The sequence below is a fragment of the Mustela putorius genome, unplaced genomic scaffold (genome assembly GCF_011764305.1).
Source record: "Mustela putorius furo isolate JIRA1106 unplaced genomic scaffold, ASM1176430v1.1 tig00003974_pilon_pilon_pilon, whole genome shotgun sequence".
NCBI classification, from domain to species: domain Eukaryota; kingdom Metazoa; phylum Chordata; class Mammalia; order Carnivora; family Mustelidae; genus Mustela; species Mustela putorius.
In genome coordinates this window covers 16,851,691-16,923,779 of record NW_025422117.1, presented here as the reverse complement: position 1 = coordinate 16,923,779, position 72,089 = coordinate 16,851,691, and the positions used below count along the sequence as shown (strand labels likewise).

At 38.7% G+C, this 72,089-nt stretch overlaps 1 long non-coding RNA gene across 1 annotated transcript; it reads right to left on the bottom strand.

Moving 5' to 3' along the window:
- Nucleotides 1-49,879: 49,879 nt before the first annotated feature.
- On the bottom strand, nt 49,880-55,534 carry LOC123389457. Its single transcript, XR_006604057.1, has 3 exons — nt 55,364-55,534; nt 50,627-51,311; nt 49,880-50,117 (listed from the first exon to the last, which is right to left on the bottom strand). It is a non-coding gene; the product is annotated as an uncharacterized LOC123389457 (long non-coding RNA).
- Between the last annotated feature and the right edge of the window lie 16,555 nt (nt 55,535-72,089).

Below are 72,089 nucleotides of genomic sequence, written 5' to 3'. Positions count from 1 at the left end.
GTGGGGATTCAGAGGAGACAGTATCGTCTCTGCAAAATCAATTTCCTGATGCAATGCAACATTTGATCTGGGGGTTGAAGAAGGAGTGGAGTCTCTAGGGCAAGAGAAGAGGCAAGGGCTTTGCAAGTAGAAGTAGGAGCCAAGGTAAAGACAAGGCAGGAAAGGAGAAGGCATGTCTCACGGGAGGCTCCTGCTAGAAATCTCCCATGGCTGCAGGTGGAAATGTGTGAAAGGAAGTGAGATTTTCACTCCCTGGGAGAGTCTTTTATTTTAAGGTAAGGAATTTGGAATAGATTAGATGTGTTTTTTATTGCAAGATAATTTAGGTAGCTGTGAGCAGGTTTATCCAAAATTAGGAGAGATAAGAGGCAGAGAATGCCAGCAAGGGAAAGGTCAGGTGTGGGTAGAGAAGCAGAAGTCCTGGCAGCACGTCTCAATGGCAGCAAAGCTCTAACATAAAGAAGTTCTTGTTAAACACTGAGAGAATTGATGAATGAGGGCACCTGGATGGCTCCGTGGGCTAAGCATCTGCTTTCAGCTCAGGTCATGACCTCAGGGTCCTGAGATCGAGTCCCACAGCGGGAACCCCAGCTCAGCGGGGGGGGGGGGGGGTGTGCGTCTCTCTCTCCCTCTGCCCCTCCTCCCCAAGCTCTCGCTCACTCTCTCTCTCTCTGTCTCACTCAAAGAGATAAATAAAAATCTTTGAAAAAAAGAAAAAAGGATTAATGAATGAAAAAGCAAGGGAGAGTCGAAGGTATTTCCAGAAGCACACAATATGCAATAGTTTAATCTCAGGGCTTAAGCCGTCGGTTGTACTCAAACGCCAGACCTCCTAGAGGTATGTAGCACTTCGCCTCGTGAGCAGGGCAACATTAACGAGTAAGAGTCTGGAACACAGCTCTGTTCCAAAACACAGCAGTAATTAAGTAAATGAATGAATGGTTTTAAAGCCCTTGGGACAGGGTTTTGCACAAACGAAGTGCGCTCTACCTGATATAACTGTTTGTTAAGTAAATAAGGAAGGCTGGAAACAAGAGCCTCGGATAAAAATTTGCAAGTAGTCAATGTCTAAATCGGACCTCAGTTGCCTCTTTCTTAACTACCCACCTCTCCCCGCGAGTTGCTCCCTGCATTTGCCTGATCCTTTCTTCCTAAATTCCAAACATCTTTTTTAATCTGCCTTTTGTTCCAAAGCACCTCACCCGATAAATATATATTTACTGCGGGAGTCCGTGCAGGAACAGCTTGTGTTATCTGACGCATGGAGGGGAGCTCTGTGCAGCTGGACGATTGTGAGCCAGACGGAGGATGGCCAGAGAGGGGCAGGACATAGTTCGTGCCATTTGTATCCCCCACTTTTTCTTTTTTAAGATTTTATTTATTTATTAGAGAGATGGAGAGAGACCACAAGTAGCAGAGCAGCAAGCAGAGGAAGAGGGAGAAGCAGACTCTCCGCTGAGCAGGGAGCCCGATGTGGGACTTGATCCCAGGACCCTGAGATCATGGCCCGAGATGAAGGCAGCCACTTAAACCGACTGAGCCACCCAGATGCCCCTGTAGCCCCTCACTTTTAAGGAGTTCAGTCCTTATCCCAAGAGCAATGGGAAGCTAGTAAAGGAATTTAAGAGTATTATGTGCTTAGACTTTCATGTTTAAATGATCCTTCCAAATCACTGTGCAGAAGAGATTTGAAAAAGCTATTCTATTCAAAAGAAAGTGTGAGGTAGCTAGTCAAAGTAGAAATGATGGTGGTTTAGATTATTGTAGGAGCTGTGGAAAAAGAGACGGCCGATGGGTGGGAGTGGGGGTCAATTTAAATGAAGAATTAAGAGAGGGTAATAGGAAGGGTGATGGGCCCAGCACACTTCCGCTGCGCAACTCTGCTAATAGGAAGGGTGATGAACGGGATTTGTGCCATGAGCACCTACGTACCATTTCTCAAGGCAGGAAATTTTGGAGACAGTTCAGTTTAGGGGAGCAAAGAGCATGTGGCTGGTTAAATGGGCCTGTTGTTCAGTAAAGTCTGGGCTAGAGAAAATAAGCTTGGGAGGGCCTCTCTTCACGTTTTTTTCAGCCCAACCTCTTAAGCCAGTAAGTTTCCACCAGATTTTTGAAACCTAGTCCAAAAAAGGAGAGTTCTAAAAAGGAAGGAAGAGAGAAAGAGCAAGAGATCCAAGCAGCCACAAGGAAGGAGTGGCCAGTTTTGTCAAATCTTTTAAGCTCAAGATAAATGAAGACCAAAAATGTACGCACGTTTGGCACCATGGAGGCCAACGACGCTCAGAGCTGGGAACAGCCTTTTCTTTTAACAGAACATACGATTATAAGAACACAGGGAACTGCAATCCCAGGCATTCTCAGACTGAAACTGTAGGTATTGAGAAGCTGGGCACACAGATGAGCAAGGGGGATTTCACCCTGAGGAATCCCACCTCACTGGGGGCTCTCGATGGGGGCTCTCGATGGTGCCGTTGGTCGGCCAAGACAGCTTTTGGCCCTGCAGTGCTCGGCTCCAGCTGTGGGGTGTTGGCAAGGTGGACTCTGAGCCTCCTGGTGATTTAGACGTTTCTCGGGTTACATTCACTGACTTCTGGGCCAAGTTAACAATAATTTTTAGCCCAGTTGTCATCTCTGATCTTGTATAATCATATGATTGAGTTCTCATCCTCAAGATATTACCCGGAAATTGAATCGGCAGTGCTGTCCTAAAGGAAGTGCTTGTGTCACTATAAAGGCATTTTGTGGGACTTCACTAGGTATTTAAGCCTTTCCCCCATTTTATGTGGATTGTTGATACCAAACACTTTCTATGAGAAAAAAAAAAAAAAAGCACATTTTCTAAAATTCCTCCATCCATGTGCTTTATAGCAAGGGTCACTTAAAATTCTAGCCTGGCCCCACCACAAAAATGCCAACCTTTCTTTCCTAACAAAGTCCTTCTGAACCCCATCTCTAACTGTTAATAGTAATTTTCCCCTGACTCCTACACACAGCCGGCAAAGGACTTGGATGAAAGGCTCAAAGACATGCAGAAACATTTTGAAATAGAAGATTTCTCAGTATCCAAATTGAGAAAAAGTACTCAGACCTGTATTCAAAGACTAGTTGGTTGTAACTTTTGATAGTAATATAGTACTAATAGGGGCGCCTGGGTGACTCAGTGGGTTAAAGCCTCTATCTTCCACTCAGGTCATGATCTCAGGGTCTTGGGATGGAGCCCCATATCAGGGTCTCTGCTCGGCAGGGAGCCTGCTTCTTCCCTCTCTCTCTGCCTGCCTCTCTGCCTGCTTGTGATCTCTGTCAAATAAACAAATAAAATCTTATATATATATATATATATATATATAGAGAGAGAGAGAGAGAGAGAGAGAGAGAATACACATAGTATATATATAGTACTAATAAAAAATAAGGTTTGGAGAAAGAGAAATTGCTTTTATATTTATATTTACACGTGAAAATAATACTGTTATTTGGTTCTTGAATTCAGGTGCTGTAGTCCCACTCAGAAGTACCTATTAAGATGCTGGAACTTGCTTAATGACAACAGCTGACATGTGCTGTGGGCCAGGCATGGTTCTCATACCTTCTCCGGCCTGGGTCTGAGTCTTGTGAATAACTACACAAAGTAGGTACCGTTATGTCTATTTCATCAGTAGGGAAACTGAGATATGAGTTGAAGTAACTCGTTTACTTGTTTACATTAAACATTGATGTTTAATGACAGCTGATATCTAATCAGGCTAGAAAAATCAGATTCCATACCTTGCAATGCACTGGGTTTTTTGTTTCTGTTTTAAGATTTTATTCACTTACTTGACAGAGAGAGACACAGCGAGAGAGGGAACACAAACGGGTAGAGGGAAAGCGAGAAGCAGGTTTCCCACCGAGCAGGGAGCCAGAGGCAGGACTCAATCCCAGGCCCCAGGGATCATGACCTGAGCCCAAGGCAGACACTGACTGAGCCACCCAGGTGCCCCTGCAATGCACTGTTGTTCTTGTCATTCTTCAGTGGATTCCACAGCCTGGCCTCTAGGGAGAGGCAGAGTCCAGACGGAAGAGGAACCTAACAGAGGACAGGAATCACCAGTCCACAGGAGTCCTTTGTGTTGCTGTTGCCCTTGGCTAACCACACCCACCAGGCAACCTCACCCCCGGGCCACAGCCCAGGAGCGATCCCCAATCTCCCCCTCACCCACTGCATTTACTTTACTTTCTGCAATAATGTTAATTTGAGAAGACTATTTAAAGGTCCGCCTAAATTTAAGAACAGTTTCTAACAATTAGAATTTGTCAACGCTGAAGTTCTTGTCGAGGCTGAAGTTTTAAAAATGAGGGGGAAAAAAACCCTTTGGCACTCAGACAAACACCTGATACAAAGAAGGTTTAACTCAGCACAAAATCAGTTCCATCTCCATTCTGGAGGAGACCTTCGCATTGAGTATCTCCACTTACTTCCCTGCACTTTATGAGGCCAGATGTTTCCAAAATAAAATGCCATCTTCTGTGCCTTCAAAATCTGTTTCTTAGGCCTGTGCTCCTTCCAGATGCTATGAGACTCAAAGTGCTTGAAAGTAATGATGCTCATCTTGAGATACAGACATGATGAATTCAAATCCCCGCTCGACATCTATGCCCGTTTGCCATTTTGGACATTTTGAGCTCCAGTTGCCTTACATACAAGATAAAAATAACACCCACTTTGTGAAGAAGTTGTGAACATGCTTCCATAAGGATTGGCCCAGAGAGGGACTTGCAAATAGTGATTACATCTCAATGTCAGTCCTTCTCACACTGATTCACCCACTTCAAAAAATTATTTTGTCATTAAAAAAATGCTCACTCGGTGACCCTCACAGGTCACAGGTCACCAAAGCACTGGAGACTCTAAGGAGTAACTGATGGATGGATCATAGGTTGTCCAAGTGCCACACTTCTGAAACCAGGCGGCAGCAAAGAGAATTACCCATCTAAGGCGCTCTCCTTGGCTTGGGACTTGAGAGTTCCACTAGCAGGTGGGCAAAGATATCCTTCCTCATCTGAAAGTTCCAGACTTTGGGAAAAATTATTCTTGCCTCTAAATCTCCTGTGTGTTTTCTTGGTGCCTCTTTGTGTCTTATAGAGCAGTTCTGATTCCGGGAAGGGGCCTGAATAAATCGGCCATCTGGGCAGCTCTCCTAGGGCATGTGAACTGGGCTCAGGCCAGGGCTGAAACCCGCTGTCTCTGGGCATGCAGGATGCAATCCGTGCAGAATGGGTGAACCATAAAAGCATTAAGTTGATTCTGTATTCCTCGGGGTATATTGAAAAGTAGCCCTGAGAGTCGGAACCATTCTGAATCTGTTGTATTCCTTCCGTTTGTGTTGAACCTTTGGTACGGGGATAATAAGAGATACATTTTGTTTATAAAAACAAAACCATGTAATGAACATTTCTCCATTGTCAGTTGGTTTTTGGAGTAGTATACTTTAAAAATTGCATTTTGATTCTCTAGGCAAAGAAAACACTTGTGTGTGACTGTCTCCTATCAGATGCTTTTCTGTGTGGCAGTAATCTGCTGGCATGAGAGGAAGGTCAAGTTTTTTCAAGTATCATCCTAGAAAGGAGATGATTTCACCAGATGCAGACACTATTTTCTGGGAGGTAGACTGTTCTCAGAAATATCTATTCAACATTCAGTGTGTGTGTGTGTGTGTGTGTGTGTGTGCACGCGCGCATCAAAACATAAGTATCTATAGCTCGCATGTGTTATCTTGATGACCTTGAAACAAAGTTAAGAATAGAGTAAGATTAAAGCAAGGAAGAGATGCGCTACAATTTCAGAGCTGAGCGGTGTGGAAGAGCTGGTTCTAGCCCTTAAACATCCCAGGGGAGCTCTATGTACATCGACTTGCTTGAGTGCGTTTAATTAGTTAACTGGTTAATGCCATAACCGTAGGCAGTTTTGATCAGCCACTGGGCTAAGGGCTTTACACCTGACCTAATTTAATCTACTCTGCAGCCTTTTGAAGTAGATGCTATCACGATGCCCATTTTAGAGGAAGGTAAACTGAGGCACCAAGAAGAAGGGTGGCTAGCACCTCCCATGGAGGTAGTCAGACACTAAGTTCTGAGGCCTTAGGAACATCAGGGAGCCTTCTTGTGACAAGTGGTAGTAGCATCAGGCTGCATACACAGACCATCTGACCATGCAACACAAGTTTTTAACCCCTAGAGCCCATGGCTGCTCTCCATCCCTGTGCTAAACCCATATAGCATCCCCCACCCCAAGTTTAGAAATAAAAATTCAAGTCATTCAATCTCCACTTGATTATTGTTTTGGGCCTCATTTCCTTTGTGCCACCAAGGTTTCTTTTTTCAGTGAAAGCAAGCATCAGATTCAAAAACTCTTAGATCTTAGTCGGGGTTTGAATTTATGATTCGTTAATTGATGATTCCTGGTTCCAAGAGACAAAACATCATTCACTGGTCGTGGTGCCCTGCCTTGCTCTGGGCAGCCCTGCCAGGATCTCTGTGACCAAATGACCCAGAAAAGTCTCCAGTCTTCAGCTCCCAGGGAAACTGGCATCGTGGCTGTGAAGGAAAGCTCACCCTGTTGGGGTCCTACCCTGGTCCTACCAGTGCTGGCGTCCTACCACCTGTCACGCTACCAAGGCAGGCAGACCTCAATGATGCCCCTCTTAGCTGCTTCCCACTGAGTGCAAGGGCCCTCTGTATTGCCCCCAAGACCAGCATGCTGAGTGAACAGCCTCCAGGGGAGCCTACACTGCCATTGGCCCACTGAGTTTACCAACTCCAGTCTCTTCCTTCTCTCTCTCTCTCTTTTTTTTTTTTTTTTATTAACATATAATGTATTATCTGCTTCAGGAGTACAGGTCTGTGAATCATCAGTCTTACACAATTCACCGCACTCACCATAGCACATACCCTCCCCAATGCCCATCACCCAGCCACCCCATCCCTCCCATGCCCCTCCCCTCCAGCAACCCTCAGTCTGTTTCCTGAAATTAAGAGTCTCTTATGGTTTGTCTCCCTCTCTAGTTTCATCTTGTTTCGTTTTTCCCTTCCTTCCCCTATGATTCGTTGTCTTGTTTCTCAAATTCCTTCCTCATATCAGCAAGATCATATGATAATTGTCTTCTTCTGACTGACTTCTTTCGCTCAGCATAATACCCTCTAGTTCCATTCACATCATGCAAATGGAAAGATTTCAGATTTTTTAACGAATGTGTACTGACTGCTCAGTGCGTCCTAGGCACTATTCTAAATGTCACAGGGAAAAAATAACCACTGGGCAAAAAAAGGTCCAACTCTTAACACTCTAGTGTGTAGACAAACAGGAACAAAGTACACTAAAACTCTAATGCCATGACACAAGGTGCTAAGCACTAAGAAAACTAAAGCAAGTGAAGGAGATAGAGCAAGGCAAGAGGAAAAGACCCTTTGAGGTTGGGATATTTGAGCACAGATAACAATGAAGTGAGAAAGTGAGGCCTGAGGCCTTTGAGGGAAGAGAAGAGAGCAACTTGCTTGAGGAACACCAAGAAGGACCATTCCCTGTATCCAAGGAAGGGGGCGAGTGAGAGGAGTTGGGGTTGAAGACTTAGGGTCTTAATGAGGCAGTATAAGCCATGGAGTGAAAATTGGTTTTTATCCTGAGTATCTGTCAAAAGCCACTGTCCATTCTGCGGCCCTGCTTTTTGTCCTCTGCTCTCAGGATAAAAGCTGAACCAAATTCGAACTCTAGGCCCTGTAGGATCTGTCCTTCCTACCCTGTGGCCTCATCCAGGACAACGCTTCTCACCGTCTTTACTTAAATTCCTTTCATGTGGTCCCTCTCAACACTTCACCTTCGCCAGGCTGATCCCTCTGTCCAGAACCCACCTCCACCACCATTTGTCAAGGGAATTTCTCCCTTTCCTTAGGTCCCAGCTTAACCATGCTTGCTAGAAGAGCCTTTTCCAACTCCCTGATCATGATCTGCAGAATTTCCACAAGAAACCTATGGCCACCCTTGTCTGCTGTATAAGTTTACACTTAGTTGTGCAATTCCTTGATCAGTGTTCATCATCTATACTTGATTCTGCTCTGTGAGGGCAGGAACCATATCTAGTTGCTTACTCATTTATTTACCACCAAAATCACAGTGTTTAGCAAATAATAATCCTTCAGTATCTATTAAATGAATAAGCAAACAACCTCTAAGCTTGCCCTCTCCAGCCACCACCCCCAACCCCCTCATGGGCCCAGACCTTCCAAGACACCATATGACCAAAGGTATTGCTTTCATGATACAGTGATGACATGGAAGAGAGATGATACCTTTCTACTCTTTCAACCCCAGGCTATGCAAAGCAATCAGACGGAACTTACAGTTCCTTCTGTCTATCCCTCTTGCCATCCTCAAGTTTACTGAAGGGTACAATGTGGGAGAAACAGAGGGTGAGACTCTGATCTGCCTCATGAAGAGAGGCATCAAAAGAAGCATGGTTCTATGTGAACACTGCCTCTCTCCAGATGCCCCACCCCTCTCCTCCAGTCTTTTCTACACAGTCCTTCTACACGCCCCAGCTGGGCTACACCACCCTCCTCCAAGAATTGCACCCTTGTCACAGAAAGGAGAAGTTCATATCCCACAGTTCCCTCCAAAGGATGGTGGGGAATAGTCCTAGGTTAGAGAGAGGGCACTGGCAGGGTTCTGGGTCTGTTTCTCCCTCTTCCTCTGCTCCTCCACTCAGCTTCTGGTGTTCTCTCTCTTTCTCTCTCTCTCTCAAAGAAATAAATAAAATATAAATAAGTAAATAAATAAGGGGCCCTGGTGGCTCAGTGGGTTAAAGCTTCTGCCTTCAGCTCAGGTCATGATCTCAGGGTCCTGGGATCGAGCCCCGCATTGGGCTCTTTGCTCAGGAGGTAGCCTGCAAACAGAGGCCCTTCCTCTCTCTCTGCCCGCCTCTCTGCCTACTTGTGATCTCTCTCTCTCTCTGTCAAATAAATAAATAGTATCTTAAATAAATAAATAGCTCTCCCTTATCCATCCAGGATGGCTGGGGTCAATTTCAATTACATACTTTCTAATTCCATTTGACACCAGGGCACAAAGAGGAAGGAAAATAAGGCTAGAGATTGGTGTCACTTCATCTTACAAGATAATCTACAGTCTTCATAGTGCAGCTTAAATTTCATTTCCTTCCCTTTCTATATTACAGTAGTCACCATCTGTAGTTACTTTTTTAAATGTGAAAATTACCATGAAATTGGTCCTTTGCTTTCCCCCGATCTCAATCACACACTTTAATTCATCTTTGTGTCTCCTATTTTGAAAGTATATAATTTTCCTACTAGTTCTTAGGAATTTACAGAATGCTGGGTCCCTGGAAATACTACTAAAACAAACTGTTGACAGGATAGAGCTGCTTTTATTGGTTTCCAAGGTGAAAGGAAGCATTATGGTGCTAGAAGCTCAGTAGCTTCTTAGAGAGTGGAGGGCAGCCTTGTAATATTTATGACATTTGGAACATGATTTAAGATGGGTGTTTCCTTGTGAGTACTTGATTAGAATTGGATAAGGACCACACTGTAACAGTTTAGGCTTGATGAACACAGCAAGGTGGAGATTTTTAGGCATGGTTTTTTAAAAAGTGATGTAGAGAAGAGTAGTTGGAGAGACCAAAAATGTAGCTGTTGAAAAGGTCAATGTCTGATGTTCATTTAGATGTCTGTCTTTCTTTGCAAGTGAGGGGGATTTTCTTGCAACCAAAAAATACAGCTATGTGCAACTTTTGCCTTCCTGAGCAAAAGTTTCCTGGAATAGTCATATTAGTGGAGTCTGCTCAACGGTACAATTTTCCAAAGATAGATAATGCTGTGTGGGTGTAGGTGGTTTTGATTCTCAAATGCATCTAAATTTTAGGAATCGTGATTCAATTAGGACTAAGGATTCCAAAACCGGCTTAATGACTGAGGCTTAAAGAAATTATATGACCTGTGTAAGCCCAGTTAACTTGGAGCCAATATTTTCACCCAACTGATCATGTTCTTTCTGTTTCATGTTGCCCCCTCTGTAGAAATTCTTGTTAAAGTCTAGCAGTGTGAATTAATGCAACATGTCAATTCACAAATGAATTCATCATATTTTTTATATACTCTGGCACAACTATGTAAAATGTCATGCATGGATAATGGAGTAACCTGGTTAGTGTCATGATGACATACTTGTGTATAAAAAATATCCCACCCAACTCGAAAAAGTAACTCAAAGTATCTAACTTATTGAATAACATCTTGTGGAGAGGACCTTGTGACAATTTATTTTGGGTGACAGACACTAGTACAGCAATTTGTACATGCAAGGATGGATAAATAGGAATATGATAGAATACTTATACAGCAACGTACGTTGGGAGATAATTCCAATAATATACTTGTTAATAATGACTGATGAACTCAAAAGACTTTTCGGGATGGTGCAATACCAAAGAGACCTCATCACAACATCAGTCATAACTACGGCACATTTATAGATCCCCACTGCAGTTTTCTTGCTGCATATCACTTACTTTTAACTTAATTGACAACACTGGTGACTTAGCACTCAGAAATAGTTTGCTATCACATTTGCATATGGCTAGGACTGCTCTAACTTGTATTTGTGAAGTTCATTTTTTCTTCCACTGCTATTCATATCCTTATTATTACTGAATGATTTAAACATCACCTTAGATTTCCAGAGGAAATTATGATAAATATGATAAATTATGATAATTATGATTAATGATGGTGATTTATTTCAGAATTCTGTCCTCCAGAATGCATCTATCCTCTGTTAATTTAATGAACAAAATAGATCATGAAATTCTGGATGAATCAGTTTTATAAATACTCTTTCAATACTTGCAGGAAATTACTGTGATTGAGTTTCCAGACAGAATAAAGTTGGGAAGAAGGGGGAAAACTCTATTTTGGAGAAGATGATTTCTTATATCTGTGGCTTTCTTTTTATTTCTTTCATGTTGATTTCACTGTCATTTTCTATAGCTCCTCTTTGAAAACTCATGTTGTTCTCCGGAGGATGACATTTCCTTCTCCTCAGGTTCTGAAAACAGCAGTTTCTAAGTCCATCCATATACCCCACACCTTAATTTCTAACTATCACTCCATCTCTTTCTTACTGCTTCACCAATGTAATCCTCTCTTCCTGATAAATATGTTTTTCCCTCTATCTATTTTCTTTCACTTTTAGAGTTAATTTATTTCTTTGGGGAGAAAAAAAACAGATACTTTCTTGTTGATTATATTTCTTTTTGAATCTATTAAAGAAAATTCTTGTAAGTAAAACTTACAACCTCCTTTCTTCAAAGGCCAATAGCTCCAGGTCCTGGATGTTACCTCTGGGAAGAGTAACCAGAGTTCCCTCAGGATTTGCTCCTTTTCCTTAGTTCATAATCACTACTATCCTGCAGGCCAGAGTCATTTTACATTTTAAAAACGAATTCTACTCCTGCTTCAAAAGATGGAATAAACATACATTCCCCTATTCCTCCTGCTGAGTACAACTAAAAACCCTGGAAATACGTATAAAACATTTATAAGGAGAGTCTCAAGGTGGAGATCAGAGAACTCGGAGTCCAGGGAATGAATGGCGGTGAGATTGTGGGTTTCTTTTTGTTTCATATACTCTAGACTGGGTCCTAGAGAAGCCAGAGGCCTACAAGCACTCACAGGCAGAGACAAAATCAAAATATAACAAAGATACCAAGAAGAGACTGCTTTTTCCAGCCAAAGAACCAAGAAACGGCAGGCTAGCAAGTCAGAACCTTTTAGACAATAATTGTTCTTCTTCAGTCAAATGTCAAGGGAAAAAACTGCATCCCAGTGTGAAATTTAGATTTTCACACTCGGCAGGCTATAATAAGGTACCCCCTCAACCTGCAGAGAGGTGTCACAAAAAGCCAAGTTGAGAGCCTTGACTTATATCTTCACCAGGTAGTAACACAGTGGCCCTACCTTGAGATGGTGTCAGAGGATGCCTAACAGAGCATCAGGGCCTTTCAACACCACTCAGTGAAAAATGTGATAATTAGGGATTATTATCAGTGGTAATGAGGCAATCATCTACGGTTTCAGTAAGGCCACATGGGGAAAAGTGCCTCTCCAGCTCCCAAACAGAATGATACCTGCCAAGGACTGGTAGAGGGCTGGTGGGGGGCTGAACTCCCAGCCCCACCCTGCAATAATGAGAAGCCTCTTTTCTGCCACTACCCCTGAGTCACAGAGGCTGAGTGGGAAATCTGGACTCTCACCCCTTCTTGGCCGTAATGAGGCAACACTCCACAGCCCCTGTCAGAGCAGTTTCATATAAAACCTGCTAGAACAGTAAATTTCAGTAAGACACAGAGTCTCATAATGCCTTAAATGTCCAAGTTTCAACACCAAGATGATAGAGATGTTAGAACTATCATACAAGAAGTTTGAAGCAGGCATTACAAAATGCTTCATTGAGGAATTACAAACACACCTGAAAACACATGGAAAAACAGAAAACCTCAGGAAGGGACTCTAACAAAATACAAAGAAGGACCAAGAAGAAATGTGAAAAATATAATAATCTAAATAAAAAACTGAATAGATGAGCTCAATAGTACAATAGAAGGGACAAGGGGGTAAATCATGACCTTTAAGATAGAATATAATGATCGAATCTGCAAAACAGAGAGAAAAAAGACTAGTGAGCGGAAGGGTGTGGAAACACTTAACAGAGCCTCAGGGAAAGATCTAACATTTGTGTCATCAGTGTCTCAGAAGAAGCAGAGAAAGAAGACGGAGGTTAAAAAAAAGTACTTAAACTTTTAAATTTGGTGAAAAATAAACCTACGGATTCAAGCAGCTGAGTAAACCCAAAAAGTAAAAATACAGAGGAATCCACACCAAGACAAATCAGTCAAACTTGTGAGAACTAAAATGAAAACAACAAGAATCTTGAAAATATCAAGAGAGAAATGATAACTTACCCATACAAGAAAAACAATTGGAATAAAAGTGCTTTTTCCTTCAAAAACAACAGGAGCCAGAAAGAAATCGTTCAATATTTTCAAGAGTTGACAGAATATATCTGTTGACACAAATTCTATACCCAGAAAAAATATTATTCTGAAATAAAGGGGAAAACAAGCATTCTCAGATGAATTACCAAAGAATTTGTCACCAAGCAGATCACCATAAAAAATGACAAATATCTCTAAATAGGAAGAAAATGGTAAAAGAAAGAATCATGAAAGAGCAGAAAGAATGGAAGAATAGTAGAGAGTAAAAATACACTAGATATTCTTCCTCTTGAGTTTTTTCCGTCATATTTCATGATTAAAGCAAAAATGATAACACTGACATAGTTCTCAGTTAATTTGGAGGAAACCTTTAAGATGATTCTATTACATAAATTACAGAAATATGAAAAAATTTATAGAAATAAACATACTCAGAAGTGACTGGGTGGCTCAGTCCTTTCAGTATCCAACTCTAGGTTTTGGCTCAGGTCATGATGTCACAGGTCATGAGATCAAGTTCCTCCTTTCCTCCCCCTCAGGGCCTGGGCTCAGCGAGGAGTCTGCTTGAGATTCTCTGTCTCCGCCTCTCCCTCTGATCACATGCTCACGTGCACTCTCTCTCAAATAAATAAGTAAAATCTTAAAAAAAGAAAGAAAGAAAGAAAGAAAAACACACAGACACCAGTGTGTATGAAAGTTGAGAAAATCTGAGTAAGATTAAAATTATATCAACACCAATCACCCGTTTGTGATGTACTATCAGTTATACAACATGTCATTGTTGAGGGAAAGGGGGTAAAGAGTATATGGCATCTCTCTGTGTATTATTTATTGCAATGATATATGAATCTACAATTATCCCCAAATAAGATTTTTTTTAAATGCATTCCTTTGGTGGAAACCAATATGAATAAGTTCCCATGACTCCAGAAACAAAGGCTGATATCTACAAAAGATAGAAATGTTAGACTGAAAACACTGCTTAGCTTTATTTAGTAACCAGTATGTTAGGCTGGACCAGAAATTTTAAATTTAGATTTAAAAAAAATAATCACCTAGAAAAAACAGCAAGAAACTTGGGAATGATCTCATAAAATAGTCACAATATGACTTACTTATCAGACTCTGTTGTAGGGTCCTGAGGTCTCCCAGTTCGGTATCTTGACTGTAATCAAAGCACCCAGAATGTATACATCTCTGCAGACTAACTAATATTTCTCTAACTCATAAGAGACAAATATTTATGTGAGCAGAAACATGTGGATGCTGCTCTTTGCTGACCCTCTCTCTTCCATCCACCCATTTTTCTCTGTGTTCTTTCCCCAAGGTCCTCAATAAAGTATCCCATCTTTATTTGGGAAGCATATCTCCCTAGTTCCTGCTTGAATTCTGAGATAAATGTTTCCAACTGAACATTAATGGAGCTTAATGAACCTCACTCATCCCTAAAGGAGAAAATTGAACTCCAGTTCTATGAAGGAACTGAAGTAGGTGAAAATAATTTTTTTAAAAAATCTGGTTTTAATTTTGTTTAAGCTAAACCATGATATCAATTATAACTGAACTGTAAACTTAAAGTCTAGAACTTAATTTCCTCATTAGGAAATAACTACACTCTACCCAAGTGAGCATTAATTTTTCACAAAAACCATACACTCAAGTTTTAATTGAAGAAAGGAAAATTTCTCCCATTAATTTGATTTTGACTTCGCCCTCTTAACAAAACATCAGCCCTTGCACTATTCTTGTTAAGAACATCTCTTTCCTTGCTAGGACTAACCTGTATTATGAAGCCCTCAGCATTGTATAAATAGCTCACCCCTTTCAAATCCAGTGCAAACCAAGAGATATTTTATTCTTAATTTCAAAGGAAATTGAAGGGGTGTAGAAGAAATATATATCCAAATATAGGAACCGCAGACATCTGTTGTTCTTTCATTGGTGAGCATTACCACAGCTTTACCTCTTACCCTACATAAGTATTTCTTTTACATTCTTTTCATGATTGAAATTAATTAGTTAGGTATGGAATAATTATTCTACTTATGCCATACTAGGTTACATGCTGGACCCTAAGATCCTTGAGAGTAAGGGCCATGTCTTGCATATCCATCTGTTCCCAATGCATATCACGGGCAAATAATAGGAACTCAATAAATATTTGTCAAATGGATGGATGGATGGATGGATGGATGGACGGATGGACAGATGGATAGATATCCAACCTCTATCTATGGTTGGATAGAGAAGATGGCAAATGACTTAAGTTGTCTGTGCCTCAGTGATCCCATATGTAAAATAGAGTAGTTTTGAGTATTAAATGCAATACCATAATGCACATAGAGGTACCTTTCCTTCCTTCCTTCCTTCCTTCCTTCCTTCCTTCCCTTTCCTTTCTTACTTTCTCCCAATCCATCCATCCATTTATCCATCCATTTATCCATCCATCCATCCATCCATCATCCAGGAATATATTTAATCTGCATCATAAAACAGAGGAGGATAATTAAGGTCTAGTGAAGGTTAAAAGTAACCAGATTCTCTGCTTATAAAACAAAGTCTTATCATAGCTTGTATAAAACTGTAATAACATGTTCATCATAGTAAACTCATAAAATATAAAAAGAATAAAGAAAAACCAAAGAATTCCTCATGCTACCAAAATAATTATTGTTAAAATTCTGATAGATTCCTTTTAAGCCATTATCTATAAATCAAGGTATTAAGTAATAAATTATTAAATATATAAATTATATATTTATATATTATTTATATATTCATATATATATATATATATAAATGATTAAAGTATCAAATGACAAAACCATTAAAAAGCAAGGTCTATGGGGCGCCTGGGTGGCTCAGTGGGTTAAGCCGCTGCCTTCAGCTCAGGTCATGATCTCAGCGTCCTGGGATCGAGCCCCGCATGGGGCTCTCTGCTCCACAGGGAGCCTGCTTCCCTTTCTCTCTCTCTCTGCCTGCCTCTCTGCCTACTTGTGATCTCTGTCTGTCAAATAAATAAATAAAATCTTTAAAAAAAGAAAAAAAAAAAGCAAGGTCTAAAATAAGTTCTTAAGTAGACTATTACAGATGAATGGATAAAGAAGAAGTGATACACACACACACACACACACACACACACACAGAGAGAGAAATATTACACAGCCATCAAAAATGAAATCTTGCCATTTGCAGCAATGTGGATAGAACTAGAGGGTATTATGTTAAGGGAAATAAGTCAATCAGAGAAAGATAATTATTATATAATCTGACTGATATGTGGAATTTAAGAAACAAAACAGAGGATCATTGGGGAAGAGAGTAAAAAACAAAACAAGACAAAATCAGAGAGGGCGATAAGCCATAAAAGACTCTTAATCATAGGAAACAAACTCAAGGTTGCTGGAGGGGAGGGGAGTGAAGGGATGGGGTAACTGGGTGATGGACATTAAGGAGGGCATGTGATGTAATGAGCACTGGGTACTATTATAAGACTGATGAATCACAGACCAGTACCTCTGAAACCAATAATACATTATATATTAATTAATTGAATTAAAATAGTTTTTAAAAAACAAAAAATACACATAAAATAAACTCTTAATAGATGATTAAGTTGATCTTAATGAACATATCTACTAGTGAAAATACATAGTATTTTCCAATTATAAAAGTGATCTTTGTTATAGGGTATTCAGAAAATTAAAAAAAAGTTAAAAAATATTTCATAATTCCACACGACATTGTTCTGCACTTCCATTTCAACACCTGTTCATACGTGTATTACAAATACTACATTTTCCAAAGTATTTTAAATATTTAGTATTTATTCTAATCAAATATAAGATAAACATAATATACATCATTGCAAATAATTCTCCAGCTATTAAACATTTCTGAAATAATTTCATTTGAAGATCTACTCTTTGGACATGGTGTAATTCCAATGGCTATTTTATATTATTGAATATTTGGGTTATACATAATTTTTCACTATTACACAGTTTAAGGTTAAAAGGTTTGATTTAGGCTTTTTAGAAAATGTCTCTGACTTCCTTGAAAGAGATGCTCATACTATGAATTATAGATCAAAGATATGAATTATCTCTTTACCCTGGCTAATAAAAATATATGGTTTTTATAAGTTTAGATATTACAGATGTGTGTAAGTAGGAGGTCTTCCTGTAATTTTACCCCACAGCTCTCAAAGCTAACCCTGTTAATTTGGTATGTGTCCTTTTAGATTTTATGTGGGGCTTTGCTTTTCATCTTACTTTGTACCTGATTCCTACTTAACACCAGAATAGAAGGGCGAAGGCAACAGCAGCACTGACCGGAAAAGTCTTGGGGTAGGGGAATATATATTTATATATAAAAGGTGTGTTTATATAAAGATACACTTTTTATGTTAATGGTAAAAGTATTTACTCCTTAGTTATGAAAACTGATGCTTTGATTTTATTTTTTATATGCTCTCTCAGAGACTCTTTTAGCCTTAACATTACTGTTGAGTTGGTTTTTCTTCATGGGAGATTATGTCCTGAGTACATGAAGGAGGAAAAAGATGAAGCCATGACAGTGATCTTAACAAAACCTTCTCTGTCGATGTCTACACTTCGAATTTTGTTATTAGCTGCATATTATAGACTAATATTTAAAATATTATCTGTTCTAGAATTACATTTCTTATAGTTTATTTCTCATTAATGATGTTTATATTATTCCCCATAATTTTTTCCTCTTAGTCATAATGATTAAAATATTTTATGTATTTCTTAGTTTGTTCTAAAGAATCCAGACTATAGGGATTTATTGTGACAGTGGTAGCAATGGTGGATGTTCTGATCCAACTCATTAGTTTTCGCTTTTACTTTTTTTCTGTAGTAATTCCTTCTTTTATCTCTTTTGTCATCTTTTTAAATTTATAGATCTAACTTTTAGTTCAATTATTTTAAATATCTTCTATTCATTAATACAAATTCTAAAACCATAAAATTTCCCTTGATTTATAGATTTGGCAATGTCCTATAGGTTAAAACATGCAGCATTCTCACTCGAAAATGTCTTTTATTTCATTCTATTCATTTTAATTCAAGAGTTAGAGAGTGTTTGGTTTGTCATTACTATTTCCAAGCAAGTACATTTGTAGGACTCTCTTTTCACTACAGCAAGTAGATTTTTTTACTATGAATTTGTTTGGTTTTCTGGTTATATAGTATACGATCAGTTTTTGGTGTATTTTCCAGGCATATTTGTATTTCTTGGGGCACCTGGGTGGCTCATTGGCTTAAAGGCTCTGCCTTCAGCTCAGGTCATGATCCCAGGGTCCTGGGAAGGAGCTCCACATCAGGCTCTCTGCTCTCTGCTGAGCAGAGAGCCTGCTTCCTCCTCTCTCTCTCTCTCTCTCTGCCTACCTCTCTGCCTACTTGTGATCTCTGTCAAATAAATAAATAAAATCTTTTAAAAAATATGTTTTTCTTGGGTTTAGATTCCCATATGACCATATTAAGACTCCTCTTCCCCTTTTATATTTGTCAGCTTCATCCATTAAATTCTGAAAGAGATGTACTAAATCTCCCACTTGCCTAAGAAAATGTATATCAGATAGATAGATAGACAGATAAATGATAGATAATGTCAATGGATATAAATCTGAGTGACTGTGATTATAAGAACAAGCATCTTCAAATACTTAAACCATCACCTTCTACTTTTCTGAACTATCATTCTATTTTTCGTATTTGGAGGAATCTGGGTTCAAGTTCTAGCTTCTCTGTTATCATTAGTAATAAAAGATAATTGGAAGAAAGGTAGGCCAGGACAAGGGGCCCCCCACCCTATGAGGAAATCACCCTTAAAAGGATTTTAGACCACCCTGGAAGGAGCCCTCCACCCTTTTCCATTTGATAATTGATAACAAAAACCTGGTTAGGTGATTAGGGCTCATAGAGGGTTAATCAAGGCTAAAACAACCCACCAACAAGCCCATAAAACCCCCTAGACTTAGAAACTCCTGTAGTAACCCTTTCAGGTCCCAGTGGTCTCCAGGAGCTTTGCACTATTGTTCAATAAACTCCGCTTTGCTGCCCACCACTCTCTGTCTGGTCTACCTCTCCATTCTTGGAGGCAACGTGACCAAGAACTATGGACACACAGAAGGAAAAGAAATTCTGTAACTCAGGAGTTCAGGCTATTTGATTAAAATCTTTGAGCTTGAGTTTCCTCACTTGTAGAAGCAAGATAATAATAGTCCTTCCTACTGTAATAGATTAATAAGAGGAGCAAATGAAAGTCAATAATGTAAGTTTTTAAAAGTCAGGTTTTTTTCAAATATGAAATTTTTAATTATTATTATTACTTAGTAAATTTCAAAACAGTGGTTGGTATTTCCCTAAGGCTGCAATTAGCTGGTTTACATTGGTAAGATATTAAGTTTGGGAAAATTCTACAAAATTTATTCTGAGGTATGAAGTATTTGCTTTTAACCAGGACCAAAATTGTTAAAGCCATTTTTTTTTATTAAAGCCATTTTTTAATACAACTTTTCACTAAAAACTCACCTATAATGGATGCTAACTCTTTAGCTTTCTTTAACAGTGATTTTATTAAACTGTTTTATTCACCAGAGTATTATGGAAGAAGAAGTGAAATGCCACTCTTGAGTTTAGGAACAAATTCTATTTTTTACAATGAGGGCATTGAATGTGAATCCTCTTCAAAGTTCATTTTATCCCCTAAATTAGCTTTAGTGTGTTTGTTTTAGAACATTATGCTCTTATATGTGAGTCAAGGGGCATATGGCCTCTTTATTGAAAAATAAAGAACAGATGTGTGGTTTAGATAAGTACACATAAACATGTGTAGGTCAATGGCAGGTGACTCATCATTTTTTCCATATTGTGGAAGGGATATGAATAATTTCCTGAGAGGAAATTTAATCCTTGATAGAGTGACATCAAAGAAACCATTATTTTATTTATTTTACTAGATAAGCATAAAAAGATCTAACAAAAATACCGGTTTCTTCTTTGAGTTGTTAATAATTCTCTGGACATCCAGATGACGGATTTAAGAAAATGTGCTGAAAGCCAATCCAAGTACTAAGCAGACATGTCAACAGAGGCCCATCTTAACTGAAAACAGATACTTCTTAAATAGCCTTTCCCTTTAATTTCTTTGAATATTCAATTCACTGCGCATGAGAAGACAGTGGGTAACTTGGCTTAGGAGGATGTGTTAGTTATTGTGTCTTTACATACCAAAATCTTATACTGGTATCCCTTGAGATTAAAGGAAATCATCTAGCTTTTAATAGGAAAAAAATTGAAGCCATAAATGAAACCACAGTTCTTGAAAACTTTTGAAATCTCTCTTGATTTTTTGGCCTCTCTTTACCATACATTTCCATTTTGATCAGTTCAAGAGTTTTCTGGAGGACAGAGCAAGTCTTAAACAAATGAAAGCACTAATTTCACCTTCAGAGAGGATCACATTTATAAAGCTATCCCAATCAGGGCCAGGTCTTCTCTGGGTCCACATTTATTTCCACAGTTGTTAGGAAACCAGACTGTACCCTGAATCTTTGAACCTAGACTCCAGAAACATCCTTATTAGCTTCCCTAGAACCAATTTCTAACTACACAATATAGAGCAATATGTAGCAAGAACAATTTCCTTAGATTATTCATCTATTCATTTACGTCTCGTGAATGTATGCATTTATTAGTTTACTAATCCATCACTCATCTTATATATGTGAGGAGTTCTGTGAGGTTCCTGGAGAAATGGAGATTATATTGTTTAAAAAACTTGCTTGGGGGCCCTAGAGGCTCTCCAGACAATAGTGCCGGAGAGAGATGTAAACAAACTGTTAACGATATATTGTGATAAGAAATAAAATGGGTGCATTCCCAGGGATTAAGAGGGCTCCATAGCAGCAATGCAGACTTGTATCAGCTTTGGTCACCATTATATGCCTGCACTGGCGAACTCTCTGACACCTGTGGCATTTGGCCAACATATGATGAATGCCTGGATGGGTGGGTGAATGGCAGGTCAAGGATGGCTTCTTACAAGAAAAGTCAATTCAGGGGTAGCTTGAAGACTATCGAAGTGTACAAGAGAGAGACACTTCCACATGGATAGCTTGATAGGGAGAAATGAAAGAGCATTGGCATGTTCAGGGTATGGGCAAGTAGATCGCGATGATAGAGCATTTGGTGAAATGACTGGAACGTACATCAGGAAGAAATGTGGACTTGGTGAGTAATAAAAAACGCTAAAGATTTTAAGTAGGAAATTGACATGATCTGATTTACTAGGTGAGAGGATAGGACTACAGGGAGGCAAAGCCTTTGGGAGTGATTGAAACAGAGCGGTTGAAATTACAGACTCTTCAATCCCAACTGATAAAGGATATACTTTCTCCTTTTAGAATTCCTTAGGGATTCCAATAACCTTGAAAGGAATTACAGCACAGTGGCTAAGATCAGTTATACTGCAACCAGACTGCATAGTCTTAAATCCTGCCTCTGTCACTTACTGGCTGGGTGACCTTGGACAATTTGCTAAACCTCTCTGAGCCTCAGTTTTCTCATCTGCAAATGGGGATGAGAATACTAGTGCTTGCATCATAAAGTTGTTTATTATAAGGATTTAAACGAGTTAGTCTCTAAAATGCTTGGAAAAGTGGCCATAGAGTTTGTTAAATTTGTTAAATTAAAACCTTATATATTGATTCACAACTATTTGGTCTAAAATTATGCATATGTGTTTTAATTTCCCGTGTTCATTTCTATAAAACTACACATATGCTCTTTATTTTCTTTGATTTGAAATTTTTATCTAATTTCCCCCTAAAATGATAAATATTTCATTCTAAAGTGATAAATAAACAAGTAGTGCTAAATCAGCCATTTGAACTTGCAAAACTTTGGTTGCTGAAAATTATGTTAAATACTTCCTCTTCACCAAGTATGTAAAAGTCAAAACAGAATTTGTGAGAAAGTGTTGGTGCTCTGCAGTGACCCACCCACCCACCACCCAGGAGGAGGAACGGGGTGAATGATTTCTTTCACCTCAACCTGCATGAGGCCGCTGGGAGAGCTTCAACTGCGTCCCCTACACTTGATGGATTGAGCTAAGTTCTTGAGTGTGGATCCCGCAAGAATTGGAAAAAGGCAGAAGATAGGCTGGCCAGCTCTGCCAGCAGCAGAAGTGAGAAAGGGGCTTCTTCCTTGAACTCAAAGAATGTGTCAGAGCAAAGGAAAGATGACTACCTCCCAGGGTCAGGACAGAGGCCACAGATAAAGGGTCACGGTGGAGGCAGGCTAGGGAGCAGGCGTCTGCAGAGGGAAGCACAAGGTTCATAGGGCCTGGGAAGGAGAGAAAAAGAGGAGGAAATCCGTGTCCCTCCTTGCATCTGGAGAACTGCCAGTAAAGGATCTCCAGCAAAGGGGAGGGGTCCCGTCTCTAAGTCACAAAGCGGGTGTAAACCTCAGCCTGACTCAGACCTAGCTTGAAGATGGTTTACAGGATCAGGAACTTTCCCGTTTTCCTACATTCCCTCACTCCTCACATTCCAGCCCAGCCGGACCAGACATCAGGGTTACTGAGCTGGGGAAGAGAATCAAGCAGGAAGGCGGCCCACGTCCCCTACCCCTCCCCAGCAGAAGTTGGAAGCGTTTACTTCTATATACAAGGCTAGACATTTTAAACACAAAAATGAGACAATTTTGTGACATAAAGCGATCTTAATTATTGGCTTGTGTTCTGCAAAGTCTTACAACTGTCCTTTTTCGTGCATAGGCAGGAAAAAGCTAGCTCACTGAGCACTCTGAGACCAGAGAGAGAAGGGAATACATTTGCTCTGTGAATTGTATCCTACGAATTGTACTTGTTCAGGGGCACTGGATACAACGTTTTGATTCTGTCTTCTGTTTTATCCATTTGCACACTTCACTCCAGACTGACCAACACACTCAGTCCACCAGTCAGGGATTTTATTTCCAGACCTTTTCTCATGCCTTCTCTCCCAACCGACATGAAAACATTCATCACATTCAGGACTTCTAACAAATAGCCCATTATTCTAGTGATGAAAACAAACCCTTTGATCAGTGGTTCTCCAACCTACCACCTTGGATAGATTTCAGAGAGTCTGAAATTGTCCCTCAATATCTGGATGAAGGTGTAGCTGTACATTTTTTTTTTCTGGTGGAAAAATTGATAACGTTTGCCAAATATTCAAAAAAGGACTAAAAGAAAAACAAAAGGTAAATAAAATCTATCCTATTCATACTTCGCTTATTGTTAAGATAAGGTAGAGATATTCATGTCCAGGTCTGCACAAAATTATGAAGAAGGTATAGTTATTATCACTAAGGGTTCTTTGTTCCTCCTTCCCACCTTTTGTCCATCCAGTAAGTATTAGTAAAGGATATATGTTCCTTAAGTTACTGATGTACCCCTGCCCTGGAAATTCCCAAGTAAGCATTTCGCTCTCATAGATCACTTTTGAGATGTAATACAGATGTAATTACACCATATTGTGCCCAATATGGTGTAAGAGGAGGGAAAACTTTCTTGGTTGTTGGTGGAGCTTTCTTAATTCCTGACATCGCAGCATGTAGAATCTGCCTAGAGCAATGTATAGAATATATTTTAATGTTTCAGGGGTTATTATACATGTACATGTACATGAGGTTTTAAATTTACATATGTTCTTGTTCATTTCCTCAAGAGTCATAGATCATGTTCAGTATAGAGGAGCTGAGCAAATGCTTGATTATGGGGGTGGTGGTTGGTTTCTGGAAATTGAGCCTAATGAATGGCAGTGATGGTCTGTTCTCCACTCATAATACGTCCCTCCATTTCTCCCTCTCTCTGGGGTCTTTTGAGTTGTTATTCTGGAACTAGTCTGCATTTGCTTCTTCCTTCAGCCCCTCTCTATGATCTTAATTGTTTTTCAGAGTTGGCAATAGTTACCTTTTGTGGCCTTTGATTGTGGATCCGATTATCACAGTTTTCAAAGTGCTGTAAGCTCCAATTTCTGACCCTTTCCCTGTAAAAAAAAAAAAAAAAGGAGGTGACTTTCTCTTGTTTAATAAACATCATCTAAATCCATTAGCTTCAATTCATAATTTTACATGAATGCCATTAAAGACCTATTAATATGAGGGAGAGTTTCTGGAAGGAACAGAGCAGAAATTTTAAGAGGTTATTTATAGATTTCCAGATGTTTTTCTGACTCTGGTTGACCTAGTCGTGGGGTGTAAAATTACAGTGCTGAGAGGGTCCACTTTCCAGCAGTGCAGAACTCCTCCTCTCATGGAGAAAAGCATCTCTTCTGCTCCAATGAAGATTCCTTTCAAATCCACAAATAGACATCTCACACTGACAAAAGTGTGGAGAAAATGAAGAAAGGAAAGAGGCTAAGATGAAAGTAGAGGGGAAAAGTTTGCTTTGAATTGTGAATCAAATTCTGAGTCCTCAACTTAATTTCTGGAAAGTGTTCCTTGATCTGTTAAAATTGATGTTCAAAAAAAGGTAATTCGAGTAAGTGCAAGAATTAGTATCTTGTCACTAGCCAGGTGATAGAATTGATAGGATCGGTGTGCGGACCACAAGACTGAGCAAACGAAAGTAGTAGAATTCAGGCTTTCAATCCAACTCAGTGTTCCATAGGACTTGGTGTATTGGAGAAGTATGTCCCCTGAGGTGTAGGGCTGGTTCGGCTCTGTATTTACTCCTGAACCCCTTGCTTTCTTGGTTGATATATACCTTTTCCTTGGCTCTATGTGAGAGCCCTTAGTGCATACCCTGGCTCCTCCCTGCCTGACCTCTAGCTAATACTCTATTTGTACTTTCTGGGTACTTGAACTCTGGACTATTTTTCTTTCTGTCTAAATGGTATTTTTGTGTATGGTACCGATTAAGATTTGAAGTTCATTTTCTCCTATATAGATACCTAGTTTTTCAACCACAACTGTTGAAAAAAGAAGCTCTTTTTTTCCCCAAAAAGAATATACATGTTTTGCTTTTAGTTCCAATAATCCATTTTGCACAAAATTCAGTGCTATAAAGAAAGTTAATGCTCTTCAAAAGAATTTTGTGCAATAGACAACCACTGTCAATACTTTTCATATGTTCTACAAGATTGCATTGTGTGTTTATTTATGAGTATACACACATGCACACACACACACACACACACAAAGACAATGTAGCTGAGTGATTATGTACTCCAGAGACAAACTTTCCAAGTGCTTCTCTTTTCCTATCTGTAATTGAGAAAATAATATCTACTTATAATAATTAAGTAATAATATTTACTTCATAAAGTTGTTTTCAGATGTAGATGTAGAAAAGCACCTAGGAAAATGTCAAATACATGGTAAGCAACGTGTTAATATCAGTTACCATCACACTACAAGATGTTCTGTAACTGCTTTGTCAGTTATTGATAATTCATAGGTCCCTTCCCATAATATTGTAGAGAGATTTGTCTGATCCTTTAAAATAAATATTCTGTTTTATTGCATCCTATTTTATTTTTTCTAAAAAGCCTATTCTGTATTCTATCCAATGTCCATACCCAGAATTTAGGTACAGCATTAAGACTAATACCATATTGGGTGCCTGGGTGGCTCAACCGGTTAAGCATCTGACTCTTGATTTCAGCTCAAGTCATGATCTCAGGATGGTGAACTAGAGCTCTGCCTGGGTCTCCATGCTGAACGTGGAGCCTGCTTAATTTTCTCCCCACGCAGCCCCACCTGCTCCCTTTCTTTAAAAAAAGGAATAAAAGATCAACACCACATTGTCTTAATTACTGTGTTGTCTTTTTACTGTTACTTTTTACTGATGAATTCTACAGTTCATCCCTTGAAAGTTTTCAGTAAGATTTAATATATTCACAAAGTTGTACACCTGCTGTAATCAAATTTAAAACATTTTCATTATCCAAAAGCTATCCTGCAGTTCTTGACTGCTACCTCTCTTTTCCTTCATACCATTTGCCTTATATATCCAGGAAATCCCCAGTATATTTTCTGTGTCCATGGATTTTCATTTTCTGGACATTCTTTATGAATAAAATGATACAATATATGGTCCAGTGAGCTATCTGCTTTCACTGAGCATAATGTTTTGGGGTTCATCCATGTTGCGGCAGTTATCAGTACTTTATTTCTTTTTCTTGCCCAACACTGATGTCTTGGATGGATGGATCACTTTTATTTATCCACTGAACGCTGGGTGGACAACTGTGTTAGTTTCACCTGAGGACTGTTATATATAATGAGGAAGTCACTGCCCTTCACATCGGTGTTCCTTGTAAACACCATTTCCAATCATCAGCAGCATACTATGAGGGATCAAAGTCCTTACATATCTCATTCATGTGCTTCTTATTGAGAGAGCAAAGTACAAGCCATATTATGTAAGAGTCTCCATATATGCTTCTCAATGGTACGCTACCAATGCAAGTTCTTCTAGCCCATGGAAAAAGACCTCACATATGATCCTTCTTTAACAACTTAAGATGCCATTGCTAGTTTCTGCCTTTATGAGCTTTCAATAGTATGTATTGGAAGCTTGAAAGAAAGCATACCAAGCAGTCCACTGTAATACAAATCATTTATTTGGTTACTCATTTGTTCTTTTTGTTTCATTTATTCAGTGCTTGTTTATTTGCAAAAATGGATACAATACAAAAGAGTAAAATTAATATTTTTGGCAAAGGAATATAGAGGCATCAAAAATTAATAAAACTACAGGTGAGATGGATAGTGGGAAATGTACACTATACAGTTCTGTGTAGTTCTGAAAGTCAAGCTGAAAATTTACCTGTTTGTTCTACCAGCCAAATAAAGAAGGAAGTAGGATCGACTGTTGATTCTATAATGTTTTCAAGGTAAAAATAAATCTCTTATTGAGGATAACCCATGTTTTTCCCTTACATCGACATGTGTTTCCTTTTCTTGACATATGAGATCCCTTCCTAGTAATCTCCCCCTAGCCACAGGCAGAAACACTGTACCATGTTAGTGAACAACAGGTTGAAAGAGCCTTGAGTTAAAATAATGAGAATTTTATTTTTACAACTTCTTTCAGTTTACACCTATGACCTAACATGAAAGAGCAGTTCAGTAGAAACAATTCTAAAAGGGGCAAAAAAACGAGACACATTTTAACATTTCAGAAAAGTCACTTATGTTTGCAAGATTTCTCAAGTTTAAGTTGGGAATAAGTATTATCAATTCACTTCTGTTTTACTGATGACTTCAACACATAAAAGGGTAATTAATTCCAAGCGGGGTCCTTCTTCGACCCTGCCAAGTTTATCTCAGCCTCTCTCTGCATGCTGATTTCATTCTCTGAAAACACCTTATGCCACACTAAAGGGACATGGCCACCAGCACTCTTTTGACTTCGTATCCTCTTACTGACTTGTCTACCATGCACACATTTGATATTACAAGTAAAACTCAAGGAAGGGCTGTGATTGGGGTGGGTAATATGACCAACCATTAACAATCGCTAAACCAGAGAGTCAGTCATGAAAGATGTTGTACCTTTTGGGACACTTATCTAGAGATGGAAAAAAGAAAGCAATTCTCAGAAGGGAGGGATGGGGTTAGTAAACACAAGGCCACTGAAGACTCAGTATGAGTTAGATAGTCAGTGTGATTGGTGTTAGTCATGAAAATCACTTCACATGATATGAGAATTTTATGTGGGAACGTGCGGTGCAAACAGGAGAGTGATATATAAGATCCTCGATCACTATTCCTCCCCGTATGACCATATTTTCAGAAATTAAAAAAAAAAAAAAAAGAAAAGAAAAACACACAGGCAACTCAGAAAAAGATTTCAGAAGAGAGAAGACTCTTTTGCCTAGGGGAAAAAAACGAAGCTGCTTTCCGACAGTCCCTTGTGATTTGAGAGCAAATCACCAACTGTTAAAGTCTGAAAATGAAGAACCCCAAGGAGTTTCTGACCTGTCAAAAAGATGATGGCTCAGCAACTCTGCTCTCAGACTGGGAGACCACTGTCTGCTTTGCAATTCTCCCCAGGGTCTAGGAACCGTATGGACGTGATACCAGTGACGGCACATGGTGAGACCCTTACTGAGGAAATGTTTGTGTGTCCTAGCTGGTATTCTTTGTAATTAGACATCTTTGAAAATCATTCCCCGAGAGTTCTAAGAAGACATTGGGTCATTACCCTCCCATTTCCATGTCGCAGCATTCCCAAGAGTGCTGTGAGAGAGGAAATATTCTAGTAAAAGTAATTTTCTAAACAATACTCTGAAGGACATCAAGGCAAGGGCATACTCAACGAAAGTGTGCCTTGCTTTATAATGTAAAGCTGAATATTTGGCCTATATTTTTAAGATGGTTTAATAGAAAAAGAGCCATAGCCTTATAGAGTACAGAAGAACACATTCAAATGTCCTTTTCTCCCCTTCTCTGATAAGAAAGAAAAACTCCAGCTTGATGGAACAATTAAATTTGAAAACAGGCTATTTTAAAATGGAGCTTTCATCTTGGTTACCCTGCTAATGAAAAGCAGTGAGCATAGGTAACCGCACTTTGTACATAGCAGCTAATTAAAATCTTCATGTAATGATGGACCCATATTATGTCTAGTAAATAAATATGCCTTTAAATATTCTGTTTATTAATTTCCTCTTTTTTCTTTTTCTTTTTTTTTTTTTCTTTTTTGCCTTTCTGCTTTGAAGTAAATCAGTTTCCAATTACTGGATCCATATTTAGGCAAATACAATTAATCTATATATACTTTGTGTGACAGTGGGAGAACCCCTCCCCTCGCCCTCCCCTGGAGAGATTTGAATGCTAAGGTCATTCCCAGATTTAGGAGAAAAGTCTCCATTTAGTTTTCCTTTAAATATTGGTCTTGGGATGCCTGGGTGGCTCAGTCGGTTAGGATCTGCCCTAGGCTCACGTCCATGTGATCCTGGAATCCTAGGATCTAGTCCACAATTCAGCAGAGAGCCTGCTTTTCCCTCTCCTCCCTTTCTCGTGCTCTCTCTTTTCTCTCTCTCTCTCACGCACAAATAAGGAAATAAATTTTTTTAATAATAAATAAATAAAATTTTTAAAAAATTTTATCTTTATTTTTGTAATGATTGAGATTATTAGGAGGTAGGTGCTTCCCGGTAAGGAAATTCCACGTCAAGGCGTAGTAATCTGAGAGGGGAGGTTGAAATCAGGGAGCTGAATGAGGAAGGTCATAGCAAAAAGTCCCTTTCAGATGAAAGGTGCCCCAGGATCACTCTGTTCAGGATATCCAGTGTTTGTGCTCATCCCTGGAGCATTCTGGGAGCTACGTTACAAATGTACTCCAAGGCAGAGTAAATTAGGAACACTTAGTGCAAAGAGTGCCCACTGAACAACTCACATGATGCGATCCGAGCTATTGTGCTTTCCTATGAGGACCAGCGACATGGAAGACTGCTTTCCCACCATACAGCTTCCTCTTGCTTGTTAGGAAATGTGGAATACCATAAAGCTCGCAAAACCACATATCAATATTGAGATAAGCAAACTTCTAACTCTTAGCTTGCAGTGTCTACCATTGCACCTTTAGAGATTAGCCTTCAAATTTGCTGGTTCCCCACCCCCCAACCCAGTTATTGCCATGACACAGAAATGTTTGCTGAGTTAAAGGTGCTGTGTGTGACTTCATTGCATTAGTCATCTCAGCACCTGCCTCGTCCCATGTCAGCACAGGATTCTGCTCTTCCTCGTCCTCTCATCTGCTCCCGAATTTCAGCCAACAATCAAGAACACGCCATGCTTCTTGGCAACGCCAAGGCCCAGATGCTGAATAATTTTTAACAGTGAACTCATTGCTCATGGTGTTTTCATACCAACACTTCTGAAGCCGTCTGTGACCATGAACCCTGCTCACGGATGGTTAATTATTGTCTTGCTACATTCACAGAGTTGCCACAGAAGCCACTGCAAGCAGAAGAGTTGAGATCGCACAGTCCGTAGGGTCCACGTAGTCTGGTTCCAACTCAGTGCTGTCATAGCGAACAGGTGACTCTCTCTCCAGTATGTATACCATGAGCACTCAGAGAAGCAGTGCTTTGCTTCTTGGGAGAAATAAAATATTTCCTCCAGAACGAAAACTTCTTTAGAACAGCAAGTAAAAAGCAGTAATGTTTTTGAGCTATATAGTTCCTCATTTGTTTGTTCTTCTAACTGGGTTTACGATGTTACCTTAAGCGAGTGAATTAAAATGTTTTATGTTTCCATAATACCTTCATTTAAATGACTTTCAACTAGGAACATATTACATCTTGACAACCTGCAGAGGCAGAGTAATATAAGTAAATGATTACTCCCTCTGAAAGGCAAACTGAGGCAGAGGGAGAATTTAGTAAATGCTACCTATTAACTTGGAGGACTCTTCATAATTATTGGAATGAAGACATTTTATGCTCTAACCAAGATGACAAATATTCTAGTAACTGCTGATAATTCAGTGCAGCCTCTTTCCCTTTGGTGTCTGGAGGCAGTGCCAGAACTTTCCGTGACGTAGCCGTCAGGTACCTAACAGCCCCAGTAAGCCATAGGACCTGGCGGATTCGCTGAGACTTAGCTGTCATCTCTGGTTTCATGTCCAGAAAGAAGCGCCAGGTGTTTCAGTTGTTTAGATGTTTGTTTATGATCGGGCACTAGATGACACACATTTATTAACCCTGTGCATAATGTTTATTTTTTAATTGATTTGAGGAATCTGAAAACAGTTGAATTGTTGGAACTGTCAGATGTAACAAAAATGATTTCTTCCAAATGTCTCTGTGACCAAGATCAAAACAGACCCGAGGACTCTTTTCGTCTGTTGGGACTTAAAGCATATAATGATTGGAATGGTGAGTCTTAGGAGCCTCTCTTGTTTCTCCTTTTTTCTCCTTTAGAATCGTCAATGTCCCAGAAAGCATCGAGCAGATCATTGGATGAATTCGATGCATTCCTTGCTGTGTAGTGCATCAGAGAAGCTTCTGCCTCCTTCTTTCTTGCTTATCCCGATTTAGCATAGTCAATATTTTTAATGGTGAGTCTGTGAGTGAATAATTCTATAGATGTAGTACTTTAAAATCTTAGGTTATTAGATCTAGGGCACAGTCTCCAGGACTGGACTACTTGGGTCTGAATTCTGCTGTTACTTAAATAGCTGTGTTAACTGAGACAGGCTCCCTAATCTCTCTATGTTAAATGGAGGTATTAATAGTTGTGTACGATTAATTAATATTAATCGTATTAATACTAGTAAAGAGTTTCAAAGCGCCTGGCACACAGAAAGCACTATGTAAGTGCCAGCTGTTACCAGTCTGCACCCACAGTTCCACTTACTTCCAACCTCTCATCAGAGAACCATTGATCATAAGGAACATTTGCTCACACTCAATGAGAATGTGGAAATGGACCAGAATAAACCCATCTCCTCTTGCAAAACAACAAAACAACCTACTTAGCAACCGTCGTCTGAAGCATTGTCATTACTTGCGTGTGCACATTGGCACACTTACGTTAATTGTGCATGTCTGTGTTCACATTTGATGCAGATAGAATTTGACAAGGAAGAACAAAACAAGACAAATTTTTAAAACATTTATCTTCACAGAAAAATGTTTTTAAAAGATTTTACTTATTTATTTGAAAGAGAGAGAAAGAGCATGGAGGAGGGGGAAGAAGCAGAGGGAGAGGGAGAAGCAGACTCCCCACCGAGCAGGGAGTCCAAAGCTGGGCTCAATTCCAGAACCCTGGGGTAGTGACTTGAGCCAAAGGCAGGTGCTTAACCAACTGAGCTACCTGGGTGCTCACAAGAAAATTTTTTCTGCGAGGACTTCTAATTTCTAAATCTGGTGGTAGAAAAGTTGATATTTTCTTTTTTAAAATGCATCGTATGTTTGTATATTTGCAAATTGAGTATTTATATATAATGTAACATTATGTATATAAATGTAACATTCATATATTATATGTAAATTTCTATATAAGTAAATATGCAAAATATTTATTTGTATCATCTTGTGTATGTCACAATAATCATGATTTTTTTTAAGATTTTATTTATTTATTTGACAGACAGAGATCACAAGCAGGCAGAGAGGCAGGCAGAGGTGGGGGGAAGAAGGCTCCCCACGAAGCAGAGAGCCTGATGCAGGGCTCGATCCCAGGACCCTGGGATCACAACCTGAGCCAAAGGCAGAGGCTTTAACCCACTGAACCACCCAGGCTCCCCAATAATCATGATTCTTAATATAATAGGTACTCATCAAAATTTTTGGAATTCAACTTTTCAGTTTAAATTTTTCACTGAACTGAATGGTTTGTTAAATTATAGTCTGAATTTCTGATTTACGTATCCTAGCATCTTGAGAGAAACATCAAATTAGGAAGTAAAATACAATTTAAAAAAAAATATACACAATCCACCACTGAAAGAAGCATTAATGGTACAATACCTGAACTAAAGCAATGTATACCGTCCAGTCAACATTTAGGAAAACTGGTTCATTTCATAACTAGTTATAATTCTATGAGGGAATTAGTGTCCTTATTTGATTTTCAAAATAGCCCTTGACCTAAATCCATTTTTTTAAAACTACATCTGTAAGGGGGACATTGTGAATGAAGAGTTAGCATTACACTATTTTCTAAAGGAACAATAGATGACCGAAAGAGTGGTATTTTTTTTCCACATGTACCAATTTTTCAAAATTTAAGGTATTCCTTTAATACCACATTTACTAGCAAAAATAAATTCCATTGGTTTGGAGTTCATTTTTCAACATAATGCCAAAATTACATTATACAATCATTATTTACCAAGGCCATCAAAGATATGTTAAAAAGAAATAATAGACCCAAAATGGAAGTCACTTGTGCTAAGCCCAACAGATTTAATGCCTAACCTAAATGCAGTTTCATCCTTCCTCAGAAATGCCATCCTTACCCATCAGTCTGGAACTTTCTAGTCAGCACCAATGCGGTAATCTGCCACCTGGGTCCTTCCCCTCCCCCAAAGGAAAATGTGGTATCCCTCTAATATACCCTCTTGTCCCACAAACGAAGGTGACCTCTCTGGAAACTATCCTTTGTCCATTTATGACTTCCTTGCCCTGCCTTTAAAAGCCTTTCCCTCTCTGTAGCCCTTTGGAGCACCTCTCCATTGCTAGATGGGATGCTGCCTGATTCATGAATCATTCAATAAAGTAATTTGATCTTTAAAATTTACTCAGTTGAATTTTTGTTATTCAACATATTTATATAAAAATTTTATAATATGGGGATTAAACTTCATTTCCATTATTTTAATCCTTCTAGAAACACAATTTTCATACATAATTAGAACTATTTACTTACTAATTTACAAATTGTCAGGGAGGAAGAATTTCCTCAGCCTTTTCAGGTGATTTTAGAAAGACTAAGAGACAGATTAAGAGGAGAAAATCAAAATTTAATTTTGTACATACAGGGAATTCACACAGATGTGGAAATTCCCAAGACTGTCAGGCAACATGAGGTATCAATATGATTAGTCTATAATTTCCATCAATTAAAAACCTTTCAAAGAATATGAACTTTATCAGAAATAGACATATTTCTATTAGTCATGCAATAATATATGTATTTCCATTGAACAGAAATATATTTTATAAAAGCACAATACATTTTCAATTCTAGTTGGGACATTTCAATTTAAGAGGTTGTACTTAATGGGTTAATCCAATTTGTGATTTTTTTTTCCAACTAACACACCAAAGAATTTGCATTCACGCATTTTATAGCTACTATTAGGATCATTGTTTTTCAACCTGGAGATAGAAAAACAGCAAGACAACCAATTATTTTGCAAATGAAAAGTGCCTCATTACATTAATATATCATAAAAAAAGAATGCAAGTGCAAAGTAGATTTTTACAAACATGTCATATATATTTAACACCAAAACACCAAGTCATTTAGAGAATTCGGACAAACAAAAAAAATAAAATCTTTAATAAGCTGCTCATAGAATTTTCATACTTAAAATTAGGTTTCAAAGGCTTTTCATTTATCCCCATGTAGGTAGAATACAGTGATTCTTTTTACCATTGTCTTAAAGTGAACTAATCAGCAAGTCGTTGGTCAGAGTCAAGTGCCACTGTTCTTAAACTCCCTCTTTTCCAACAAACAGGGTGAGTTGGGTGCCCTTCTCCCTCCAAACTTATCCTAAACCAGAAAACGTTAACACAGAACCTAACTTCTTCCAATTCAACTTCATCTTTTTTATCGCCAAATCACACCGTTGCCAAAATGCAACTATTTCTGCAATATCATTGTTGACACGCTGGTCATTCTCCCCACCTTGTCTCATCTTTCCATTGTATCATCATACCATTAAAAATTAGTATGATATGTCATCCCAGCTCAGCATTCTTGAAAGCCCCTCCCTACTCCAGGCCTAGACTTCTTAAACTCTTAATATAATAAATGTCTGCTGCTTCACTGAGGAACTCAGGAAGATTTCTCAAGGTCTGTATCTCTTTCTATTCACAGGGCCCATCTGATGATCTTTTGTTTCTATACTATTGGTTCATGCTTGATTCTCTGTCTCTGCACATTCCTCCAGCCTCCACTATCCCTCATAGTGCAGTACTGTGATTTATAAATCAGATGATCAAAATATTTTGGTTCTTAAAAGCTTCAGAACCATAAAGGTGAAATGAGTGTCTTGTTATTTGTAACAACCCTTTCTGATGTAACTGGTTTATGTTCGTGAAAGTGACTTTTGCAAAGCACCTAAGGATGGGGGCTGGTTTCCAGGGCAACTGGCCACAAGTACAGAGTACAAATTTTCAGGCCTGTCCCCTTATTTCTAGAGAGGGAAGAGGGCCCAGAGGTTGAATCCCTCACCAATGGACAATGAAGTAGTCAATCATGCTGATGTAATAAAGCCTCCATAAAAACCCAAAGGAAAGGTTCAGAGAGCTTCAAGTTTGAGGAACTGGAATGCTTCCATGTGTCACTGTGCTGGACCCCTGGCTCTGCAAGGACAGAAGCTCCTTTATTTGGAACCTTGCCTTATATACCTCTTCATCTGGCTGTGGATTTTTTATCCTTTAATATCCTTTGTTATAAATTGGTAATCTAGTTAGTGTCTGGGTTTCCTGGGTTCTGTGAGTTGTTCTAGCAGATTAATTGAATCCACAGAAAGGGTTGTAGGAAGCTCTGACATAGCCAACGGGTCTGAAGCACAGGTCACAACTGGGACTTGGAATTGGAGTTGGAGGAGGTTGTTGGAACCTCCCATTTGCTGCCAGTTGTTCAGAATCACAGGTAACCTGGGTTTGTGATTTGCATCTGAATTGGAAAGGAGTCTTAAGACACTGAACCCTCTACCTGTATAATCTGATTCTATCTGTGGGTAGAAAGTGTCAGAGTTGGGTTGATGTCTTGGGCACCTGCTGGTATGTAAGCATTGCTTGTTGGTGTAGGGAAGCCTCCTCACAAACACATTGGATTTGGGTTCCAGAACCTAATTTACATAGGTACATTGGACCATCCTTTCCTGAGTTTTGGGGGATCATGCAAGGTAAACTGGGTCATTTCTTGACCTTTTTCATATAAACTTGGGAGTCTGCTTTCTTGGTTCTCCTGAATTAATTAATGCTTTTGTGAGACTTTCCATTTTCCCACGTTCTGTCTTTTTCTTCTGTCCCGTTGCTTCATTGGGTGAGCATCCCAGGGCTGTTATAACAAAATACCACAATCATGGTGGCTCAAAACACCAAAATTGAGTCCGTCATGGTTTTATAAACTAGGGCTTAGAGATTAAGTTGTTAACAGTGAAGGGCACCTGGGTGGCTCAGTCGGTTAGGTGTCTGCCTTTGGCGGGGGTCCTGATCCCAGGGTCCTGGGATTAAGCCCTGAGTTCGGCTCCCTTCTCAGTGGAGAGCCTGGTTCTACATCAGTCCCTCGCTCCCCTCCCCTCTGTGCGCTCTCTCTCCTGCATGTGCTCTCTTATGCTCTCTCTCTCAAATAAATAAATAAAATTAGAAAAAAAAAAAAGTGTTAACAATGGCATTCTGTCTCTGAAACCACTAGGGGAGGATCTTTCCTTGCCTCTTCCAGCTTCTGGAGGTTCCAGCAGTCCTGGATTTATAGCTGTATTACAGCCTCAGTCTACAGGTTCTGGGACAATTTCCCTGTGTGTCCATTCATGCGGTCAGTTTCCCTCCATGGCTCTATCTTCTTAGAAGGATATCAGTCATAATGGGTTAAAGACCCACCTTAACCCCAGTATCACTTCATATTAACTAATTACATTGACAATGACCTATTTCCAAGTAAAATTATTGTGGAAGCCTCTCAGGGTTGGGACTTCAACATATCTTCTTTAGAAGACACAATTCAACCTATAACATTCTCCTAGTCTGCTTATGCTTTTTTAAAACATGTTCTTTACTCTAGGTTTAGTGCAGTTTCAGGAGAAAGAAAAAGTCTTCTTATGACCTCTTGATGGTGTGATTGGATAATAGCAGTACCCTCTTGAACTCTGAGCCCTTAAATTAAAAATTTATAGCTTTTTATTGAATTCCAGTCTCCTAAATGCCTGTTCCTCCCTACTACTACCTCTAACATCAGCTCTCAATATATTGCTAGCTATACATAATTGTTATGGGCCATTGGATTTCATTTCATTGATGTTGATTTGTATTCATATAGAAGTGGACTAACAACCAGCATAACATAGAGTGATAAGGTATCTTTCAAATTTATTTTACCACTACTCTTTCCAAAAAAAATGTTTGAGATAGCCATACTGTAGCAAAGATTTCAAGTTTTCAGAGGAAAGACAATTTTTGTATTAATATAATAAAATTTTGATCTAGCAAATTACTGACTTAAATGCTGTTCTTTTGCCTGCCCCTCTCTTAGTCTAGTTATGAGGACTGTTCTTTAAGTAGTGATGTATAATAGAGTCATAGGAGAAGTAATAACACTAAAGGGCTCACATTATAGCAAAGATTTAATATCAAATATAGGTGATGGAAAAGATATTTAAGCACATCAAATGCTATTAACGATGGGTCACTTCTTCAATGGCTTTACTCCCAAGTGCACCACCATATTAATCAAATACTTGGTATTATCTGCACACTGATTATTACTAAGAGACTAGTATTTCAAATAAGATCTTATTATAGTCATTAATGAATCTCCTGGCTAAAGTGGCACTTAAGTAAATTAACTCAGAGGAGAAAGGCTGTAGTTGAAGAACAGACTTACGGCTGACTCATCACCAGCTAATTGGTGATGTTTGTTATAAAGATTAGATATTTACCAAAATAATGTGTATAAAACTGGCTAACGTGTTACCTACATGTAATAGAGGTTCATTAAGAGCTATCACTTTTGGGGCACCTGGGTAGTTCTGCCTTCAGCTTAGATCGTGATCTCAGGGTCCTAGTATCGAGCCCCGCATTGGGCTCTCTGCTCAGCAGGGAGCCTGCTTCCTTTTCTCTCCCTCTCTCTCTGCCTGCCTCTCTGTCTACTTGTGATCTCTGTCAAATAAATAAATTAAATTAAAAAAAAAAAAAAAAGAAAAGAGCTATCACTTTTTATAGTATTCAGCTAAGTGCCAGGCACAGTTGGAAGCACTGGTCTGAATGCTTTTATATATTTAAGTTGTATATACTTTGCACACCATATACATTTACATTCAGAAGGGACCAAACTGAAACTACCATTAGATGTACAATTTTGAGAAATTTATAATCATACATTTTAGATACATGTAAATGAAATACTCCTAAAATAGCGTTGGTCCAACTACCTCTTAAAAAGATTCTTACCAAAGCATTCTACATATATACCTGTCTTTCTTATTTTTAAGGAATTTCAGAAAAAGCAATGTTTCTTCAGCAATGTTCTATTGATTAGTGGGTCTCAATCTTTAGCATGCATCAGAATCACCTGGAGGGCTTGTTAAAATGCGGTTTCTATTTCAGTACTACTGCTCTAGTCGGACTCAAAAAATTGTGTTTTTAATAGGTTCTCATAACACATTCTCAGATGAAGCTGTTGGTCTAGTGACAGCAATTTAAGAATCATTGCTCTAGGTCAATAATTGTCAAGAAGCAAGACACTCTTCCTTAATTCTAAACATAAGTCTCTCTGAGTCATGTTCTTAACTTATATCTAAGAAAAAATAATACAATTCAATTACTCTTGCCTATATGGTAATTTACTTTGAAATATTGAAACCAAATCTGTATGGATATTGAGGAAAGCCTGAAACTCGGATGACAATTCCCATTCTGAAAGTACAGAAGATCTCAGTGCAGGTGCATTTATGAATAGTCCCATGACATGAACTTTGAGCATCAGGGGAAGCAAGAAATCCTTTGCACTCAAGAGAATACAGTCCTGCTTTGTTCTGGACAGACAGCACATCCATTCAGGAGCATTATCCCTAAACAGATTAGTATTTTATTTCTAACTGATACTGGCAGGTACATCTGGATCATCTCAGGCTATCTTCTAAATTAAAGCCCTATAAATTCCATTGCATAGTTTTAAAATTTGTTCTCAGTAACATATGGATTACTTTCTCGTAAAGAATCTGTTTTTCTATTCAAGAATTTAGACTGTGATTGACCCATCATGGTACACGAAATATATTTTTCACTCAAGCAGAGTCAAATTTCAAATCTTTTCAGTTTCTAATTCCAAATTTGAGATGACAGAAGCAAGGAAGAGGTAGGGCACAACATCCGTCTTTGCCAAGAAGTCAAGCATTCAGCTTAGTATATCCCTGAAAGAGCCAGCAGCCGCATACCATATGATGAAGCAAATTTTCTGTTCTAAAAAAGCAGATATTTTTATCCCTAAGGGGGGAATAAGATGGGATCTCACACATGATACTAATAGTACAAAAAAACAAAAAGTTCCTTTCCTTATTGTTCAAAACATATTTCATTTTGTTCTGGAGTGTCTTTCCCTCTGATGACAGGCTTAGAGGAATGATTTAAATTTTCTAATTAAAATGGGCTTACTCTCTTTTGGCTATACATTGGGACCAGGCCAAAGTTTAATCTCCCTCCCAGGGTCCGTCTTCCTCTTCAACAGGTCTCCCAGACCTGCGTGGTACAGAGGAAAGCTAGCGTTCTCATGGCCTGGGATTATCAGAGGTTCAGATGCCTTCCTGAAGGAACTTGTCTTGTCCAGCTTGACTCTGGGCATCTGTTGGCAGCCTCTCACGTGAACATGCCCATGGCTGATATAAATTGTGAATGACTTCCTCAGGCCAAGGCAAGCTAACTGCCTCCAAAGGCATCAAGCCCCCTCCCTGTTGGCCAGTCTCTCCCATCAGTGGCACTGCGGAATTCCTCACATGTAGCCACAACGGTTTGTGGGTCCACTCAGCAGCTATCAGCTTGATATTAGCCGTGTTGATCTTATATAATCCCCTCAGGTTATGAAGGCACCCACGGAGACCACACACTCCAGTGAGAGCTGAGATTTACTCAGTGCATCATCTCAAGACCTCTGTCCCCCAAACATGCCACACCACTGTTTCCTCACCTGCAGAAGCTCGGAGTGGGATGCTGGCCAGGGGGCTCCCAGAGTGGCGAGCTTCTCCCTGAGCTTCCTAAGTCCCCCCTAGGATTCCTTCTTCTCAGAGCTTACACCCAAGGCTGGGCATGGAGAAGAAAGGCTGGAGAAGGGGAGGAAGGGCTGAGAGGGCGTCTTTCCTGAGGGGCCAGGAAGAAAGTCCATCCTTTTCTCATTTCCTCTGAGTCTCCGCCTTCTCCACACTTGACGGTGATGAAAACTGCTCATGAAAATTGGCTAAGAGAGTAGAACTTGAATGTTCTCACAAAAATAAAAAATTTAAAAACATTTAATTATTTTTATTTCTTTTTTTGAAAAGACCCTTTATGTTCAATCTGGACCTATCTTGAGTGCTTATTAGTTATGACTTGAAATCTCACTTCAGCTGACCAACTTTTGCTATGTAGAGAAAAGCTTTTACAATTTACAAATGTTTTTTTTTCTTCTAACACAACAAGGCTTTCAGAACTATTGCCTGTCCGGGCTATAAAATCCTGTTTTGTCTGTTTAAAGTTGAAATTGACTATTTCTGCTGTCCTAATTATTATGATACTTATCTTTCTGAGATAATAGATAGCGCTGGCTGAAAAGGTGGGGGGGGGGGGATTCAAGCAGGTATGAAAGAAAAAGCACATTGATTTTTTTAAACTCCCTGTTGAACTGATGATGTTTTAGGAATTTTTTATGAAAAAATAATGAGACTAGGGACACACTCTGGGCAGGCTCACCATCATCGAAAGGCTGTTTTTGGCCCTTCAGGGTAAGAAATTTTTAATTGCATTAGTTTACTCAAAGACATCCAGACTTAATAAATTAATTCTCACAATTTAAACCCATAAAAAACTCATTTGAAACCATAAAGCTCATGTTATCATTTATAATGTGATACATATCTTCTTGGTCACCCACCAGCAGCAATCTTAGGAGGCAGGGTCCACAGGCACTAAAATGATGCCTGTAGATAACTATTTTTAATTGATTTACAACAAAGTCTTATATTTTTAACTTTAGAGTTGCAATTATCTGAACACTTTTAATGTGTACACAATGTATGACAAAGAAATAAAATTTAATGTTGAGTAACAGGTATAACCAGGGAAATACTCTGAAGTATTATTGTCTGTGAATCAGGAAGATGAATCAGGTCTCAGGCATTTTTCTATCCCATCGATATATAGATATATACATATTACTATCAAGAAATCTGATATTCTATTTCATACTATAAATATGTTATTTAATTTGATATTAAATAAATACTTGTCATGCTTAGAGCTATTCATTGCAATCAAGTAAAGGAGAAATAGTATCTCAGCCTACACACAATTACTTAATAGTAGAACTGGTACTACACTGACATTGTGTAATATTTTCCTATTTTTTAACTGAATACATTCATTAAGAAAGGGAAATAAGGCAAGTATCTGCTCTTATCACTTCTATTCAATGTATTAGAAATCCTAATTATTGTATTAGGGCAAGGGGGAAAAAAAGCATGAAAATTAGAAGGGAAGAAATAAAAGAGTTTTTAATCACAGATGACATGATCATCTAAACAGAAAGTCCCAAATAATCTATAAAAAGAACTATATATATAATCTATGTAATACATAATATATAATATAGATATACATAGATATTATATATAACATATATAATCTATAAGAAACTAGAACTATTAAATGAATTTAGCAAGGTTGAATAATAAATGTATTATTAAATAATCAAATTAATTTGATTAATCAAATAATTAAATATCAAAAATTTTGATTTTTCCATATCCTGTCAATGCATAGTTAGAAATTAAAATTTTAAAAAATAATGCCATTTACAAGAGGACCATAAAATATGAAATTCTTAGGTAAGACCCAACAGAGTAACTTCAACACCTGTATGTTGACAATTATAAAACTTAACGGATAAATTTTAGAAGAAAACGTAAGGGAAAATCTTTTTACATCGGGTTAGGAAAAAAGTCTTTTTAGAAACAAAGAAGTATGTACCATTGAAGAGAAAAAACTTGATAAATGGGACTTCTACAATATTCACTTTCCTACTCTTTAAGAATGCTGTTAAGAAAATGAAAGGACAAGCCACAGCTTGTCCTTGAGAAAATATTTGCAAAATACAAGTAAGGCATGATTAAAAGTAAGATAAAAAGTAAGAATAAGTGGGTAGGGTTAGCTAATGATGTGCCACTTCATGCTAAATTAAAGGCTACACAATCATGTTTCTCTTCCCAGTTTATATCTTTTCCTGTCACATATATGACCTGCACCTCATTATTTTCGGGTGAAGGAAGTTGTGTCATGGTTATTTTTTTAAATTTAATTTAATTGTTTTCAGTGTTCCAAGATTCATTGTTTAGGCACCACACCCAGTGCTCCATGCAATACGTGCCCTCCTTAATCCCCACCACCAGGCTCACCCAACCCCCCAACTCCTCCCCTCCAAAACCCTCAGTTTGTTGAGAAAAGTTAATGAGAAAGCATTTTAAAGTCTGTAGAGCTTAAAGTCACAAACATTTTATGGTCACCTTACAGTCAATAGGCATGTATTTAATTACTCACTGAACACCATCAAACATTCCGTAAGTTCATAGTATGGTATGACCAAACAGCATGGCATATGAATCTGAACATGTGATTCAGCACAAATAAAATGCAGGAAATATGACTGACCAGATTAAACATGGTTTTCATTACTGTTAACTTAGAAAAGCATAGCCATGGGGCGCCTAGGTGGCTCAGTGGGTTGAAGCCTCTGCCTTCGGCTCAGGTCATGATCCCAGGGTCCTGGGATCCAGCCCTGCATCGGGCTCTCTGCTCTGCGGGGAGCCTGCTTCCTCTCCCCTCTCTGCCTGCCTCTCTGCCTACTTGTGATCTCTGTCTGTCAAATACATAAATAAAAATCTTTAAGAAAAGCGTACCTTTATTTAGGAAGGATCTTTAGTCCTTTCTTCCCTTAATGTATTTAAAAATAACTGTATAAAACAATATGTATGTTATTGTACTATCAATCCTATAACAAAAGAAAATGTAATATATTTGAAAATAACAACTCAGGAGGAGGGTGAGGCAAAGCTGTATGGAAATAAGAAAATGACACCACCTGAATCCACATTAACAAATAAAAAGAACCCCAAAAGATTAAACACATAAGTTAATATTATTTGATAAGATGAACATGTTTGCTCAGCCATTTAAGTTCAAAGTATGTAATTACAGTGAAGTTTTGGGTGCTGCATTTGGCACTGTGGGTAAAATATTCATTAACACCAAATGCCATTTCACATGTATATAAATAAACAACAGTTCCTTGATAATACGCTGTTTCTATCACAGAGCATGTGCAGAGCACTCTGGAGCAAAAGGGAACGTTTTTACACTTGTTCTTTTCTAGGATAAGCATGAGATAATAGTTTTCTTTTTCAAAGAGGAATAAAAAATGAATTTTCTAGGTCATCAATTTGTTTAATCACAAAGCATGTTCTCTCTAATATTGTATGTTTCTTCCAAAAGAACTCTTATCAATACAATAGTTCTTTCGGTTTCTCCTTTATAAAAATAGATGCTCCGTGTTGTATGAATTCACACCATTGTTTGGAGCATTTATCTGACTAGGTCAATTAATTTCACTCTTTCACCAGTCTCATACTATACACTTCTTTGATCACCATCTCAAAGTGAAGTTTTGCCTAAGCCCAGAACCATTGCTAAAAAATATCAAGGCAAATGTCTTAATAGAATCTGAGTATAGGCAACTTGAACTGAAAGAATCTGGGACATGGTAGAGAAAGAAGGAGACTTACCTGCTGATTTTCATTTGTTATTAGTGTTATGATTAGATCAGAAGTTAATTTCACATATTCAACACACTTAGTTGGGTCTTACCAACTCAGCTGGCTCAAGGTTGTGTGAAATGACTTCCAATGTTTTGATGCTGCATCCATTGTCAACCTTCTTATATTTATTCATTTAATATTTATTAAATATGTACTCTGTGAAGCAAAGTATCCAGCAATGGGAATAAAATAAATATTTAGTGCCTATTATGTTTATTCATTTATTTAACAAAAAATTTTGAGTGTCTATTTTGTACAAGACACTGTATGAGTTTGTAGCTACATACTGATGAAGATGACAACAGTTCTTTCTTTCTTAAGACTTATTGCCTGGGAAGTTGGGAAGGATAATTAAAAGCTGTAACAGAAAATAAATCAGCATGGAAGAATATTATTCTGTAATAACAACAAGTGAGATTATCTCCATGTCTGTTCTCCTTTCCTATTTCATCATCTTTGAGAAGCAGCAGGCGCTGTGTTCATTAAATGGGAGGTTTGAGGCAAAGAAGGAAGTGGAAGCATATTACAAGACTTTTTGGATTTTATTCCAAAAGCCTAAGCCCACTGATGGTATTTAAAATTAAGTAAAGTAGATGCTGCCCTCAAATTGACTAGGTCATTTGCCCGGGCTGGGCAAGAAGAAAATAATTTAAGGACTTTAGAATGGAGAGTACAAATCACTATGGTACGGCAGCCCTCCAAGAAGTTGGTCAGACTTGGAAAAGGTGTTAACCTCCTGGAGACTTTAGGGTTTTTAGATTCACCGTGTGCCCTGTGCATGACATAAACCAAGAGACCATTATAGGCTTGGATGACTGGTATTTTTGCCAGGATAGACTGGTGTTTACAGACTTTCTCCCTCTTTTCCCAAATATGACATAAGGCTCATAGGGGCTACCATGAGAGAGAAGAGGAAAAAACTTAGTTATGACCCAGATGAAATTTCTTGCCAAAAGGTGGTATGTGATAGAAGCTCAATGTCAGAATTAGGTTAATTTAAAGGAAATATAGAAAGTGAATTTGATGTGTGAATTTATGCCCACTACTCAAGAAACCAAGACATAAATACATAATGCAAATTTTGACTGGTACCACAAAAAAGAATGACCAGGATAGGTTTAGAACACCTAAAAAGGGCTCCTACAAATGAGAAGAAGTTTCTGATACAGGGAAGGGCACATGTGAAGGGTCAAACACAAGGAAGCACAAAGAAAAACATTCTAGAAACCTATCACAGGGGGCACCTGGGTGGCTCAGTGGGTTAAGCCGCTGCCTTCGGCTCAGGTCATGATCCCAGGGTTCTGGGATTGAGTCCCGCATCAGGCTCTCTGCTTGGCAGGGAGCCTACTTTCTCCTCTCTCTCTCTGCCTGCCTCTCTGCCAAATAAATGCTTGTGATTTCTCTCTGTCAAATAAATAAATAAAATCTTAAAAAAAAAAAAAGAAACCTATCACAGGGTGTTGGAGACAGTTACATAAGATATGATATGATAGTGATATGGAGGTAGACCCTTCAGGGCTTCATAAGTCATAGTAAGATACTCAAAATTTAATGGAAAATCAAAGAGGGATTTAGCTGTAGAGTGGTTTAACCAACTTCGATGTTTTTAAAAAGTTACTCTCCTCAGTACAACTCAACACCCCAAAAATAAATAATCCAATTTAAAAATGGACAGGGAAAAAATGGGGAGAGACATGAACAGACATTTCTCTGAAGAAGACATACGAAGAAACAACAAATGTTGGGGAAGATGTGGAGTAAAGGAACTCTTTCACACTGTTGTTGGGAATGCAAACGGATGCAGCTAGTGTGGTGAACAGTATGGAAGTTTCTCAAAAAATCAAAAATGGAACTACCCTACAAGCCAGTAATTGCATTGCTGGGTATTTACCAAAAAATACAAAAACACTAATTCAGAGGAATGCATGCATCCCTATGTTTATTGCAGCATTATTTACAATAGTCAAACTATGGAAACAGCCCAAGTATCCATCGATAGATAAATGAATAAAGAAGATGGAGAGTGTGTGCGTGCGCATGTGTGTGCGTGTGTGTGTAATGGAACATTATTGAACTTTTTGAAGAAGAATGAAATCTTGCCATTTACAAGAACATGGATGGAGCTAGAGAGTATGACGCTAAGCAAAATAAATCAGAGACAGACAAATACCATATGATTTCACTCATGTGGAATTTAAGACACAAAACAAATGAGCAAAGGAGAAAGAGACAAATCAAGAAACAGACTCTTCAACAGAGAACAGACTGATTGTTACAGAGGGGAGGTGGGTGGAGGGATGGGGGTAATAGATGATGGGGATTAAAGAGTACACTTAGGATGGGAAAAAGGTTTTTTTATTAAAAAAAAAAGTTACTCTGCTCAGTGACAAATGATCTGGATGTGGCAAAATTGAAAGAGGAGAGAACACTCAGATTTTCAAAAGTCCAGGGGTAAGATGATCGTTGTTCTGACTAAGGTATGGTCACAAAAGAACTGGAGAGAAGTGAGCCAATATTTCATACATACATACAAACATATAAGCACACATATAACTGGAGTATATAAAACTGTATTACACTCAATAGGAAGACAACTTAGAATCAATTGAAGAAGACAGAATCTTCACAAACATTTAAAAAAAAACTATAACAGGACATGATGGCTTCAATATTTATTTGTTTGTTTGTTTGTTTTGAAAGAGAGAGAACATAAGCAGGGGGAGCAGCAGAGACAGAGGGAGAAGCAGACTCTCCACTGAGCAAAGAACTGGATGTGGAATTCAATTCCAGGACCCTGGGATCATGACCTGAGCTAAAGGCAGACGCTTAGCTGACTGAGCCACCCAGGCGCCCTGACAGCTTCGATCTCAGACAGTCGATGATACAGTGTTACTAATTACAGAGCAGGGGTGGAGGTCAAAGTCCTCTAGGATGTCAAGAACTCTACAATTTAAACAACAATTTCAAGTGTCCTGCTACTCAAAATCGAGTATCCTGTCCCCAAAGGAGAAATTAGCATATTAACTAGGTACTACTCCACTAATTAGAACAACTTCTTAACTTAATCTCATATGTGTGTGTGCATGAGTGTGTGAGCACCAACATATATCACTTTGTAACCTTGTAAAAACTGGATTTCGGGACGCCTGGGTGGCTCAGTGGCTTAAAGCCTCTGCCTTCAGCTCAGGTCATAATCCCAGGGTTCTGGGATCAAGCCCCTCATCGGGCTATCGGCTCAGCAGGGAGCCTGCTTCCCCCCTCCACCGCCTGCCTCTCTGTCTACTTGTGATTTCTGTCTGTCAAATAAATAAATAAAATCTTAAAAAATAAATCTGGATCTCAACTTCTTCAAACAAAATTCCCTTTTTAAAAATGGCATGTGTGTGCTTATAACAATATGCATCACCTTATAACTTTCTTGGGATCTCGAGACCCTTTAAAAAAAAAATCTGCCTTTGAATGAGAGAAATGGTGAAACTTCACTCTGAGATTAAATTTAAAATGACACCGAGTGTTTATGCTGAAACCCTCAATCAGGTGCATTCTGCATCAAAGAAAGGTTCAAAAAGAAGAGCTCATATAATTGTCTATTAGGTATTTGGTAAGCACCCACTTTGTAACAGAAAATGTTTTAAAATTATTTTCTGAAGCAGAGAGGAGCTAGGGCAGTATTTCAGTGGACATACATAAGTAAGGCTGACTTGTGAGGTAGGTTCTAGAACCTTCTAATAGAACCATCACCTCATCTGTAGACCCAAGATAATCATGCTGCCGAAGACGATGCCTGGACTAGGGGAACCCCTCAAGACTGCTTCCTGTTCTAAGATTGCTGATGACAATAGTTATTATTATTGGGCATCGTCTTTAACTGGGTACTCTTCCAAGTGCTTTACATATGTGAACTCAGCGAATCATTGCAACCTCAGAGAAAGCACTATAATTTCCCCAGTGAAAAAGCTGAAGCACAGAGGAATGTGCTCCAGACATCCCTCGGCTGTTCATCGGTCCCTCTAGTTCTCCCTCTCATCTTCAACTAGAAATCTGATTTCCCCTGAAATCTTGGAAGATATTTTAATGTTGTTTTCACTTGTAAAATGTCAAGAAAGAAGGTCTATCTCTCATGAACTCTGAACATAGTAGTCATGAATGTTGGTTTCTTTACCTGCGAATGCAAAAGACAATTCTCGTATAGGTAGTTAGTATGTGTCCATTCGCGCATTTAGTTGCCTGAGGGCACATATCTTCTTTTGTCCCTCAATGTCTATAATGAATGCAAAATCTTCTTATACGGAAAAATAGTCATGCTCTGTTTATCTGGTGACGACTCCATTATAGAATATCAGCAGGCAGTTAAATATTTTAATTAATGATTTTATCATACTAACTCCCAGGACTTTTTTTTTGTTTTTTTTTTTTTTATATGGAGTGAATTTTGAAAGTTTTCACAAATAATATGTTGTTCCCAAAGTAACCACATATAAATGTGCCAAAAACTATCCTAAGAGAGTCATTTATTTGGAGTTTATAATCAAATGGCATCCAGCTCATACACAGGAGGCCACAAAACTTTTTTATTTTTATGATGTTTTTTAGCTATCCGTGTGCTCATCCTTTCATATCATTTTTTCCATGATGAATAGAGAGTTAACAATGTAATCTAAAACATTTGATTGGCAATTGCACACTCTTTTAATGTTTGGCAAGTCCTCTTTTCCTGAGAATGGATATTGCAATACAAATGAGGAGATGAAAACATGTCTTTCCCATTCAATGTTTTAAAAAACAACCACATATGCAATTTTATATACAATAACTATTTTATATGCATAATATTACATAAATATATATATTTAAATATTTATTAAGTATATATATGCAAAACTTTAATAACATTTGGATGTGGTTAAATTTCTGTCCCTGGTAATTTAAAATCTAAATTCATAACCCCCTGGAATAGGCAAACATGTAGATAATTAGAAATGGGTCATATAAAGGGTGGGTCATTTTATTTAATTGCTGTGGAAAGGTAGCGCTACATTTATCCAATTCCTGGTGGGATTTTAGGAAGGTTTTCCCTTTATTCAAACTGTCTCCACTCCATCCGAATCTGCAAAGCTCAGGGATAGAGAGGAACCTGAGACTAGGTATTTTTAACAAGCGTATCTCATCACTCTTCAGACCCAATTGGAAAATACCCATTTGGTTACTCGTCGATCCCGGATGAGGAATTTGTTAATTATCTCTTCCACTCTATCACAGATATTTCAGATTCCTACTGCTACTCTGCAAGATACTGCTGGACAGAGACACACAGTGATGGGCTATGATTTCTTAAAATCATAATGTCTGGTCAAAAAGTTATTTAAGGGTCATCTTACCCAATCTTAAGTGATTTCCTGATTTTTTTTTTTTCCAAATTTAGCCTGACCCTGAGGTTATCAACACTTGCTCATCAATCCCCCAGATTGGCGTATGAGCCAAATGTGAAACTCACCTAATTCAATTAGCGGAAGTCATATACTTTAAAGAAAGCACTACATTTCAATAGATTCTGCAATCACCAGCCAGTCATTTTTGGCCTACCTCACACACGAATATTTTTGGATTGACAAGTGACTGCAGTGATTCATGTCTAATTTACATGCTGGTTCATTTCCTACAGCATAAAATAAGTCAAGCTAAGGCTGCAGAAATAAAGTTCCTTAGTTATTATCACCAGGTATTATCCAAGATACCATGTCTTCCAAACACACACACACACACACACACACACACACACACAACTGGAAATGACTGTAAGAAAACTTAATTGGTTATTGCTGTGGTGATTTAATTAGACAGTTCACATCAGTCTTCAAAATTGCATTTACTATCCAACATTATTGTTATTATAGATGGATTTTTAGGGCAAACCCAACTCTGAATGATTCAGTCTGTGATTGAATTGCACAGAATAACTTCGTTGTGTTTCAACAAAAATTTTCCTGTAATTCAGAGTCTGAGAGACATTAAGCAGTTATATATTGATTCTTTTTTTTCCCCCACAAATAATCAGTTCAGAACTTGTGGTCTTTATTTCCCCAAAGACTGCAATATCCATCAAAAAATGACGTCTGTGAGTATACAATTCTGTGTGCTACAAAATGGCATCAGACCTTTTTGAAGAACATCTGTACTGCTGTCCCTTCAGCAGCAGAGGTGGGAAGAATGGACTCTAGCAGAAACACCAGAAACAAACAAACAGAAAGGCTTGCTGAAAATAAGTTGTATCAAAAATAAGATGTATCAAGAAATGTTTAAAAGAGGTGGATTATACTGGATTCCACATTTCTTTTCTGAATAAATTTTTTTTATTCTTTTTATTGGCTGATCATTTGTCCTTGATCATGGATGACTATAAAATGGTATCATGGAAAGACTCACAAATTATCTAGTCTTAGTCAATAAAGAAATTATAGGCTACCTGACACTGATAGTTCATTCAATCTATATTTATTAAGGAGTTACTGTGTGCCAACAGTGCACAGGGCACTGGAAACAGAGAAATGAAGAAAATAAACAAATCCTTTTTATCCTCATGGGCTTCCATTCCTGTGGGAGGAGATAGATAATGAACAAACATGTGATAAGTACTATGAACCAAAACAAGGTCAGGTAAGTGGACAAAAACATTTGATCAAGTTCTGAATAAAATAAAGGTGTGAGCCATATAGATATATATATGTTTCTGCCCCTCAACTAGAATTTTATGTCTCTTAAGGGCAGAGACAAACTACTAATGTCTTTCATCTCCTTTCCCCTCTTCTTAGGGCTTTGCATCATAAGGATCCAAAAATATTTTAACAGCCTTGAAAGCAATTTCAGTGGCAGTCATGACAATCACTAACATCTCTTTCCAGCCCATAAAGCGAAGATACAGCCACTAAATTCATGAGGCAGGAGTACAAATCTCATCAGGCAAGAGTAGTTCCTCAATTCCTCAACTTAGTTCAACCCATATCAGAAATTTCATAAAACAAACCAGCAAACCCGCATTGACAAATTGGAAAGAAATTCATTTCATGTTGTCTTCAACATCAGACATCAGTTCACTGACTTACCAGCTCCAGTGGAGGGACGGATCTCTGGCACATTAGTCATGACCTTATGGAAACGTGCATAAAAATAATGCAGATGAGAGTGGTCACGCCTACTTGTAAATGGTTTCAGTCTAACAAAACTAGGCTATATTTTCAATTCATTCAGCAAACACTTGCTGCTCACTTGCTATGTGCTAGACACTGGGGATGTAATGTGCAAGAGAGTCCCTGGCCTCTGAGACTTTGCTGCTATATTTCCAATATCCCATAGTCTCTTCCTCTGAAGGGGCTGATTCTTAGGGCCCTGCAATCACTGCCACTTAGCACTGTTTAAAGAAATAAAAAACACTCGGGGAAGAGCCTAGTAAAAAGATGCCCCAACCTGCATTGTTTCACTGCCCCCAAAGGACACCAGTTTCCTTGCTTTGGTGATTCCAACTCAAGTGTCTCTTTGGAGTCAGGAACAAAGGCGTTCAGAGCTGAGTCCCTCCCTAATCGAGTGGAAGCTCTTAGACAAAGGCCAAACACAGCAGACATAAACACACACATCTGGAGACACACCGTACACACCATTACGTCTTCCATCACAGAGTCTGCTCCACCACCTCTGTTACTGGGCTTTCTCTGGTAGATGTTATTCCATAATAATGTACAGGCAGTCCTTGGACCACTGACCTCTAGACGGGCCGTCAAGAGACCTCTGCTCCTGGAAAAATCAAGAGGCATGTGGGTGATATGGGTGCAGAGGAAAAATAGCCCTGCCATTGTTTTGACTCCTTCAAATCACCAAGTTTCAGTTCCAGTTCGAGATCAGAATTTGATTAAGTCCTTATTTTATACTGAAAAGGAGAAAAGTTGATCTTGTCTCTTGTTGATCTCTGTTTTCTACTGGCTCTTACATTTCTTGTAATACAATGTCATGTAAGTCAGGACAGTTAGGGCTGGAGCTGGTCTCCTGTTGCTTTAGAACCTCCCCAGTCTGAGGGAAAAGTCCTTTATCCCATAGTCTCTTCCTCTGAAGGGGCTGATTCTTTGCCCCACTGCCGCTTAGCACATAAATAGGCCCTTTAATCGGGCCTGTGTGCCATCTCCTTTGTCCTTTTTGCCCTTTGCTTTGATGGTTTAATTGAGAGAACTAACCTTATTTTTAGTAGTTCCAGACTTGACACCTCATGAATACAGATGTGTCGCATTGTTATCTGATCTTTCTAGAGTCACGTGGCTGCTCCTGTCCAGTTCTGACGGGGAACTGGGCACACTCTGTGATCATGCTGCAATTTGGACTAGGGAAATCGAGGTAAACACACCCCTGTCTCCATACAAATAACCTAGAATGGCTCCCTCTCTTCCATCTGTAAAACATGGCGTAAAGAGGCTGAGGCATGATGCTGTCAGCTAAAGCAATGAGAAGGTTGCCTTTTATCTCTCCAGGATGGCGACCTTCAGGCACACAAACAGCTATTTCTTAGTATAGCATATACACTTGCATTTTTCTCAAAATAATCATAAGTTTTGTTGTTTTCTAATAGAAAGTATATAATACTGTTAAATAACCAACAGACTGAAAGTCTGGGAGTAGAAAAAAAGAATTGGTGATGGGTTTTAGAATTTAAGGTCTCAGAAAATAAAGTGAGATGAAAATAATTGAGAGAATTATATATTGGGTAATATGACATTTCCTCTTCTCCACAGTTGTAGAGAGTCCATAACTTCACAATCCGGCCAATGATCCTTTTTTCCAGCATTAGCCACTCTAAGACGGGCATATGGGGAATTTGGAATTATTTATTGTAGCTTAAAAAAAAAACCAAACAGCATTTATCCTAACTTTTGTTTCTCTATAACACTAAACAAAAAATGTTCTTTAAAAAAAATGATACAGCATAGTCTTTTATGCATGCTCAAGATCACCTTGGAAAACTTGTTAGATTATGCTTAAAGAATCTTTGTGAAGAATGACAGACTTAAAATATCTCAATTCTTTCATTTTTATCAGTAGAAAAGCAGTTTATTCAAGCCCATTCACTTCACACTTACAGCGACTTCTGTTTGCACATCGCTCACTTTATTAAGGGCTTTGCAATCCCTGTTCACAAAGTGAATATGCCCGTTGTATCATTCTCAGATTCAAAGTCAGCCACTGAAAATTTTGTACCGGTATTTCTCATCTGAGAATATACATTTGCGTTCTCCCCAAAGTATATCATACTCATTCATTCCTCTTCATTTAAGCAACAAAAATATGTAATATTCTTACAAAAGGACTTTTATATAAACCAAAAAATTACTAAATAATGAGAATGTGGTTAAAAGAAATTTTACAATGCAAAAGAAGGGTTCCGATGAGTGATCTATGAAAAGAGCCTAAGATTTCAACTCAAACCTGGAAATTGTTCCCTAGTAATTTACATTGAAAAGAATGGCAAGATGACAGGAGCATAAGATTTTTTAAAGAAAACCTTAATTAGAAGTCTTCTGACTGGAAGCATGACCCACGTTAATTATTTATATTGCCTCACTTTGATCGCTCATCTTTAAAAATCTGTGTCTACTCAAAAGACAAAATAAAGTGAGAGAGTAGATATTAAATGCTGGTAACTTACAAAGCATCATAAGCAAGCAAGTTACTTTCATTCTTTTTGTGGTATCGCAGAACAAAATACCTCACAAACAGAAACTCAATATTAGTTTCCATTTCTGAACTGAAAACCATTAGTTTCCATTTCTAAACTCAAAACAATGATGCCCGTTGTATCATTTTCAGATTCAAAGTCAGCAACTGAAAATTTTGTACTGGTATTTCTCATCAGAGAATATGCATTTGCGTTCTCCCAAAAGTATATCATACTCATTCATTCCTCTCTCTCCTGAAATGTGTATGTAATGTACTTCTGGGTAGGAAGAGGGTCTTCAAATGTAACATGCTAGCAGGGATGCTGTTTCTTTAGTCTCAGGTACCAGAATCTTGCCAGCTGGGATTCAGCTGGTTCAGATCTAGAACCACAATGTCACGCGAACTTCTTTAGTACAAGACTCTACCAAGACACTAAGGACTGAACCGAGAACAATGGAATTCCCATTCTGCAATGTAGAACTGTAGACATCTTAGTATTCAATCAACAACAGCGTAGGTAATTACAACTATCAGCGATCCAAACTGATGCTCCATCATTAACTTCCTTCCCAACCATCCCCGCCCCTGCCCATTCGATGCAAGGGAATAGGGCTGGGGGCATATTTTTTATGTTCTCTCTTCATCTTTCTGACTCAATGATCTTTCTGTGTCCTCCTTGTCCTTGTCCCAGTCGGCATTGCACTAAAGCGATGGCTCCCATATTTCTTTTCCCTTAAACCAAATAGAAAAAATTCCAAATCTCTCCAGAATTGTTCAAAGTTCAGACTTCAAAGAGCAAAGTCCTCATTAACTCTATTGCTAAGGAGATCGCTTCCTCCAAGAGATTCAGAAAAATGCCACTGCCATTTACTTCGATTTAGAGAGTGACTTCTCCCCGCCACTTGCCCTGCACTGAAACTTTATTTCTGAACACTTTCTTCGGTATCATGTACGCTGTTATACTGTTATACTGTGACACACAAAAAAATTTTTTTTTTAATTCTTGCCTTTAGGAGGAAGAAAAAAATCCATATTAGTCTTGTCTGCAAAGGCTCTCCCTTTGGGCAAAAGAAGTATGCCAAGACACTCCTAATTGCAGCAGCCTGAAGCTGTCCCCTCTTAATGCCTTCTGTCATATAGGCTACTATGTCTACTTTTTAAGAGATAAGAATTCTAATGTTTGACAAAAAAATTAGTCATCAAACTATAGAAGATAAAATGTATAATAAAAATAATACTTAACCCAGCTAGACTCTCAGAAGCTCGAGTTCCACAAAGAAGAAAAGAAATACTCTAATATTTAGAAACTCTTGTCCTATTAAAAAAAAATAAAATAAAAAGAAAAGCTTAAGAAAAACTTTGCTGGAGAATGCCTTTTTTAAGCTTTTATTTTCTGAGCTATAACTGTTGCCAATTTTATAGCAATCTCTCCAATAAAGCTGTTCAGCACCAGCCAAATGAAAGGCCAATCTCTATTTTATAAAAATCAATGATTAAGAGCCGTTTCATTTAGTTTTAGCTCAGGCCAAGCAAACAGCATTTTACTTTGCACCTACTGTTTCAACTTGAGGTTTTTATTTTGTCTTGTTTCCATCTTAATGTCTTGTTAAATTGTGGCTATTTCTCTCCTATGCTTCTTCTGTACACGATATATTGACAATTAGGCTATTTGTCATCCTTGCCCAAGACTACAAAAAGTTACATACTAGTTAAAGGCTTTAAGAACCTTTCAAGATTAAAGCCTCACAGAACACTCCTCTCTCCAGATTTGCATCTGACAATCCGTTATTTATTACTGTTGCTTGCCCTCTCAGTACATTGTTCTTAATAACAGCTTTGAGCAATATACATAGTCCAAACTCATCATCGTTCACCTTTTGTCTATCCAAAACTAAACCCAAGAGAAGACTTCATTTTCCATACTTGAGATAATGCCTTTGTGCCCAGCTGAACAGCAGACCTGTTTCTAAGTACCCAACTTCTGAGCCTTAAATATCCAGATGCGAGTCGTTCAGGGCCATTCATACATAAACCATTTCAGTTTCTGATCCCTCCAGCCACCCAGTGTCTGAATGAGTTGTCCCAAAGAGAAAACAATAAATGAAACATCAGGCAAACTGCTTTCCCACTCTGTTGGCTCTTACCAATCTTTATTGCTCCAGATAGTCTCAACAGAATCAGGGACAGAATCAGGGACACTTGGGTGGTTCAGTCAGTTAAGTGTCTGCCTTTGGATCAGGTCATGATCTCAGAGTCCTGGGATTGAGTCCTGCATCTGGCTCCTTGATCAGTGGGGAGCCTGCTTCTCCCTCTGTCTGCTGCTCCCCTTGCTTGTGCTTTCTCTCTCTCTCTGTCAATAAATAAATAAAATCTTTAATACATATATATGTATACATACATAATATAATATGTATTTTATATATATGTATGTATACATATTATACACACACACACACAGAGAATCAGATTCAAGACATGAATGAAAGACTTGCTTGCTCCCTTTTAGTCTTTCTAAAAGTAACATGTTTCCCCTCTAAGGTTCTCTTATTTATTGTTGGGGGAATCATAGACGAGTAATTGTCTTTTCATGACATGAAATGTGTATTGCCCAACGGCCTGAAAAAACAAGAAAACAGAAATAAAGGTCACAAGATAAAAGGGGCACACAAAAGATCGATTCTAGTAACAAGGAGTGCGTTATTTTGATTATTCTACTTGACTCAGCTACTGGCCCAAACGACTAGATGTCTATCTTACCAAGTTAAACAATCTTCCAGATGCTATTCTGAATGGGGAATGGCTGATATATATATATATATATTCCAAGTTGCAGATGATGCATACTGATTTCACTAATGGATCTGATTCTTCAACCTTGTGCATTCAAACTCTTTGCCATGGAGTTTGTTGGGCTCTTTCCCTGTGACTTTCCATCAGTCACGCGACCTACATTATCCAAGGGGTTGTGAGAGGAGAGGATAAAGGACAGCCTTGAAGAGGGCTTGTGCATTTGCGTGTGCCCTCACTTGTTCCTCTGGGTTCACCAGTTTACCTCCTGAAGACACATGGCCCCATGACTGTGCTGATTCAGCTAACCATCAACATTGACTGATGGAGAGTCACAGGAAAACTTGGAATCTTACCTTGGAGATTCTCTCTCACCTCTGGCATTCTAAGTCTATGATTCCACAAGAACAGCCATCTATGGCACATGGAGATGATGCGTGGCTATAAAAATGACCTTCCAGTCCTGCCAGGGCTCCAGCAGCAAAGAAGCATTTGTTACTTGGCTACAAAAGGTGGTAACTGGACCAACAGTGTCCACATCTTGCTGTACCTTGTTAGACGTTCAGAATCTTGGGCCACACTCCAGGCCTCCTGAACCATAATGTACATTTTGACAGGATATACAGGTGACTTGTATGAACACTAAAGTTGGGAGACAAACAAACAAACATGAGCTCTTAGAGTTATGAATCTGCTCTTAACTTGGTTATCAAGTTTGCTAAGGAAGCAAAACTAACAAAATTGGAAGGATTTTTAACTGGAAGAATGGAAACCAGAAAAGGGGTTTGATTATCCAGTAATAACCTGATTTTTAAAACAGGCAAGGCTTTGGCACTTCACCAGAGAATATGTACAAATAACCTAAAAGCACATGCAAAGAGGATTAGAACCATTAGTTCCCAGGGAAATCCAAATTAAAACCATACTGAAACCCACCTGCACGGTTGAAATTAAAGAGACTGAAAACATTTGCAAGAATGGGGAACACCTGGTGATATCCTAAAACTACCTTTGTAAGTGGTTTAGCAGTTTTTTATGAAGGTGAACCCATACCTACCCTATGACCTGGAAATTCTCCTTTGAGTACATGCCCAAAGAAATGAAAGTATATAGCCACAAAATGTTCATAGCAGTTTTATTCATAATGCTAAAGCTGGAAATGACCCCAATATCGGCTAACAGGAGTATGGATAAACAGAGTGGGGTCTATTCATGCAAAGAAATACTCCTCCACAAGAAAATGGAAAGATAAACAAAACATAGATGTATCTTGCTGACGTTACATTAGAGAAAGGAGCCAACTATAAGAAAACATAGACCATAAGATCCCATTCATCTGGCATTCAAGGACAGGGAAAATGAATCTTTGAAATTGTGAATTTGTGCTTTCCTGCCCCGCCGTGGAGGATGTGGTGTGGAGTCATCATAAAAGAAGATCTGTCTACAGTAGCGATAGCTTTTGTGTCTTGCTTTGGCTATTGGTTCCACAGATACATATATTTGTCAAACGTATTGAACTCTGCACAGTTTATTATTTATAAGTCAAACACCAATAAAGAAGTGTGCACCCTCCTTCGTAGTTTCAAATCACATATTCCCATATGTCATCTCAGTTGCAACAATCCCAGGGGACCTATGGGGCAGGTATTATTAGGGACATTGGAGACAAGAATATTAAGGCTCACAGAGGTGACTCGCTAAAGTCTCCTGAGTGCCTGTAGGCCTCTGACCACTGTTTCGTTTCTTTAGGCCGCCTTTCCATTCCCCTCAGCAGCAAGTGAGAGCAGGTCTACAAGAATGGAAATAAACAAGTTCATGGATTCTAACGTGCTGAGAACTTTTCTGCTGGAATAGCAGTATTTGAATACGAAACACAGTCTTTGCATATCAAATGTGCACTTCTGTCTCTTACCTGCTGTTCTAGAATATGGGGAGGCTTTCTAAGGGGGAACTGGAGAAGGCCCTAGAGAAAGTCTAGGGACTATTATCTAGAGACAATAGTCTCTATTGTGCTCAGGGACAGGGCTTCCTTGTTTGGCGGGGAGCTGGTCTTTCCTGTGGTTCATCAGAAACATGAGGGAGAGCTAAACGGTTTGGACCAGAACTTAAGAGACTCGAGGAAAACTACAAAGTCCTGTATCACAGCCAACCTGAAAAGAGACATTGAAGAAAAGCTGTCATGGAAGCCTTGGGTCAGGCTAGCCAGCGTGACTCATGATATCTGTAGGCCAGGTGCAAAGAAGAAAACAAAAGAAATAAAATTGTGGCCTGGTTGCCAGAGGTCAGGACAAGACAGGTCGGCTTTGGACAGGACAGTCTCTCTAGGCTCATGGACTGCTTCACAACACCAGACCCATTTCTGGTCCCCTGGCTGAGCATCTAGACCCACAGCCTTGAAGCTAAGAGAATGGTTTATTTGTTGGTGCTAAAATATGTATGAAACTGATTACTTACATACCAAACTGTCCCTTGCAGGAGAGATTGCTGTCTAAACAAGAAGTCATCCTTGAATACTTATAACAATTAGGTTTGCATAGTAAATCTGTATATTGTTCACCTACATCGTTGTTCTGATTCTTCTCAGTGAAATCCAAACAGGAGCTGGCTAGAGAAAAACACATGTATATACAGGGAGGGGAAAGGGGTGAAGAGATGTGTTTCCTGTGATAACTGAAGAGTGGAAATAAATGAGTTCAGTGGCTCTTTATCTTGGATTCAGATAGTGTCATATCTGGAGCTTTTAACAAAATCCCTCCATGCCTAGATCCTATCTCCCAGAGACGTTCACTGAATTGGTCTGAGAAGATGGAGAAGGGAGAGGAGCATGACCTACAGAAGCTTCACAGATGGGACTAAGGTGAAAACAACTGAGTTCGGCAGAGGAAAAGGGAATGGTTATTCAAAATGGGGCCCTGAGTGCCCAGACTGGCCCTCCTAAATGGGTTGTTGCCAACAACTCCTACAGAAAGAAGAAAAGCCTCAAACAGGTTGTCCCACTTTCAAGGCAAATGGCCAGTCAAAGGGAGAGACACCAGAGAACACAAGGCCAAGAAACTCTCCCACAGGAAAATAAAACATGGCCCCATGAAGACTTCCATTTCTTCAGTCTTTGCTCCCAGCACATCTCATTGTGCTGTCGCTTTTTATCTCTGAGCTCATGGGTGCCACACTTGCCACTTCACCTTACAAAATGTAAATCACAACTTTCCCACTTGGAGTCACCTTGACTCAGGTTACCCAGATAAGCCCTGAGTACCTACTAAATACATTCACTTTACGGATTCTTCTATACTGTGAAGTTGCATATTCATATCCTACTAGAAATCAGAGAAATATAAATTATAATAATAAGATATTCTTAGAATCAGATTAGAGGAGATTAAAAATATAATACCCAGCACTGGCAACAATAAGAGAAAGAGGCTTTTTCATACTCTGGTGTTAGAAATCTAAATTTGTAAAACTCTCCTGGAGGACATTTTTTTTTTTAATCTTGAGAGAAAACTTAAAAGTTCAGAAAACCCTTAATCCAACATACCCCCTGGAAATTTATCCTAAGGAACTAATTATGGATACATGCACACATTTATGTATCAGGATGATCATAACATTAGAACAGCCTGAATATTAATAAGGGATTAAGTAATGAAATCACTAAGTCCATTCCATAAAAGATGTGAAATGATATATAAAAGAATATTTATAGAATTAATCTATGACCAGACAAATAGTAGGTCATAAAACAGAATATACAATAGAATCCCATATATATAAATGGGGTTTTCTATATATATAAGAAAAACAAATGGAGCTTGACGGGAAACTCTTGGCAGTGATTTTCTGGGTGAGGAAGTACTTTCTCCTTTTTTGCTATATCTTTCTGTCATATGTTATAACTTGAATTTAATTTTGTATTCTTTACATAATTAAGACAGATGCATGAAAACAAAGAAAAAATACTAAACACTATATGACAAAATACTAATAGTCAAGATGCAATCATTGCATCTCTATAGTTTCAAGGTTTTCAACAATGACTATGTTTAATTGGAGATTTATAATCGCAGACATTTCAGATTCTTCAAATGATTCAACTGTTACAGCTATTGTATCTCTTTTGTTGAGCTCAAAATTATTGTTAAAAATAACTGCAAGCAAAAACACCATGCGCTAACACCAGCCTGTTTCTGCTTATGACAGGAATAATCTGACCTTCCACTACTGACAGTCTGTTTGGGTTTTGAGAACTGTCCTTGCCATTATGTGTGGCTTTATGACTCCCTAGCAGAAGCCACTTGGACTTTTGTTCTGCTTAGATATTTCCCTTTTTTTTTCTTTTTCGTGTTTCATTGTTCATTTAGAAGCAAAAGGAACTTTGCTGACAACTTTGTTCACTATGCCTTTTTCACTCACATTTTTTAATTGATTTTTTTCCCACATCGAATTGCCCTAGTTCTTGATAACCCATACCCTATTAAGATCAAGCAATATTCTAATTGCATTGTAATCTGCAAATGTTCAGGTAACATTTAGTATAGGAAACTGCATCAGAATATTCCCCTTCAAACTTCACATCAGAAAATGAGGAAGATATTTTAGGATTTCCAAACCTATCATCTTGAGGTGCCAAAGGCATATCTGCTGAGAAAAGTGTTCATCAACTACAGCCTGAGAATATTGTTTATATAAAAAGTTAACACTCCCTCCTCACTTCCTCCTGTGGAAGAACAAGATATAATTCCCTGCAACAGTTACCTGAGATGTTTGCCTCTGAACTGGAAAATCTCTGCTGTCCTCAGACTCAGGTGTTCTTATAAGAAGTGGCATTTTGTAATATTGGAACTTACTCCTAAGAAAGAATCTATCAGTCATTAATCTGTATGGTGGCCTTATTTTTATTTTTGTTCCACCTCTAATTCTGTGTAAATTCTTTTGTATAAAGGTTTATTCTCTGTAAAGAATTCTGTGAAAATTAATTCACTCATCCATCATCCAGCCACCCAGCCACCAATTTAGGTTTTCATTCACTTATCTTGTAAGTATTATCAAACACTTCTGTATGCCTAGTGCTGAGGACATGAAGGGGAACAAGTCTTAGAGTCTGTTCTCAGGGAGCTTGCAGAGGGTGATGTCATTGCCTTTCTGGTCAGCTCTGGGTCCAGAAGTTCTTCCTGAGGTATCCTTTATCTATCTGGATGATACCTAGGTATGACTGTGAACCATTTCCAATTGGGAGGTGATTTAAATGTAGACTAACATAGGTCCTAGTTTAGATGAAGGGCATCTGAAACTCTGATAGGCAAGCCACAATCTTTCTGGCCCCAAACTCTGAGGACAGAGTTTGGGAAAATCACAGACACTGGAAAGTGGGCTTATGTGTGTGGCAGGTGCGGAGGGTGGGAGGTATGAATCCTGGAAAAGGGAAAGCTAAGAAAGGAGAATCCCAAATTTTGCTTATAAATTCTGCCCAAATCTCTACCTGATCCCAGAAACATTCATGCCAAAAGAGTCAAACAAGGGGAGCCTGGGTAGCTCAGTTGTCAAGCAGCTGCCTTCAACTCAGGTCATAATCCCAGGGTCTGAGGATTGAGCCCCACATCAGGCTTCCTGCTCAGTGGGAAGCCTGCCTCTCCCTCTCCCTCTCCCACTCCCCCTGTTTGTGTTCCCTCTCTCGCTGTGTCTCTCTGTCAAATAAATAAATAAAATCTTTAAAAAAAAGGTCAAACCAAAGATAAAATAACTAAACTCATAGTAGAGTTACTGCCTAACATAGAAAGCCTGCAGTATTAGACCCTTCATTTAATTGCCCACTAAAACAATGAAATCAGCACCATTCAGAAGAATACAACAGAATCCAGAGACTCTTACACAATGTTCACTAAGTCTAGTATACAATCCAAAATTACTAGACATATGGAAAAATAACAAAATGTGACCCATTCTCAAGAGACTATATAATCAACAGAGATTGACTTTAAGATGACCCAGACACTAGAATTAGCTAACTAGAACAGCTATTATAGCTATATTCAATAACATGAAGGATGGTGTAACTTCACACAAACTTGGCTTTTATAGGTATGTTAGGAAATAATTATTATCTTCTCTTAGTCTGTTATCAGATACTGTGTAGTAATACACTCTTTTCTGGAACTTATATTTATTTGTGTGGGATATCATTTTATCCTCTCACTAAAAGGGATTTCTTTTTTTTTTTTTTTAAGGATTTTATTTATTTGACAGACAGAGATCACAAGTAGACAGAGAGGCAGGCAGAGAGAGAGAGGGAAGCAGGCTCCCTGCTGAGCAGAGAGCCAGATATGGGACTTGATCCCAGGACCCTGGGACCATGACCCGAGCTGAAGGCAGCGGCTTAACCCACTGAGCCACCCAGGCGCCCACTAAAAGGGATTTCTAATCCCAATACTCCAATCCTCTGGCCACAGGTAGGTCTATGGGTCATCAGGTAATCCAGGCCAGGCCAACCTAAGTCTCTGCCCATCATTTTTTCATACTGAGCTTCAGAATAGAAATTCTGAGAGACTTAAAAGCTATTGACAGCTAACTTCCACACAAAGGGAAGAAAGTTACTCTACAGTAGAAGCATCCTAGATGAAGCTTCCTCCAGACAAAAGCAGAGTCCATAAGCACATGAAGAGATTCTTGATAGCATTTGAATCCTGATCCTAGTTGTCCTGGAGTCCAGCCATACCCACTGGGTATAGGAGCCAAAAAATTTCTACATTTTTGTTTAATTTAATTCAAATTTGGATTCTTATAACAAAAACTAAATGTTTTTGTATAATATAGACCTAAAGAGCGGAAGATGGATGAAGAGAAGAAATCGCAGTGTCAAGATAATTGATGCCTGAGCACTTACAGGACAGAGAGTAACTTAAGAGAGATGCCAGGAAGCACAATGAAAGGACTGCTTAGCATTTGCAAATGACCTATTGTTTCCACTTCCACTGCACTTGAGATAAAACAATAGGGAACTGCAGGAGGAAGTGAAAAGTCTTTGGGAGGTGCCAAGGAGATCACTTACTCATTCATTACTAAAGATTTACCATAATGGAAGGAGTATATATAGGTTGCTAAGGATATAGCAATGAGCAAAATAGTGTCTCTCCCCACTGAGCTTCAGTGTAGTGTTATGTTACTTTTGAGAAAGAATACTATTACTGTAGTACCTCTTGAGCTAAGAAGGGTGTCAACTTAATGCCCCAAATCACAAGATCCCTATGGCATGTGAAACCAGACCATACACTAGGTAAGAAGTTGCTGCTACAATGTCCCCAAAAGAGAGATTTCCAGAAAGATCAGCCAATAGCCATGTCAACACATTGACTCTTACGACACATCTTGATAAGGGGGAAGAGATAGGCCTCAATGAGCAGGAGCACAAGGGAGGGAAATTGGGAGGATGTTGACGGTGCTAGAAGACGTGTTTCTCGGGCGATTCAACTATCAAAGAACCATCTCCACTCTCCTCTCTGCCGGGATTGGAGAAGAGGGGTGGCCTACAGATGGGTGAGTGACATCCCTTAGGGTCTGTCAAAGACACTGATACACTCCTGAGCTCACAGTCATGGAGAGCCCATAATTAGAATTTAGAGGTCTGAAAGCAGAATTCTGTAATCGTTTAAAAGATCCTTCCTTTCCCACAGGGTAGTTAAAAGCACTGTCTCTCACAGCCAAACTGAGCACTTCTGTGGCCACATTTTACAAGTAAATGAAATCTCACTGCCATCCCATGGTGTCAGCTGTCACCCAGGCCATCACATTCTGCCTGGCAGGCTGGGAAATGAGGTGCAGAACAACACATTCAGCTTTCACCAATGAGCACTGGCTCTTGGGCTCATCAGTCAGTCCTGGTATACTGCAAAGTGTTCCCAGTGGGGCTTTTAGCACCGAAGTGTTTTCGGAAGGCCCAATTCTATACGAATGGTGGAGAAAGTATCTTGATTTTATTTATGTGTCAGATGCCTTAAGATCACCCAAATTGCCTGTGTTGCTAACAAGCCCTGTCTCCTGTCAAGGCCATCTACCCAGGCATATCCTCAGTGGTCCTCAGAGTCTGCAAACTTGAAGGTAAATTAACCTCAGCCAAAAAAAAAAAAAAAAAAAACCAAAAATTATCTATCTATCTAACCTATCTATCTTATCTAGCTATTATCTATATATCTATCATCAATCTATCAAGGGAGAGAGAGAAAAGAGAAAGCAGCATTATATTGAAATGAAGGTATCATACAGAGGAAGTCATTAAACTTTGGGGTCATTGCTGTGAGCTTAAATATCAGCTTTAAAGAAGGCACTTCTAGAAATATGCTCCAGATACATGTAATATGTGTATGAGTCACTGAAAAACAGATCTGAGAGCTACACAGGTCTTATTGGAGCACAAACAGAAAATTATGGTTTATCCACAGAATGAATATTGTCTGGACATTAAATACCATGTTTTGAAGAACTTAATAGTAAAATAAGCTTCTCGTATAAAGTTAAGTTTAAAAAGCACTCATTTAAAAAAGCATGTTAGTTTTGAAAGCACTCATACACACCCATATACACTATGTATATACATTTTTCTGTATTTGACACATATGTGTAAATATTACTTATAGACCTATATATGCATACAGGTTTTGAAGATTTAGGAACCAAAATATTAATTCTGGGGGTTTTTTCTTGGCAGATTTAACAGTAATTGATTCTTCATTTCTTCTTAACAATCTTCTATATATCTAAAATTCCATGTAATGAACACATGTTATTTCATAATCAGAAAAATATTACCTTCTTTTACCATCCCTTGCCTTTCACTTGACAAGAAGTTTGGATTCATAATTAATTGGAGAAAGGGAAATGAAACTTCATAAAACTTTCTGGTTCATGCAACTTTCAACGTGAATGAAAAATGAATACTTTCCACAACACTTCTGAAATGCTGATCTCTCTACTTTAGATCCTCAATTTATTAAGTTGGAAGGCCATGAAAATAATTCATCACCTATTTCAAATATCTCTACCCAATGCTCATTCTGAAATTTTTTGAAACAATCTAAACTAGCAATATGAAACTCCAAAGGACAACATACACGTGAGAGTAAGTTAACATCTAAAATACAGAGTGGGGGCGCCTGGGTGGCTCAGTCAGTTATGGGTCTGCCTTTGACTCAGGTCATGATCCCAGGATCTGGGATAGAGTCCCGTATCAGGCTCCTTGCTCAGCAGGGATCCTGCTTCTCCCTTCCCCTCTGCCTGCTACGCCCCTTGCTTGTTTTCTTTCTCTCTCCTCAATGTGTGTCAAACGAATAAATAAAATCTTTAAAAAATAATAAAATAAAATGCATAATGGGGGCAACTGGGTGACTCAGTGGGTTAAGCATCTGCCTTCAGTTCAGGTCTAGATTCCAGGGTCCTGGGATGGAGAACCATATCGGGCTCCTTGCTCAGCAGAGAGCCTGCTTTTCCTTCTTCCTCTACCTGCCGCTCCCCCTGCTTATACTCTCTCTCTCACTATCTCTGTCTCTGTCAAATAAATAAATACAGTCTTTAAAAAAATAAAATAAAATGCAGAGTGATGTCAATCAATAGTTTGGTATTTAATCCATTCAGTTGTTGTCATCCTTAACTAGTTGTATTATGTACTGTGGTAATGAATCAAACAATAATTTTCCTTGCAGTGGAAACACATGAAACACATTCATGATCACACCAATAAATGTAAACTGTGACTTTGAGAAATGTCCCTAAAGAGGAGAGGGAACATAAGTGAGGAGATTAAAAAGTATGGACTCTGGTGTCTAAGGCCCAGGATGGATTCCGTCTGCCATGTACAACTGGGTGGCTTTGGGCAAGTTACTCACACTCTCTGTCCTCAGTTTGTTAATGTGTAAGGTGGAAATGTTAAAAGTCTTTATTCATAGGATTGTTATAAATATCAACTGAGTCAATATTTAAAGTGCTTATAATAGTGTTTGACACATAGTAATTTCTGGTTGAATGTTTCATGAATAAATAAACAAAGTAGGGTACGTGGGTAGAAAACACTTAATAAGGAGATCTGACTGAGGTGGTCAGAGAAGGCTTTCTGGCATAACCGATGACTGAACGGCCAGAGTTACCTACGTGAAGGTCACAGAGTGTGGGGGCTGAGTAAGATGTAGGCAGAACACAGAAAAAAGTGAAGACAGTCAATGAAGGTCTGGCTTGGCGACATCAAATATTTGAGGTTTTATTTTATTGAAGTGTTTTATGGACAGTGTGACTTGAGGTTTCTTTTTGGAAGGGAAAAAAGTCACTATAGAGTCTAGAAAACCAGAAGAGTACAACTGACAAAAAGGAAGAGTCTGTTAGGAAACTATTACATAATGTAAGTGGGAGTTAAATTAGCATAAACAGGGGCACAGACAGTAGAGAAGAAAAGGGGCAGGTTTGAAAAGCACTAGGAGGGGAAAAGAAACAAATCAACCCTTGCTAGTGGTAGATCAGACATTGAGGACGAGAGAAGGGGAAATATCAAGATTCACTCTTGGGGGTTCTGGAACCACTGAGACAGGAACCCCTGGAGGAAAAGAGTAGATTTGGCAAATTGACCAAGACTTTGAATTTAGATAAGTTGACTTTGAGATGACTTTCAATCATTCAAGTAAAAATGTTAAGTAGCTAAGTTAGTTATAGCTGGTTCTCAAGGAGATTGCTAGGCCGGAATAAAATAACAAATACTATTGAGAAGCCAGCAAAGGTTGACTACAAAATGTCTAGTTTTAGCAACATGGAGGTCATTCTTGACCTTAGAAATATTTTTTTTTAATTACATGTTGGGAATTGACTGAAATTAAATTGGAAAATGTTCATTATGGGGTGGGACAGTATAAAGGGATGAAAACATTGGGTAAAAGAAGGCTTGCTGGCTTTGTTTTAATGGAGAGGCCCAAAAATTGTTAAGAAAGATCTATCTGAGAGGAAGATATTAAATACACAAAATGAGTATAATCAATATCACAAGATTTCTAAGTAGTCAAATAAACAAATTAATCTTTAAAAAAAGGAGGAGATTTCAATCTTTATTGAAATCAATAAAGATGGATCCAGATGTGGGCTCCTAGCGTATTAGCCACTTCACGCTCTTCCTACCCAATCAGCAGATTAACATAGCGATCAATGTGATATTCTGCGGGCTACCCAAACCATCCAGATTTCTTCATAACCTATTATTAGAAGAGGATGACTTAACATAGCCATAGGTAGGGCAAACCTATTAAGAAATGTAAAAACATTTCTAATCCATGAGAGTATGTAATATTGCTGGTCCTCTTTTCTTTTTTTTTTTTTAAAGATTTATCTATCTATCTATCTATCTATTTATTTATTATTTTATAGAGAGAGCGTGCATTTAACAGGGCAGGGCAGAGGGAGAGGGAGAGACAGAGTCTTAAGGAAACTCCATGCTGAGTGCAGAACCCCAACACAGGGCTGGATCTCACAACCCTGATATCATGACCTGAGCTGAAACCAACAGTCAGTGTTAACCAACAGTGCCACCCTTTGATCCTCTTTTTTTTAATCAGAATACCAAAAAAATGCATTTACAAAATTAATGGCCCAGTGTCATACAGATGAGGCTTTACACATATCCTCTAGCAAGAGTGAAACATCTGGCCCAGCATCTATGACTAGGGCTTCCAGTGTTGGAGCTTGCAGTGACCGACCGACCGATCCTTATTCCAAAGGATCCAAAAGTGAAAGACCAAGGTAGCAGACTAAGAGGAAATAAAAAAATGATAGGGACCACTGTCCCCACAGATCTCTGCCATGCTCTCACCAAACCCTTACCTACATTGCATTTGCTAGCATAGGTGTTGCCAGCAAGGGAGCAACTTCAGAGATTTCTATTTGTTCTCCCTCACTATATGATCTCTTTACCTAACAGGCAAGGACCCAGTGAAAGAATTATTCTAACTATCAGTTATGTCTATCTCAGTTATACATTAGGGAAATGACCATGGGCTGATATGGATCCATTGAAAACTGGATTTTAGTCAGAATTCAATTTAAAGGGTTTTTTTTTTTTTAAGATTTTACTTATTTATTTGACAGACAGATATCACAAGTAGGCAGAGAGGCAGACAAAGAGAGAAAAAGGAGGAAGCAGGATCCCTGCTGAGCAGAGAGCCCAATGTGGGGCTTGATCCCAGGACCCTGGGATCATGACCTGAGCCAAAGGCAAAGGGTTAACCCACTGAGCCACCCAGGTGCCCCAGAACTCAATTTATTATGTGAACTTTATAAACCACCACTCTAGTAGGGAAGCCATGATGAGGCTTCAGAGGGCCCACTCTGTACCAGACAGAGCACGGGGCCAGACAGATAGGGTCTCTATCTTTTAGGGGTTTATATTTTTTGTTTGAGGAGATATGTACATTTATTATTATTTTTTTAATGTAAGAAAATTCATGGCAAAAATTGTGCCTTCAAGAGAGTATTTCTCTTCATAGAATGCTAGACATCAAATTATGTGTTTACGGAACCAGCAAGTTACTTAAAAATGGAGCTAGTGGACATGGACTGTCACTGTGAAGAAGTCACACAGGAAATAGCACTTTAAAGGGAAGATGCAATGTGTTAATTGGAAGAAAAGAACTGGAGACAGTGCTTAAAGATGTAAAATAAAGGGAATAATTAATGGAGTGAGTCCTGAAAAAGGGGTGGGATTGTGAGTGTAGAATAACCACCGGTCTTAAAAAGGAAAATGGACCTTCTATTTCCTTTATAAGAACTGAGAATTTACAAGAATTAAGAACAAGGTGAGAGGCGGTGCCTGGGTGGCTCAGTTGGTTAGGCGTCCTGCTCTCGATCTTGGCTCAGGTTGTAAATTCAGGGACCTGGGATGGAGCCCTGCATTGGAGTCTGCTTGAGATTCTCTCCCTCTCCCTCTGCCCCACCCCCACAGACACACTCTTTCTCTCTTACTAAAATAAGTAAATGAATCTTAAAAAAAAATAATAATAATAATAAGGTGACAGGTAAAAATACGAAGAAAATGTAAGGTAGGATATATTTGTGAGAATAGGAGTTGAGCATTTCTCTGATGGTGCAATTTATGTTGGTGAAGAGGAAAGGGATTAGGGGTGGGTCTTTAGGTGTGAAGAGAGGGGAAAAAAAAAATTGGAATTGCATCTCTAAGGACCATGATTTCAAATCGTAGTAGTTGGCTTACAAGCTTTGCTGAGGGCTCATCAAAATTATGTGCCATGAATTTTTAGAACACCTAATCAGCATGAGTTTCTCCAGCAATCCAAAGCAGAAAACAGAAAATTCAGGTTGTCAAGCACATTGAAATAAAAGTAAGTAAATAAACACATGAAAAGTAAGTGACAAATACAATAGGAAGTCAGGGCATTGGATATACAAAAGTGTTATTGAAAAGAATGATGACATAGTCTGGTATAGACAGAGAATTCAGACTCTAGGAGAGAAGTCATGGTCAGTTCATGATAACATGACAAGCCGACACACAATAAGGCAATTGGAAAAGTAAGAAGGAAAAAGGCTGTAAAGGGAAAGGAGCTGCAGACTCTGGATATGGGATTACAGAAGTTCCTAGAAATAATATTGTCAGGATAAGGCATTGAGCCTTAATTAAAAGTATTGTGTACAGTGAGGGTTTCAAAAAATCCTTTTCCAGTTTCAATCCACCATTTATTACAGATCTGTATGTGAAATCCTAAGGTGCTAATTAAAGCCTTTATAAACACTTGCACATAGTAATTTCACAATTCTTTGAGGAGATATGAAGAACCACTCCATCTTTTGAGCACAGTCTATTTTTGCAAGCAGTTGTTATCAATGTGAAGTTATAAAAAGGAAACTTCAGATGCCTCCTCTGTGCTGTTGGCAACAGTCTCTTTCTGGCCAGAAAAGGAGGATGATGTGATTGGATTATAGACTAGAAAATTCCTAAATGTGCCTCATGCTATATTTATGATGATTGAATTAAATTTCGTTACCCCCAGGGTTTGGTGATCAACTTGGAGAACAAACAAAAACTAAAGAAACAGAAAAGAACATTTTCTCCTAATGTTCTGCTTCTGAGTAGAGAAAATGAATTCTTAGGAACTGGATTATTTTGACTGGAAGAAACAACTCTGGCAAGGCAGCAGGTGGTTATCGTTTTGAACCAAAATAATAATAATAATAATAAATGCAAATTCCCATACCTTGAAGTTCAAAATGTTCTTGTGAAACTTAGTCCAACTAAGTACTAATGTCTCCTGAGTATTGATGTCTGTGGGCGAGCTCTGAAATGCTAATACAATGAGTGACTTCGACACTGGATCACATTTTCAAAGCCCCACTACAGAAAAAACAGAGTAACTTAATCTCCCTCTTAGCCTATGAGAGACACATATCGATTCCCTAAGAGCAATGCTACAAAACCTGCCCAGCGCACACAGTACACCAAGGTCTCCCCAGGATCATCTGCCTGGTTGAGATGAATTACAGAATACCCAACTGACTGCATTCTTAGTCCAGTTTGGTCACAGCTCTACAGATAGGATATTTATTTAGCTTGTTTTCTCCTACAATGGAAACTCACCCCCCCACACACACACACTCCTTTTTTGGAATGCAGAGAGGAAATTCATGGTCTTAACATGGCTTGGAAGTTCTGCAGGATACTGGAAGGACTGCTTTGATAGGTACAAAATGGAAGCAGATGGATTAAGTCCTCCGGATCCCACAGCAGCAGGACACATCATTCCTGCAAAACGCCAGACTGTGTCCCGGGTGGCATCATTCACTTTACGTTCTCTGTTTTGCAACATGGCGGCCCTGTGGAAAGCAGTTGACAAATGAGTTTTTCAGGTACGTGTGCGTGAGCAAACATTTGTGGGCGGAACAGGCTGTCTCTTCACCATGCAGATGCTAGTAGGCTAACACCTACATAGCTCTGACTTGTGCCTGGCACTCTTCTAATCTCGTTGGCAAGATAATTTTGTTATCTCAGTTTACACATGAGGGAGCTGAGTGAAAGGGAGATTAGGTACCTTGCCCTTGGTCATAATCTTCATAAGTGGCAGACCCAAGACTTGAAAGCAGGTAGTCTGCCTCCAGAATCTGGCTTATCTGCTTTTCACATAGAGAAAATGAGAACCAGGACAACAACATGGTTCCTGAGATCTGCAGTGAAGGAAATACTGGGGGAAGGCACATGATTTGCTAGCCAGGCTGGGTCTTTCAAAAGCAAGCACTGGATATATTTTTTAGTAACTCGTAAAAATACAGAACAAAAGGAATTGACAGTGGCATCTGAGAGAGCAAATTTAATCATGTAGCAATCACTCCTTTCCTTTTAATATCATATCAAATCTGCACACAAGAAAGAAAGAAAACAGCTTTCTTTAGAGAGGGTTATCATACTCTACTCTGCATTTTTCCTTTTTTAATGGAATGCAGGGCATGAGCTTTCTTTTGCCATGTGTTCCTTTACCTTTACTATAGCAAAGTGAAAGTCAATAAATGATGGAAATGAAATACGCAAAATTCTATATTTATAAAGAACGGACAAAATATCCTAAAAGGAAGGCAATCACTCCTGCACTTATTTTCCTGTTGGTTTTATCCAGGTGCTTCCTGACGCTGCTGTTCCTGATTTTTTTTAACTTATAGTATAATTCCAGTTAGGGTAAAATTTTCAGGAATACGAGAGAACGTTTTTAAGCGTGTTTTACAGAATCTTTCAAACATAATTCTGTTTTTATCAAACACAGAAACTATTATCCTGGAGTTAAAACAAAGCATTACTGGTTTAAATGTGCCAGACAACCACATAATATAGTGGGGTTTTTTCCACAAGATGTACCTTCTACTTGACAATGTTCATACATCATTCTCAGATCCTGACAGATAACCTGACTGTAAAGATTTTACAACCGAGCTACTAAAGTATGCCAAGGTCCACATAAAAGAAACCCGGGCAATTGGTAAAAGGCTTCTCCATAAAATGCAACACCCTTACACCTCAAATAGCTCTGTGAAAGATGGAGAGATAAAGACATTTGGATAGAATTTGCT